At 45.4% G+C, this 72,089-nt stretch overlaps 2 protein-coding genes and 1 long non-coding RNA gene across 3 annotated transcripts; all 3 read left to right on the top strand.

Moving 5' to 3' along the window:
* Positions 1-23,414: 23,414 nt before the first annotated feature.
* LOC142924713 (uncharacterized) lies at positions 23,415-39,887 on the top strand. The gene is made up of 3 exons (XR_012941787.1): positions 23,415-23,560; positions 25,093-25,188; positions 39,791-39,887. It is a non-coding gene; the product is annotated as an uncharacterized LOC142924713 (long non-coding RNA).
* Positions 39,888-42,135: 2,248 nt separating this feature from the next.
* On the top strand, positions 42,136-50,368 carry LOC142924760 (exosome complex exonuclease RRP44-like). Its single transcript, XM_076067568.1, has 7 exons — positions 42,136-42,411; positions 44,096-44,206; positions 44,558-44,695; positions 45,847-45,993; positions 47,134-47,250; positions 49,360-49,444; positions 50,287-50,368. The coding sequence occupies exons 1-6, from the start codon at positions 42,289-42,291 to the stop codon at positions 49,399-49,401; spliced, it is 678 nt and encodes a 225-aa protein (XP_075923683.1). The 5' UTR covers positions 42,136-42,288; the 3' UTR covers positions 49,402-49,444; positions 50,287-50,368.
* Positions 50,369-52,102: 1,734 nt separating this feature from the next.
* LOC142924712 (exosome complex exonuclease RRP44-like) lies at positions 52,103-55,708 on the top strand. Its single transcript, XM_076067365.1, has 2 exons — positions 52,103-52,286; positions 53,994-55,708. The coding sequence occupies exons 1-2, from the start codon at positions 52,143-52,145 to the stop codon at positions 54,213-54,215; spliced, it is 366 nt and encodes a 121-aa protein (XP_075923480.1). The 5' UTR covers positions 52,103-52,142; the 3' UTR covers positions 54,216-55,708.
* The last annotated feature ends 16,381 nt before the right edge of the window (positions 55,709-72,089 follow it).

Below are 72,089 nucleotides of genomic sequence, written 5' to 3'. Positions count from 1 at the left end.
CTCCTACATCCACACAAATCACACTGAGCAGCACACACGTCACACCGAAGAGCACGCACGTCACACACCGAGGAGCACGCACATCACACACCGAGCAGGTTGCACAGGTCTCCTTTATCAAGACAAACGTGGAGCAGATTACAACTACAACTCTTCTACGCCTGTCACAATGCGTCCCCTCTCCCCACCCCCAGTTTATGGGGGGCCGCGGGCCTCACTCCCCCCTTCGCGTCAGCCCCCCCTAATAAATGGTCCGGTTGCATTGTGAATGCACCACTCGAATGACGTGCAGTCCCGTGGCGCACTGTAACGGGCTCGTGATTTACTCAATAAAATACAACGTAAAAAATAAAAACGATCCCAAGACATTATTTAAAATAAAGTATGGCCATCGTGTGTCAGCATCACAGGCTAAAATTGTCATGTAAAAAAAAACTTCACTGCGAAACACTCAATTGGGATTGCTCGCAGCAGACAGCACTTGACCTGCTTGCAGGTTAGGTGCTGAATAACCGTGTGTCACACAGAGAACAGTTGCCACTTAGGGTGCCCTTTTCAAATGCTTGAGATGAGATGTGATTATCGCGTGTAAATGTGCACACTAAAATAAAAAAAATCATAATTATAAGCGAACTATTATCGTTTCAGGTGGCAGGGTTGTGCAGCGGTGATCTTTGACCCTCGCAACAAGAAGGGCCTTCTTCTTTGGTTCTGTCGGTAAAGTCACGTAGAATGAGAATAAAACAATAAATTAATAAAATAAAATAACACAATAAAATTCTCACGACGTTTCGGCCACAACACAAGTGGCCTTCATCAGGTGAAGGGACGAGACTGTCTGGAGGACAGCGCTGGAGCGAACACAGCCAAGCTCAGACCGCGACCTTTAAGCTGTGTGATTAGAAACAGAGCGCCTTGACAAAGGAATAAGCATAAAAAGTTAGCATTTAATTGGCGGACTTAGCATGATGAACGGTGTAGAGGGGGTGAACATGTGCGGACAGGCGAGGGGGGGAGGGGTAGTTTACATATTGATGGTGTGAAAAGGGAATTTAAGCTGCTGCGAAAGTTTGGGATACCATCACTTGAAAAATATACTGTACCATTGAAAATTAGTTTAATGTTTGGTTCCGATAATTTAGCATTGAAATAGCTGCGTGATTAGCTTGTGACTGGTCACAGAGATGACTATGTTAAAGTCAAAGCCTACACATCCACAGAGGCACCTAGTACAAATCAAACAGGATAATTTAGCATTGAAATAACTGAGGGATTAGCTTGTGACTGGTCATAGAAATAGCTATGTTAAAGTCAAAGCCTACACATCTACAGAGGCACCTAGTACATGGACGCCAAAGGGGGCTGCATCCAATCGACTATCATATAGTAAACCAATGTGAAAAAAACCTAAGTATAAATTACGTCAATATAATAAATGTACTCAATATATTCTTCAATTAGCTGAGCTATTAACAGTAACTGGATATACACTACACTATATAATGAATACCATATAGTAAACCAATAAAAAACTAAAATATAAACTACCTCAATGTTATCAATAAACTCTATATATTCTCCAATCAGCTAAGCTACCAACAATAAGTCGTTATATGTCACAATGCTATATGGCGAAAAAATGGGTGGATTCTTACCCTCAACTTTAGCACCACGGATAGCTACGAGCCCCGTTCAGACGGACGAGTTCATCCATGGTCGGAACGGCGGAGGGGGAGAGAGACAGCTGCGACGCGCTGTTATACTCCATGATACAAACCATACCATTAACCGTGGTGTGAGAGGTATTAAGAGTCAATGCCAGCGAAAGAGCTGTGGTCTGAAGCTCATCGTAAAATACAATTAATTAAGAACCTAAATGGTTTAAAACATCTTTCCAATGGTTACTAAGCCAGAATCCATCTTCTCGGTTGAAATTGGCTCTGTGCTTGTATATGTGAATGGCCTCATGAACGAATCTCTCATGGTAGCCGGTTGGTTTGCAAAGAACCTCCGTCTTGGAGAAGTCAATGTCATGTGAGCCCAATGAATAATAACAGTGAGCTACCACGGCAGAGGATTTCGTTCTACCGTGTTTCAAGTCTGCTTTATGTTCGCGGATGAGGTCCGAGCTATGTCGTTTGGTTTCTCAAATGTAGCTACTACCACAGAGGCACTTTAGTTTGTAAACGCCCGTGTACTGTATGTCTGGAACAGCATCAAGAAGGGCCTTGGTTAATCATCTGACTGGCACTTTGCGGAGTTTTCTACGATCTCCCTTATGTTCTGTATGGGTTATCCAGTTTGCTGACATAGCTTGAAAACACACAATCACAATGTAACTGGGTATTGGCCAAGCATCCCAAAGCTTAAGTTACCTGCAAATGACTTCATTGGATGACACTCGGCAGCAGAGGCGGATGATGGCATTGCTGGGGCCCTATGCCATTGTCAAGCTTAAGAGGCCCCATCTATGAATGCCTGTATATTTTTGTCATCAGAATGAAAATAACTGCTTTGGAGAGTCTTTTTTTCTCACCGATCTTTATTTTTTAAACAATCATGTTAAAACTCAACCCTCGTGTCCATTTCTTGTTTCGTATTTAGAGCCCCCCCCCCCCAGTGTGAGCTCGACTGTGATGGATCACACGTATAATTGTGCACTCATATTTTCTCTGGGTAGCCAGGATAATTTATTATTTAAGTGAATGCAATGGTGATCAGGGGATTGGACCCAGAGCCCCACGTACACAGTAGAGTACAAGGGAACGCCCACAGAACAGATTTGAACTGACCTCCGGATTGAGAAATTGAACTGTGTTGTGACGTGGAGGGTGTTTCTGAACGCTATTGTGACCGACCCGTCCCGACGGGAGGAGAGAGGACAGGGTGGACCGGCTGCATGAGCTTACTCTCCGGCACTGCACAGCACAACATCGCCTCCCTACTGCAAAAAACTCGGCAGGACCCTCCTGAAAATAAAAGTCTTCGGAATCAGTGAGGCCTGACCTTGGGAGGACAGGCGAAGTCTTGGTCGTCACAAGCGAACATTTGTTTCTCCACATTAATTTGTATCCCCGGGTTACCATCAGGGCTGGGCGCTGCAAGCTTAGCTTCTGAGATCTGATGAGACTGGTAGAAGTTTTTTAAAAGGTAATTTCGGCGTCTGGAGCCCAAGCATGCAACAACTTTATGCAACGTCATGGTTCTTTCGGTAAAGTCACATAGAATGGAAATAAAATAATAAAAATAAAACATAATATAAAATAAAATTCTCACGACGTTTCGGCCACAACACAAGTAGCCTTCTTCAGGTGAAGGAACAGAACTGTCGGGACGACAGCGCTTCAATAACTGCTGCTAAAATTCGCAGCGTCTTTTAAGCTAGGTGGGAGAGGTAAAGCGCCTTGACAAAGGAGTTTACATATTAAACAGGATAATTTAGCATTGAAATTGCTGTGTTAAAGTGTTGGATCAGCAGGGTGTTAAAGTGAGAAATTAGCATGTAACTGGGAGATTAGCATGAGGTTAATGTGAGGGATTAGCATGTGACTGGTCACGGAAATAGCTATGTTAAAGTCAAAGTTTACATCTCAACAGAGGCATTTAGTATATGGACGCTAAAGGACTGCAACTACCCAACTATTATACAATAAAACCGATGTGAAAAAAAACTAAGTATAAACTACATCAATATAATAAATGTACTCAATATATTCTTCAATAAGTTGAGCTATAAACATAAAGTAACTGGGTATACACTACACTATAAAATGAATACCATATAGTAAACGAATTAATAAAACTAAAATATAAACTACATCAATGTTCTCAATAAACTCTATATACTCTCCAGTCAGCTGAGCTACTAACAATAAGTCGTTATACATTACAATGCCATATGGCGAAAAAATGGGTGGCGGTTTTTTCCTTCTTTCCAACGTTAGCACCACGGAGAGCGACGAGCCTCGTTCAGACGGACGAGTCCTTCCATGCTCGGAACGGAGGAGGGGGGAGAAACAGCCACGATGCGCTGCTCTGTCCTGTGTTGCGTTACAGCCATGCCATAAACTAGACTACTATACATTGTAATGTTATACCTTCCAATCTAAACTACATTGTATAATATCGTATACACAGCCCAATGTAAGCTCGAACATTATGCAGTATATTAATGTCTCCAACTAAACTTTTTCCTACATTACACGACTATACACCGTAATATACACTACCATAGACAAACTCACCCTTGAATTATACAATGCGTTGCTTTACACTACCCTATACTTTAGACTGTAAAATGTTAGACTTGTAATATTACACTATGTATTATTCTACCAACCCTACTGTATACCACACTGCTGTATATTCACTATACAATTACGATACTATATATTGCCTTATGAATTATGTTAAACATTGCAATGTTAAACTATTTATTATTATATAACATGCTTAAACCATACCATTGACCGTCGTGTGAAAGCTATTAAGAGGCAGTGCCAGCGAATGGACTGCGGTCTGAAAGTCACCATAAAATACAATCAATTAAGAACCGAAATGGTTTATAATGTCTTTCCAATGGTTACTAAGCCAGAATCCATCTTCTCGGTTGAAATTGTCTCTGTGTTTGTATATGTGGATGGCCTCATGAACGAATCTCTCATGATAGCCGGATGGCTTGCAGAGAACCTCCGACTTGGAGAAGTCAATGTAATGTGAGCCCACTGAATTATAACAGTGATCTGCCACGGCTGAGGTGTTCGTCCTACCGTGTTTCAAGTCTGCTTTATGTTCACGGATGCGGTCTGAGATATGTCGTTTGTTTTCTCCAATGTAACTGCTACCACAGAGGCAACTTAGTTTGTAGACGCCCGGGTACTGTATGTCTGGAACCACATCTTTTACAAACGTAACCAGATCACGGATTTTATGTACTGTGTTGAATCGGACCTGGATCTTGTGTTTATTCAGGATTTTGGAGATCTGTTTTGTGACCCCCGCAATGTAGGGTAAGGTGATGGTTTTGAATGGCTCCTCAAGAAGATCCTTCTTCATGGCTGGAGTGATGGCTTTGCGGATTGTGTAGTCGGAGTAACCATTAGCCTTGAGAGCTTGGTGTACGTGCTTGAGTTCACTGGCAATGTGTTCCTGGTCGGAAATGCATTGGGCTCTGTGGTATAGAGTCTTGATGAGGGAGTTCTTCTGGGATGGATGGTGGTGGGAATCCGGTTTTAAGTAAGCATCCGTATGGGTAGCTTTCCTGTAGACAGAGTGGCCCATTGAACCATCAGGTCTCCTTTTATTTAGGACATACAAAAAGGGTAGCTTGCCATCTTTTTCGACTTCCATGGTAAATCTGATGGCTGGGTGTATGGAAGTGATGTGGTCGAGGAATTGGTCTAGAGCAGGCCGGCCATGTGGCCAGATGATAAAAGTGTCATCCACGTACCTCTTCCATAACGTCGGGCGTAGAGTGGCAGTCTGGATGGCGTCCGTTTCAAATTTCTCCATGAAAACGTTGGCCTCCGTGGTGCCTCACCACAAACGTGGGGCCCGGTCAGCCACGTCGACTGTCGTGATCGCGTACAGGTGGTGAAACTGCCACACATGAACCATGATACCTTGCTGATCTCGTGTCAAGGAGAATAAACCAGCAGCCCTTCGTTAACAATGGGAATGATCGGTAAGGGAACACATTGGGCTCTACAGAGGCACTCCACTATTATACACCACTACTCTACAGTACACATTGGGCTCTATGGAGGCCTGTCGTTAAGGAATTACTCGTTAACATGGGGTGGTCGTTAAGAGGGGTTCTATTGTATATAACAAGTTTAAATATTTAATAAGTTAATAGAGAGTACTCAACTGAGATGGCGGAGGAGTTTGCTAAACTCACAATACAAAGGCCACTGTCCCAGCCTCTGTGGTTGGACCATCTCTAGCTCCACCCACCTACCTTGATGCACCTATCTCAGGCCTATTTAAGACCTTGTCTCAGCAACTTTATCTCTCACCTGAAGACGATTGCTTGTGTTGTGATCGAAACGTCGTGATATTTTTATTATTTTTTTATCTACGTGGCTTTACCAAAAGACCTATAGAATATAATCATGAATAGGTTACGTACTCTACATGGACCCCCCCCCCCATTATTAATCATGAGCAGGTGACGTCCTCCAAATGGACACCCCCCTCCATTGATAATAATTAGTGGGTGACATCACTCCACATGGGGGGGGGCGAGGTGCCTCCTCTCCCCTCCTCAGCATCAACTTATAAACTCACTACAAAGGCAGAACCCTCACGTCACGTGATCTCCATAACGCTATTGAGACATCTAAGTAAAAAGGATGCCATGATGAACAAGGGATTATAACCTTTAAATGAAATAGGTCTGTCACCGCGGCCTTACAAATTGCACACAAATGGATGCAATGAATATCACTTCGCGGTCTGCTTTGCGCTTGCAAGTTTCAGATTTACTGCAATACACCCACGCTTGGAAGGGCAAAAGGCTAGTAAACAAATAATCCCCTCGCCCGCTCCCCACCACAATATCACACAATGATATAGTACTTCCTTGTACAGTATACCCACTAAAGACCAAATATAATCCCCATGATAGGTAAATTGATATACATAGAGCTTGCCGGCGATAGGTCTAAATCACGAACTATGAACTCGTGATATTCAAGGGTCTCCCGTATTTGGAGTTTGCATGTTCTCCCCATGGTCACGTATCCTTTTCTCCAGGTCATCCGGTTTTTTTCTCCACATCTAAAAACATGCGTTGAGATGACTGCTAAAAAATTTCACATAATCCACCTCGTTGAGCAATCATATGTGGCCAGGCTGCTTCTGGAAATAAAAATAGGTCGCTTACAGGAGCTGAATGGATTGCCACATCACAGGGATGCGAGGAATCGCAGCATGGAGAGGGCTTCATCCAGCAGTGGATTGATCCTGGTTTGCTTTGCAAATAGGTGCACTTCAGCATGCACTTCCAAATGGTGTCTAAAGTGTCTGTTTAGTCAAGTACACTTTTTTTTACATACGAGAGAAAATAATGTGTGTACTCGTGTGTCACGAAGCACCTCTCTTACTCCCCAAATGCATTAAAATGTTATAAAAAGCCTACTTGAGCAATTTTCAATCCACAGCTGGACAAAGGCCTCTCCACATCATGTCATCCATAGGTGTTTTATAACCATGTATCACCACGCTGCTCAGTGCAGATTAGTGGAGGGAAGGGAGGACACGATATCACTCTCCACTGATGTTAGCCATTGCTTGGAACAGCCACCCCTGGTAATGGCGAATCGGGGCAACTTCCCTGGGCCTCAGGCTGTGGGTGGACCCTGTGCTTTGACGTTGCGGTATCAGATGTAAAACTTCTGGTTTAAAATTTGACTTAAAGCTTTTGTGACTGCAGGAATTCATATTATTTGGGTCTTTCGGTAAAGTCACGTAGATAGGTTCAAAGAAAACCAAAAAACTGTGACAATTCGATCACAACACAAGCGATCGTCATCAGGAGGAAAGAGGAAAGCTGCTGAATGCAGACTGTTTTATAGGGTGTCGTCCTAGGGTCTTAAACGAAGTGGGCGGGGCTAGTGATGTTAATGTGAGACATTAGCATGTTGATGTAAGCTCGGAGAGCGGCGTCCACGACGAGTGCATGGGTGGCGATGATAATGTCAGAGATTAGCGTGTTAATGTAAGATCGCAGAGCCACCACGACGTAGAGGTCGGCATCCGTAGTTGGCCACGTTGGCGCGATAAATTCAACCTATTAATGTGAAATCGGACGAAAGGTGGCATGAAGCATCACAGCCAGTTATGCCTTAAACTGGTTGATAACATCCTTCCAAAGATTTCTAAGTTTGTACCCATCTTCTCGGTTGAAATTGTGTCCATCTGCATATATGGATGGCTTCATGAACGAATATTTGTTGATAGCCAGTGGGTTTGCAAGTACCTTCATCTTAGAGAAATCAATTTTGTGAGCCCACCGCATTAAAACAATGATCAGCCATGACCGAGGTATTGGTCCTTCCGTGTTTCAGATCTGCCTCATGTTCACGAACACGGTTCGAGACATGTCGCTTAGTTTCCCCAATGTAACTACTGCCACAGACACAGATTAGTTTGTAGACGCCGGGGGTATTGCATGTCAGGGATCACATCCTTCACAGATTGGATCAGATCACGAATTTTATGTACTGTGTTAAATCGAACCTGGATCTTTCGTTTGTTCATGATTTTGAAAATCTTTTTGGTGACCCTTGCTATGTATGAACCTATCTACGTGACTTCCAGTTTAGTTTGAAGGCTTCAGGAATCCCACACGGTGAGATTTGCACCAGGCCCCACACTCCCTATGGATGGCTGACTGGTTTATAGTGGAGTGCACCAAATCAATATTCCACCACCGTGGACGACATTGTTTTGTGTGTAGAGCTGCCGTGACGTCACCTGTATAGCTGAACACGAATGGGAACTGAGCTGTGACTTCACGTACGACTTGATGCATGGAAGGAGACTGAGAGAAGCGATCAATGATTTTCTGAATGAGTAAATGGATTAAGTGCCTAATTAATTAATTAACAAATACCTCATTTAATGAACCTATGAATTGAAGAATGAACAGATGAAAGACGAAATGAACGAACCAGTGAGTTACTCAATTAATGCTGGTGACGCGCTCCCTTTTGCGCTGTCACTATCTGCTGGGAGTGCACAGACTGCATGAGTCTCGGGTTCAATATGAGACTGGGGACCATGGTGCATCATCATCAATACATCGATTACAAGCATTTCTTGAGGCGACCCCATACATGAGCTATAAGTGTAACTTGGTTGCATGCAACTGAATAGGGTTAGATCGCGTAAATATGTCATTAAAACCCGGCACCACTTGACACAGCCAACTAGTAAGGGTTGTCACGTAAACAGAACATGCCAATTCGTCACTAGTACACACCGGTGTGTTGGAGAGCCAAGCCACAAGATTTACAATCTGAGTACGACGTTTCGCCAGTAATTACAACCAGCTTCATCAGGCGACGGCCAGATTTGTGGAGAAGTCCACGTGTTTCGTTCCTTATATAGAGGCATAGATGTGGTGACCACACTTCTGCGAGCCCTTTGATCTTGTCCTTCCTGTCCATTGTGTGTGTTAAAATAGCCGTACCAACAGTAATCCCTCTTGTAGTATGGTACTCTGTATAGGCATGCATTAAAAACAATGTATTATTTGATGATTTGCTTCCACTCAGCACTAAGTTCGTAGCTATCGAAACGGTTAAAATTATTTTTATTTATTTCAATTTCGATAGATTCTCTAATTAGTCTTGGGCAGTCATAGCTAGTTTTGCAAATAACTTCAACATTATCAAAATCAATTGAGTGTTCTTGTTGACACGTGTGTATTTAATATTTCTCTGATGTTCTTTTAGTCTCGTGCTGATAATTCGTCCTGTTTGCCCAACATAACATTTGCCACAAGTGCAGTTAATCCTGTACAAACCTTCTGTTGATAGCTTCAGTAATACATATTTTGTACCAGAAGTAGAGTTCAAGAAACATAAGTACGTTTTTATTACAATTGAAATATATATAAATATCCATGTCCATCCAACCACGTCTCAATGTCTGTGTCTGGGAGAACACGCTAGTTTCTCCCTCTGCGGAGTCTCCACCACTTTTCTTTCTTCTTGTTTCCCGGCTCCTGGTCTTGGTGCTCCTTCCCTCTGTCTCCTCCTCGTTCATTCTCCTCTTCCTCATCTTTCTCCAGCTGCCGTGTGCAGCCCATGAAGCTCCAAATTGCCCAACGCCAGAAACTGTTCTTTCTCTCTCCCTTAGAAGATGGGATGTGCTTAATCTCTTTCTTCTCTTCCTGAACACTCTCTGCCCTCCAAGGTTGCTCACATCTTCCTTCCTCATTCACCACTTGCTGCTTTGCATCGTCTTCAATCGTGTCGACCTCCTTCAGCTCTACTTCATTTGCCTTTAACTCAATAGCTCCTACTTCTTTTGCCTCTACATCATTCTCCTCTACCAAAATCCCCTCACTCTCCTCCACCTCAATAGCCCCTACCTCCACTTCTACCTCAATCACCTCTACATCATTCGCCTCTAACTCATTCGGCTCTACCTCCATAACCACTTCCTGCTTGGCCTCTCCCTCAATCTCCTCTACCTCTTTTGCCACTTCCTGGATGGCATCTACTTCATATGCCTCAACCTCATTTGCCCCTTCCTGCTTTATCTCCTCCACCACGTTCTCAACTTTTTTTGCCATTTCCTGTTTGGCCTTTACCTCATTTGTATCTACCTCATTGATCAAGACCTGCATGGCCTTTTCTTCGATCATGTCGACCTGAATTGCCTCGACCTGTTTCACCAATTCCTGCTTTGTATCTCTCTCAATCCCTTCTACGACATTGGCCACTACCTCTTTCACCACTTCCTGCTTGGCCACTGCATCAACCTCAATCACCACTACCTCTACCTCACTCGCCACTTCGTTCTTGGGCTCTCCATCATTCCTCTCTCCCTCAATCTCGTTTTCCTTCATCTCTTCTACTTCCCGAACTTTCATCTCAGTCCTTCGTAGCTTCCTATTCCTACGTTTCCTCTGAACACCATCCTCTCCCTCTTTCTTTGTCTCCACAACATTATCAACTTTCTTAGCCACTTCCTGTTTGGCTATTCCCTCATTCCCATCTACCTCACTTGAATCTACCTCTTTCCCTAAGTTCTCCTTGGCATCTCTCTCAATCCCTTCTACGACATTGGCCACTACCTCTTTCACAAATTCCTGTGTGGCCACTGCATCTACCTCAATCACTGCTACCTCTACCTCACTCGCCACTGCCTTCTTGGGCTCTCCATCATTCCCCTCTCCCTCAATCTCGTTTTCCTTCATCTCTTCTACTTCCCGAACTTTCACCTCAGTCCTTCGTAGCTTCCTATTCCTACGTTTCCTCTGAACACCATCCTCTCCCTCTTTCTTTGTCTCCACAACATTATCAACTTTCTTAGCCACTTCCTGTTTGGCTATTCCCTCATTCCCATCTACCTCACTTGCCTCTACCTCTTTCCCTAAGTCCTCCTTGGCATCTCTCTCAACCCCTTCTATGACATTGGCCACTACCTCTTTCACAAATTCCTGTGTGGCTACTGCATCTACCTCAATCACCGCTACCTCTACCTCATTCGCCTCTACCTCACTCGCCACTTCCTTCTTGGGCTCTCCAGCATTCCCCTCTCTCTCAATCTCGTTTACCTTCATCTCTTCTACTTCCCGAACTTTCATCTCAATCCTTCGTAGCTTCCTATTCCTACGTTTCCTCTGAACACCATCCTCTCCCTCTTTCTTTGTCTCCACAATATTCTCAACTTTCTCCACCACTTCCTGTTTGGCCATTCCCTCATTCCAATCGACCTCATTTGGCTCTATCTCTTCTGCTAATACCTGTTTTGCATCTCTCTCAATCCCCTCTATGACATTGGCCGCTATATCTGTCACCACTTCCTGCTTGGCCACTGTTTCTACCTTAATCACCGCTACCTCTGCCTCATTTGCTAATTCCCGCTTGCCATCTCCTTCTAACACCTCTACCTTATTCAACTCTACCTCATTCATCACATCCTCCAAAGCCACTGCCTCAATCATCTCTACCTCAATCGTCCCAACCTCCACCACTTCCTGCATGGGCTCTCCCTCACTCCCCTCTCTCTCAGCCACCTCTTCTTTCACTGTCTCCTCCAGAACTTTCTTCTTGTTCTTATGTTTCTTCCTACTCCCACGTTTTCTCTTCATACCATTTCTCTCCCCCACTTTCTCCATCTCTTCCATCTCGCTCTCAACCTTATTGCTATTCTGACATGTCTGTTGCACATCCTCATTATTAGTGTTGACGTTTGCCTCCTGCTGCTCTTCTGCCTTTTGCTGCTGCTGCTGCTGGTGGTGGATGATGAAGTTCTTCAGCTCGGTGCTGTTCTGGAATTCCAGCAGCTCCCGCTGATACTTGGCCTGCTGCTGTGCACAATGATCCATCAGGATCATCTCAAGCTCCCGAATGTGGTGCTCAGCTTCTAGTTTTGCAGCACAGAGCATCCTCTTGTGCTGCCTCTTCGAGCGACGGTCTGGGGAGTCACATGGGGAGGAGAGAGCAGCACCACAATTGATTCGTTAATGGGTGTTTGAGTATTTCCAGTATGATAATAGGTTTTTCCCATTTTTTCTGGCAACAAAACAGGTATTAAGATGTTAAAACACCAAACTGAAACCTTTCACAAGGAATCATGTCTGCATTAACCACGATGCTTGTGGTCAGAATGCAAACAAAAAACATACTCTGATAATATATGCATTGTCCTTGAAACTGATTGTTCCACACCAGGGACAGCTTTCTTTTGAGCCTCGTCTCAAACGGTGTTAGACCAGAGGACGCCAAAAGGCGTATTTGCTGTATGTTATTTTGGTAAAGAAACTTGGCACCATTGACAGGAATCTAACTTAACTTGAGACCGATGTAACAATGATAACACTGTAGGGAGGTCTGGAGGTTGACTCATATGCCGGAGACACCTCCTCCTCCAAAGAACTTTATTAGATTAATAAGCTGGCTGGGGAGGCCATATTAAGCTTGCGAGGTCTGGAAACTCCAGGCCAAAACATAGATAAACTTCCGTTATCTCCGAAAAAGTAATATGGATTGATGACCAAGCTGTGGAGGTCTGGCTAAATTTATAAGATGTCCATTGTTTCACAAGAGAGAGCATGAATCGGATAAGAAATCCACTTTTAATTCTTATACACTGGTCCATTCATACAATTAGTATATTAGTGGGCTACGTTAGAGAAGATGAAGGGAGGAGAGGAGAAGAGGAGGGCCGGGGTGCCCGGAGCACAGAGAGTGCCCAGAGGGGCCAGAGAGCCAGGGGCAACCCTGATGTTTATGTTGGTTGGATACAAATCAGGGACATGTTTTAATTAAAATGTGTCTGTGTGTGTGGTTGAAAAGTGTAACAATTCCATGCGTTACATGTGTAGTGTTGAAGCGCCGACCTGGTGAAGGCCTATGATACAATCAGTAGGCCAGGGCTCTGGATTGTTATTCGTATTTTCGGAGTCCCTAACCTTCTGCTCACAATCATTAAGGACCTTCACGATGGTGGGCAGGCCCGGATAAAGTTGCATGCCTGGGAGTCAGAGCAATTTCCTGTTTACAGTGGGGTGCGACAGGGATCTACTCTGGCTGACACATTATTTAGCATCATCTTCGACCACATAGTTGTAGAAGCTTTTCATGGCTGTACCGGTGGATTTTTTTCTATTTGCTACAGATACAATGGGAGGCTGATTGATGCCTGGGTGAGGTCAAGGGATTGCTCCCTACTGGTCAACTATGTTATGTATACTGATAATTTGGAAGTTGATGCTCACACTGAAAAATAGTTGGAGGTTCTGCTGCTAAGCCTGGAGCGTGCGACAAAGAGGTGGGGCCTTACCATCAGCACCACCAAAAGTAAGCACCCGGCTGAGTATGTTGTGTAATTTAATACTCCGCCCCCTCAACTACTCTTCAGTGATGGGGTAGTTGTAGAGAGAAGAAGTTTACGTACCTGGATAGTGTGCTTATGCAAAAATTCCAGTTTGGCAGCAGAGGTGTCACTCCGAATCGGCATATTTTCATCAGCTTCGTAACACTTTGGGGTATCTACCTGGTCTGTCACTCGACACAAAGCGCTGGGTCTTCTTGGCCAATGATGGAATAAATAAAAAAATCTGAACCAGCTTTAAACTTTCAGACTGGCCTGCCTACGATCCACCCTGGGTTTAACTAGGCTGGAATGTGTGAAGAGCTCACAGTGAGCTCCACTGGTGGGCAGGGCTGCATTGCCTGGGTCATGTAGCCTGCTTGCTCAGCCACCGCATGCCCAAGCAGCCTCTGTTTTCTAGATAGAGGGGGCTAAATGGGCGTGGCACGGCCTGGAGAAGAGATGGACTGATGCAGTGCAGGAGGATACGGAACTAAGTGGACTTGCCAAAGACTGGTACCACTGGTGTCAAGATCTGCCTCTATGGAGGAAGCTCGTGAAGGATGCTTATGGGAAGTTGGTGGCAGTTGCCCTCAAGCAAAAAAGGAGGGTGAGAGGAGCGACGCTCACAACAACAGACGGTGCACTGGATGACTAAAACGCAGCAAGTTGGCACAGTAGGATGCAAAGGTGGTGCGTCTGCCAGTCATCTCAGTCAGTCAACCCATCGCACTGGGGTCTGTCCCCTGATCTCCTGTCGGCAAGCCTTCGACACTTCAAGTGGCCTCACAGTGTACCAGGCCTGGCACAAGCGCCATGGTGACGTCTCCGTCACTTAGTGGCGAATGAGGGCTGTTGTTATTATCTGAGTCGGTTAGGGGCCTCCCCTAGGCCACTCAGCCTCAAAAAAGTATCTGATGCGGTGTGTAAACATCGCAACTTGGGAGACAAAGACGGACAAGTGTGGTGCTGGCAAACCACCCCTCGTGTGCGGTGCCGGCCGTCATAGGTGCTCACTAACAGCACTTGCTCCTACAGTGTTTCAAGGCTATACACAAGATTTCTGTCTTTGTTTGTGTCTATGTGCAGTGTCTGTATGAGTGGTTGGGAGCAGTTGTGTCTGTGGGGATCGACCTGAGTTCGATTCCCATTCACAACCATCAGTGACTAATAAATAAAACCGGTCGTGTGCCTCCCCTACATCTACTCAAACTTAAAATAGTACCTCGTGCAACGTATAAACATCAACACTGGGGAGACAAAGGCATCCGGATGCGGTGCTGACCACCCACCCCATCATAGGTGCTAACTCGCTAACAGCACTTGACTCAATAGTCTGTTAAGGCTATACGGGGATCTGTCTTTGTATACATGTGCATGTGTCTGTGTGTATGTCTGTGTGTGGAATTACAGTACTCACTTCCCGTCGGCTTGCTCTTCTCTCCACCCTGCAACAAAATCACAGCAGCGCACGTGAGACTCTAATCACATCACAGCTTACAACCACCACCACCATCATCATTACCGTCCTCATCATAACCACCATAACGATCACCATGGTAACCATCATCTTATTTCTCACTCCCCGTGCCCCTCCCCACGTGTGTCACTCCCCATACCTAACTTCACGTGTGTGGATACCGCTTCGACCAATTACTGCAAAGTATTGCAAGTCTACGGAAAATAGAACAACGGGACGCCCCCCCACTTGCCCTCTGCCCCCCCCCGTGGATCCCACATCAACTCCCGTGCCCCCACCCCTATCCCGCCCGGGCAGGGGGGGGGGGCGGCTGTAGGGGGCCACGCGGGGGTGAGGGAATAGAGAAAGGTCGACTAAGCTTTCACTGATGACCCAGTGCGGTGTATAAACATCAACACTGGGGAGGGAAAGGCAGCATGGTGCGGACCAAAAGGATCACTCGTTAGCTGCCTCAGTCTAAATAGAAGCACACTAACGATGCTTTCCCCAGCGGTCCATATGAATCTAGGGTGACATTCATCTGTGTGTTTGTTTGTGTGAAGGCGACACGGGGGTGTGTGTAACATATGTGCATGTGTGTCGATGAATGCGAGGGGCAAATGTACTCACGGGAGACATGGTCTTGACGGTACAAGAGATGTCGTGGATCTTCACCTTGTCAACGACTTTGTTAACGATGTTACGGACGTGTTCAATCTCGTTAATGTTAGTCAACGAAATTTACCAAGTCAGTTAACTGTCAACGATGTTTTTTGGCAATGTTGTCAAAGTGTGGTCCCGTATGCGATGTTGAAGTGCACAGCGAGTACGTCGGATCCTCAAGGTGAACTGAAGTCACTACTTGTCAAGACCGCGTACCCACAGCACCTAGACGCCACAGATAATGAAGCAGAGTGAGCTCGGGTCCAATGTTGCCAACTAACTCCACGACTCACATCTTATGGCACCTATACGTATACGTACAGTGTCCACCATGTACGGGTCAGTACCGAAAGAACCAAGAATATAGTGATCAAGCTATGACATTTTAATATGTATGTCGAAATTATTGATCATTGATTCAGCAGTGATCCAGATATGACATTTTTAATACAGGTGTCTATGTGTTCGAGCTATGACATTTCGAATACACGTGTCTATATGATTGAGCATTGATTGAGCAGTGATCGAGCATGTGTCTATTTGTTCGAGCAGTGATCAAGCCATGACATTTTTAACATGTGGCTATCTGATCGAGTAGTGATCGAGCTTTGACATTTTGAATAAGTATGTTTATGTTTTCGAGCAGTAATTGAGCTGATATTTTGACAATAAACTAAAAACTATAAATATTTTTTTTAATTTTACCAGGTAAGGCCAACTGAGCTATATTGTGCTTCTTGGGAAGCAACCTGATCCAAAAATTATAGCCTGGCCATAAATGATAGCGCAACTAATTGTTTTATCGTGTGGAACTGTAGAGCAGACAATTAATCAAAATGCATGTTTCAAAATTTGAAAAAATAATGGAGGACCTGAGAAAAACCCACACGACCAGGGTGAGAACATGCAAAGTCTGAATATGCAGGGGTCAGGGTTAGGATCAAAACCACAACCTCCTGTATACCAGCCGAAGTCGTGAACATCTCGCCTCTGTGGCACCCCCATTTCTTGTGTCTGTGTGATGAAGCATTGATCGAGCAGTGATCGAGCTATGATATTTAATACTTGTGTATACGTGATCAATCAGTGATTAAGCAAAGGTGATTTTTTTGATCGGTAAAGTGATTTCTGTAAGACGATTTACGTATCGTAAAAAAGACAATTTGTAGATCAAAAAAGCCCAATGGTGGATTTTTTTGGCTGTCAGTCCTCCCATTGTACCTGATTGGCTTTCCTAAGCATGAACATAATGTATAATTAATTTTGTCGTAGATTAATTTAATTCTGTTACAGCGCCTGTGTGCATGAATGCGAGGGGAGAATGTACTCACTGAAGATGTCGCCGTGACGGTACAAGAGATGTCGTGGATCTTCACCTTGTCAACGACTTTGTTAACGATGTTACGGACGTGGTAAACCTCGTTAATGTTAGTCAACGAAGTTTACCAAGTCAGTTAACTGTGTCAACGATGTTTCTTAGCGATGTTGACAAAGTGGGTCCCGTATGCGATGCTGAAGTGCACAGCGAGCACGTCGGACCCCCACGGAGAACTCAAGTCACTACTTGTCGAGCCGCTTGTGGAGATCACGTACCCACAGCACCTAGACGCCACAGATAATGAAGCTGAGTGATCTCGGGTCAAATGTTGCCAACTAACTCCATGACTCACAACTTGTGGCACCTACCGTATACTTAGTGTCCACCATGTATGGGTCAGTCGAGAACGAGCTATGACATTTTGAATACATCTGTCTATGTGTTAAAGCAGTGATCGAGCTATGACATTTTGAATACATCTGTCTATGTGATCGAGCAGTGATCGACCTAAGACATTTTGAATACGTGTCTATGTGATCGAGCATTGATTGAGTAGTGATCACGGTGTGACATTTTGAATACATGCGTCTATATGATCGAGCAGTGATCGAGCAATTAAATTTTGAATATTTGTTTCTATGTGATCGAGCATTGGTCGAGCGTTGACAAATTAGATAATAAAAAACGATTAATTCCTAATTTACCAGGTTAGGCCCACTGAACGACATAGCTCTTTTTCAGACGTGTCCTGGCCATAAATGATAGCTCATTGAAGTGGCTTATCACGTGGAAATTTATCTCAGCCAGGGCTCAAACCCACAACCTTCTGTACACCAGACGAGGTCGTTAACATCTCGCCACCATGGCACCACATTACATGTGTCTATGTGATCGAGCATTGATCGAGCAGTGATCGAACTATGATTCTTAATACTTGTGTTTACGTGACCAAGCAGTGATCAAGCAGAGGCATTTTATTTCAATCGGCAGTGATTCCTGTCACACGATTTGTGGATCAAAAAAGCACACTGGTGAAATTCCTTGGCTGTTAGCCCTCCCATTGATGCTGATTGGCTTCCCTGAGGATTAACATAATTGATCAGAGATTAGCTTTACTACCCGGCTTCGCCTGGGACTTGGATTATTGTCTTGGATTAATACACGGCCTACGCGGAGGGTGGGGGGGGGGGGATGCGTGACGTCAGCAGGCACACTGCGTAACGCTGCCGCATGCCGGTGACATCACAGATGTGACGCCACTTGTGCAATATATTATATCCATTATTCCCCCCCCCCCCCAAATTATAAAAAGTATATTTTTTATACTTTTTACATTGTGTACAGTATGGAAGCTAGCCACATGCCAAATTTAAAGTTTGTAGCCTAGTATATTATATCCATTATTTCCCGTCGCCCCAGCCGCGCATTTGTGCGGGATACACGGCATACAAGGAGGGTTGGGGGCGGGGGATGCGTGACGTCAGTAGGCACACTGCGTGACACTACTGGATGCGGGTGACGTGAACAGTGACGTCACTAATGTGACTAATGTGACATCACTGCTCACTTGGCGTGCAATATATTATATCCATCTTCTTTGGTTCTTTCGGTAAAGTCACGTAGAATGAGAATAAAATAATAAATTGATAAGATAAAATAACAATAATATTCTCACGACGTTTCGGCCACAACACAAGCGGCCTTCATCAGGTGAAGGGGACGAGACTGTCTGGAGGACAGCGCTGGAGTGAGAAAGCCACGCTGAGATCACGACCTTTAAGCTGTGTGAGAAGAAACAAAGCGCCTTGACAAAGGAATTAGCATATTATTTAGCATTGAAATGGCTGAGTGATTAGCTTGTGACTGGTCACAGAAAAGGCTATGTTAAAGTTAAAGCATACACATCTGCAAAGGCACCCCTTGACAAAGGAATTAGCATAGAATTTAGCATTGAAATAGCTAAGTTAAAGTATACACATCCGCAGAGGCATTCCTTGACAAAGGAATTAGCATAGAATTTAGCATTGAAATAGCTGAGTGATTAGCTTGTAACTGGTCACAGAAATAGCTATGTTAAAGTCAGAGCATATACATTCACCGAAGCAACTAGTACAAATTAAACAGGAGAATTTAGCATTGAAATAACTAGGCGAATTTAGCATTGAAATAACTGAGTGATTAGCTTCTGACTGGTCACAGAAACGGCTTTGTTGAAGTTAAGGCCTACACATCTGAGCTATTCACAGTAACTGGGTATGCAATACAATATAAAATGAATACTATATAGTGAACCAATAAAAAATACTAAAATATAAATTACCTCAATGTTATCAATAAACTCTATATTCTCCAATCAGCTAAGCTACCAACAATAAGTCGTTATATATCACAATGCTATATGGCGAAAAATGGGTGGATTCTTACCCTCAACTTTAGCAACACGGATAGCTACGGGTCCCATTCAGACGGACGAGTTCATCCATGGTCGGAACAGAGGAGGGGGAGAGAGACAGCTGCGAGGCGCTGTTATACTCCATGTTGTAAACCATACCATTAACCGTGGTGTGAGAGGTATTAAGAGTCAATGCCAGCGAAAGAGCTGCGGTCTGAAGGTCATCGTAAAATACAATTAATTAAGAACGGAAATGGTTTAAAACATCTTTCCAATGGTTACTAAGCCAGAATCCATCTTCTCGATTGAAATTGTCTCTGTGCTTGTACATGTGAATGGCTTCATGAACGAATCTCTCATGGTAGCCGGTTGGTTTGCAAAGAACCTCCGTCTTGGAGAAGTCAATGTCATGTGAGCCCACTGAATTATAACAGTGATCTGCCACGGCAGAGGAGTTCGTCCTACCGTGTTTCAAGTCTGCTTTATGTTCGCGGATGCGGTCCGAGATATGTCGTTTGGTTTCTCCAATGTAGCTACTACCACAGAGGCACTTTAGTTTGTAAACGCCCGGGTACTGTATGTCTGAAACAGCATCTTTTACAGATGGAACTAGATCACGGATTTTATGTACTGTGTTGAATCGGACCTGGATCTTGTGTTTATTCAGGATTTTGGAGATCTTTTTAGTGACCCCTGCAATGTAGGGTAAGGTGATGGTTTTGAGTGGCTCCACAAGAGGATCCTTCTTCATGACTGGAGTTATGGCTTTGCGGATTGTGTAGTCGGAGTAACCATTAGCCCTGAGAGCCTGGTGTACGTACTTGAGTTCACTGGTAATGTGTTCCTGGTCGGAAATGCATTGGGCTGTATGGTATAGAGTCTTGATGAGGGAGTTCTTCTGGGATGGATGGTGGTGGGAATCCGGTTTCAAGTAAGCATCTGTATGGGTAGCTTTCCTGTAGACAGAGTGGCTCATTGAACCATCATGTCTCCTTTTAATTAAGACATCCATAAAGGGTAGTTTGCCATCTTTTTCGACCTCCATGGTAAATCTGATGGCTGGGTGTATGGAATAGATGTGGTCGCGGAATTGGTCTAGAGCAGGCTGGCCATGTGGCCAGATGACAAAGGTGTCATCCACGTACCTGTTCCATAAGGTCGGGCGTAGAGTGGCAGTCTGGATGGCGTCAGTTTCAAATTTTTCCATGAATACGTTGGCTACAACCGGAGATAGGGGGGAGCCCATTGGGGTGCCCTCAGTTTGTTTGTAGAAAATTTGAAACTGACGCCATCCAGACTGCCACTCTACGCCCGACCTTATGGAAGAGGTATGTGGATGACACCTTTGTCACCTGGCCACATGGCTAGCCTGCTCTAGACCAATTCCGCGACCACATCAATTCCATACACCCAGCCATCAGATTTACCATGGAGGTCGAAAAAGATGGCAAACTACCCTTTTTGGATGTCTTAATTAAAAGGAGACATGATGGTTCAATGAGCCACTCTGTCTACAGGAAAGCTACCCATACAGATGCTTACTTGAAACCGGATTCCCACCACCATCCATCCCAGAAGAACTCCCTCATCAAGACTCTATACCATAGAGCCCAATGCATTTCCGACCAGGAACACATTACCAGTTAACTCAAGCATGTACACCAAGCTCTCAAGGCTAATGGTTACTCCGACTACACAATCCGCAAAGCCATCACTCCAGCCATGAAGAAGGATCCTCTTGAGGAGCCATTCAAAACCATCACCTTACCCTACATTGCAGGGGTCACTAAAAAGATCTCCAAAATCCTGAATAAACACAAGATCCAGGTCCGATTCAACACAGTACATAAAATCCGTGATCTAGTTCCATCTGTAAAAATGCTGTTCCAGACATACAGTACCCGGGCATTTACCAACTAAAGTGCCTCTGTGGTAGTAGCTACATTGGAGAAACCAAACGACATATCTCGGACCGCATCCGCGAACATAAAGCAGACTTGAAACACGGTAGGATGAACTCCTCTGCCGTGGCAGATCACTGTTATAATTCAGTGGGCTCACATGACATTGACTTCTCCAAGACGGAGGTTCTTTGCAAACCAACCGGCTACCATGAGAGATTCGTTCATGAGGCCATTCACATATACAAGCACAGAGACAATTTCAATCGAGAAGATGGATTCTGGCTTAGTAACCATTGGAAAGATGTTTTAAACCATTTCCGTTCTTAATTAATTGTATTTTACGATGACCTTCAGACCGCAGCTCTTTCGCTGGCATTGACTCTTAATACCTCTCACACCACGGTTAATGGTATGGTTTACAACATGGAGTATAACAGCGCCTCGCAGCTGTCTCTCTCCCCCTCCTCTGTTCCGACCATGGATGAACTCGTCCGTCTGAACGGGACCCGTAGCTATCCGTGTTGCTAAAGTTGAGGGTAAGAATTCACCCATTTTTCGCCATATAGCATTGTGATATATAACGACTTATTGTTGGTAGCTTAGCTGATTGGAGAATATAGAGTTTATTGATAACATTGAGGTAATTTATATTTTAGTATTTTTTATTGGTTCACTATATAGTATTCATTATATATTGTATTGTATACCCAGTTACTGTGAATAGCTCAGATGTGTAGGCCTTAACTTCAACAAAGCCATTTCTGTGACCAGTCACAGGCTAATCACTCAGTTATTTCAATGCTAAATTCGCCTAGTTATTTCAATGCTAAATTCTCCTGTTTGATTTGTACTAGTTGCCTCGGTGAATGTATATGCTCTGACTTTAACATAGTTATTTCTGTGACCAGTTACAAGCTAATCACTCAGCTATTTCAATGCTAAATTCTATGCTAATTCCTTTGTCAAGGAGTGCCTCTGCCAATGTGTATACTTTAACTTAGCTATTTCAATGCTAAATTCTATGCTAATTCCTTTGTCAAGGGGTGCCTTTGCGGATGTGCATGCTTTAACTTTAACATAGCCTTTTCTGTGACCAGTCACAAGCTAATCACTCAGCCATTTCAATGCTAAATTATATGCTAATTCCTTTGTCAAGGCGCTTTGTTTCTTCTCACACAGCTTAAAGGTCGTGATCTCAGCGTGGCTTTCTCACTCCAGCACTGTCCTCCAGACAGTCTCGTCCCCTTCACCTGATGAAGGCCGCTTGTGTTGTGGCCGAAACGTCGTGAGAATATTATTGTTATATTATTTTATCAATTTATTATTTTATTCTCATTCTACGTGACTTTACCGAAAGAACCAAAGATGAATCCTTGCAGTCACGAAAGCTTTACATCGAAATATTATATCCATTTTTGCGCCCCCCCCCCCCCCCCCCCCAAATAGAAAAGTCTATTTTTATACTTTTTGAATTGTATACAGTCAGGAAACTACCCACATGCCAAATTTCAAGTTTGTTGCATGTCGGCAAGTATATTAAACATTTCGAACACACATTCACATATAGATGTTCTCTCAGATTAATGTTATCCTGATACAGCGCGCGTGTGGATGTACTCACGGAAGATATCGCCTTGAAGGCAGAACGAGAAGTCACGGATGGTCACGTTTGGTCAATAGATTTCGTTAATTGTGTTAATGAAGTGTTCAACCTCACGGATGTTTGTCAATGAGGTTTACCAAGTAATTTAACCGCGTTATCGATGTTCACTGACGACGTTATCGAAGTGTGCTCCCGAATGCGATCTTTAAGCACACAGAGCGCGCGTCCACCTCCGTCTGTAACGATCGCCCGTTGCTAAGGAAGTGACGTCACTAGTTGTTAAGGTAACAAACCCCGGAAACCACGTGACCCACTGTATCCTCCAGGCCTCATTAGTTACACGACTGTCAAATTTTTACTTTAAACTTTCGTAACTTGCAGGAATTCATAATTTTTGGTTCTTTCGGTAAAGTCACGTAGATAGAAAATAACATTTTAAGTTAAGGCAAAAAACCCACGACGTTTCGATGGCAACACAAGCGGTCTTTATCACGTGTTGCGATCGAAACGTCTTGGGTTTTTTGCTTTTATTTTAAATTATTTTTATTTTATTGTTATTATTTTCTATCTACGTGACTTTACCTGAAAGAACCAAGAATATAGTAACGATTGTACCCTGGTCGCCACGGATGAAGAGGCCGAGCGGGCTCGGTTCAACTGTTGCCAGGTACCTCCACCACTCAGCTCGCAGCACACACACACACAGTGTCCACTATGTACGGTGTGAAAGAAGTCTAACATACTGTAAACACGTACGGGCCAGTAGTAGACCCTGTGTGTGTGTGTGAGTTGCACGTGCGCGGGTTCGGCACGCGGTGAGGTGGAGGGGCCGTGAGGGCCGCGCGGGGGATGGGAGCGGTGTAGAGGGAGGGGGGGCTCTGCCACTTTGCTGTAGAACCTCGTGGCAACTTGCTACGTTGTGCTCAGCCAGCAAAGTTCATTCACGCTCACGGCCAAAAGCAGTAGCGGCGAATATCTGAACCTGTCCCGGGCCTCCCTCAAGGTCGACTCAGCCTTAACCGAGTCGAGTGTGTAAACGTCAACACTGGCAAGACGAAGGTGGCCGGGCGTGGTGCGGACCGCATGGACTGCTCAGTTTCATTTATTTGGAATAACCCTGTGAGCCATTCGGCTCTTGATTCGGGTGCAACCGCGACAAACAATACAATTACAAGATGCATTGATAATTTACTGTACACAAATTGAGACATCCCCTACAAAAACAATGAAATCTTCTAGAAAAAGCACCATTTGTTTATGCTGCGTACTAAAGTGTGCAAAAAAATCCCATTTTGATGTTAGATAACAATAACAATCATAATACAGTTTAAATTACAATTTTAAGTCTAACTCTACACTACATAAAAAAAATCAGGCTAAACTAAACCTTTCTAGAAATTACTAAAATAATGCTATAAAAACAATGCAACAGTGATCAAAAGAAATGTGATTGAAAGTTAACAATAGCGACATATATAACATATTACTAAACCTAGCATCCTTCGCTAGCTGCTTGAGTTAATCCATAATAGCAGGAGTAACAATTATGTATGTTGATTAACTGCGAATAACCCAATCAATAACAGATATCCATTGTAATTTACATCAATACATTACCCCCCCCCCCCGTCTTCGTATCGGATCTGCTTACAAGCGACGACGTCACATTTATCCCCCGTCTACGTCTATTAAAGACCGAAACAGGGGAAGGATTTCACCACAACTCTGGCTGTCACCTGACGAGGCGGGTTGTTGTTGTAGTTACAGGCGAAACGTCACGGTACTTGAATTGTAAATGTTGTGGGTTTACTCTCCAACACACCGATGTGCTGAATTAGTCACTAATTGGCATGTTTTGTTTACGTGACAAACTTGGCTAAGATTTATGCGATCTAACCCAAACAAACAAAAACACCCTCTAATAAGTAAATATTTGTATTAATTCCACGAATGGACCTTGGCCTGGGACTGTGCGGATTGAGAAGTTATGGATGCAGCTTCTGTTTGTGCTGCCATCAGAATGACCAACAAATAAATAAATAATACACACGGATTGGTGACTACAGTACTAGACCCCCAGTGCTTTTATATTTAAAAGTGTATGTGCTTTGTGGTTGCTTTATTGCGCATGTTGTTCGTACTGTGTAACACTTGTTTGAACGCAGGTGATGGGGTTGTCCATGTTGGGTGTCATTACAGCCAAAAACAAGCAGCAGTACGAAGACCAGGACGCCGTGGCCGACCATGAGGACGGAAATTGGCCTCGCCCGGTCACAACGTACGACAGCAGCACAGGTTTCCCTCCACACATGCACACACCTACGAGTTTCCCACTGCAGAGACGAGGATCCCCCATATAGCCTTAACAGACTGTTGTGGCAAGTGCTGTTCGCAAGCACCAATGAAGGTCGGCATGGTATACCAGGGGGTAGGTGGCCAACACCACACCCGGCCGCCTTTGTCTCCCAAGTGGTGACGTATTACACACACCGCTCCAGGTATTCATTGAGGTTGAATCGACCCAGGACCAGTTCAGATAAATAATCGTTATTGGTGTTGGCCATGAGCGGGACTCCAACTCGCATGTGTGCGGGGTTCGGAGCGCAGCGTACTATCCACTGCGCCACTGCTACCCTCACATAACGCACACAGAAACAACACACACACACAGGGACCCACACGCACGGACACACAGGGACCTGCTCAACATTGAAATGTGCAGCCCTTGTGTGGCGGCCTGCATTGAATTTGGGCGTTCATCTCGTCACCCATACAAAAGGTCTCGACACAATCATTGGCAGTCCCCCTTGCCCTGCCTGGCACGCACATCGGGCCAGTCACCCCACGCACAGCGCACACAACGTGCGCGTTGCATATGCCAAATCAAGAGTCGTCCCCGAGTGTCCGGCAAATTGGACCGACTATCCCGGGCCCCGCGCTTTGGGGGAGGCCCCACGTGTAGACATCAGTGTCACATGTAATGCTTCCGGTTTAGTTTGAAGGCATCGGGGGGGGGGCCCACGCACCCACTATGGACGGCCCTGGTCAAAGCACACGGCAGCGCGGAGCACGCGCGTCACGCGCACGGGCCACGTGCGTCACGGGTACGTGACATCTACAAGGCAAGCACCTGCATCGCGTGGTCATCACTTGTAAGGCATGCCCTTTGTGCATGGGACGTGCGTAGTGTGTGCAACACGTGGCACATGTATGTCACACATGCGCATCGCAATGTGATGTCATGTGTACGTGGACATTTGAATCGCATGTAGCTGTCTGGTGGGCAGGACGGATCTACGCGTGGGCAAGTAAGGGGGTGGCTGAGTAAGACTGATACGGAGACACGTCAAGCCACACACTCACCACACACTCACCGGCACACTCACACACACCACATTCACCGCACACTCACTTACCGGCACACTCGCACACCGGCACTCACTGCACACTCACACACCGCACACTCACCACACACTCACTTACCGGCACACTGACTGCACATTCACACACACTCACCGCTCTCACCACGCACTCACTTACCGGCACACTGACTGCACATTCACACACTCACTGGACCCTCACTGCACACTCACCACGCACTCACCGGCACACTGACTGCACATTCACACACACTCACCGCACACTCACTTACCAACACTCTGACTGCACACTCACACACACCGCACTCACACCGCATTCACACACACTCACACACACTCACACCGCACTCATTCACTCACACACACTCACTCACACACACTCACACAAATTTACACACACTCACCGCACACTCACACACACTCACACTCACCGGCACACTCGTGTGCATGCACACTAGTGAGCTTCCACAAAATGTGCTGCACATTAGTGAGGCCACACACCAGCAGGTTTACACATCAGTGAGCTTACACAGTAGTGTGCACACACAGTCGTAAGCTTACAGATTAGATAGCGTACACACCAGCTCACCGGTGAGGTGAGCTACACACTGGTGAGTTAACACACCCACCTGTTTACGTGCGCAAAGCTCTTAACCCTAAACCTAACATATCCCAAATGTCATGGCTAAATTTCGATTTAAAGCTTTCGTGACTGCAAGGATTCATCTTCTTTGGTTCTTTCGGTAAAGTCATGTAGAATGAGAATAAAATAATAAATTGATAAAATAAAATAACACAATAATATTCTCACGACGTTTCGGCCACAACAGGACAGCGCTGTCTTCCAGACAGTCTCGTCCCCTTCACCTGATGAAGGCCGCTTGTGTTGTGGCCGACACGTCGTGAGAATATTATTGTGTTCTTTTATTTTATCAATTTATTCTTTTATTCTCATTCGTCATGGCTAAAGTTATTTTACACACGCACGTGCATACACACGCATGTGCATACACGCATGCGCATATGAAGGCACGCATGCACACATACGTGCACACAAACACACATGCACGCACATGTTTAAACATATACAATTCCATGGCATTGGACTTGAGACTCCCAGAAGTTGAATCAGGACTCCTGAGTGTGCGATATAGCTCAGTGGGCCTTACTTGGTAAAATTGAAATAATTAATTTAGTTTCAGGATGTAGGGTTCTGAAGATATTTCATCTTTCAGTCCTTTCTGACCGTTTGAGTGTGGGTGAGTGAGTGACAACTACTTATGCATTTTTTTTATTACAAATACAAGCATTTCCAGCTATTGACATGAAATGTATTAACTCTGGAAGATGATGGTGATACAGGTCGTGGGTAGCGGTAGTGTAGCGTTTAGCACGCTGCGCTACGAACCCGGCGACCCGAGTTAAATTCTCGCTCATGCCCAACGCAGGTAACGACTCTCTGAACCGGTCATGGGCCTCCCCTAGGTCGACTCAGCCTCAAATGAGTACCTGGTGTGGTGTAAACATCACTACTGGGGAGACAAAGGCGGCCGGGCGTGGTGTTGGCCACCCACCCCTCGTGTGCCATGCTGGCCTTCACAGGTACTCGCTAACAGCACTTGCCCCAACAGTCTATTCGGGCTATACGGGGAGTCTTTGCTTTGGTGGTGATGATACAGATGGTGATTGATTATACAGATGGTTAGGATGATGGTAATGATACATTTTGTGATGATGGTGGTGATGATGGTAATATTAAGACACACTAATATAAAATGTAATAATTAAAGCACAATATATAACATTTGTAATTTCTGTTGAGAGCATGTGCTTATAATTGTCACGTGTATTTGTACGTGGTTGTGCATGAATGCACGTGTTTTTTATTTTCTGTATTAGGTGCTTGACGACTGCACTTGGCCCAACAGTCTATATTGGTTGTACAGGAAATCTTTTGTGTTTTGATTTACGAATGTTCCATTCACGAAATTTAGTGAAAACGAAATTGACAAATTAAGGATACTTTTCGACTTACGAAATAGAATTTCAGCGGAAACAATATATCACATGGCACGCACCATGAGATCATCAAGCAAAAAGCTGTCATCCATCCACGACAGTGTCACAGTATCCCCATAGTGCAAAAGTAACGCCTCGTCACCTCTCCAGTCATTCCAACATGCAGATCTTTTGGTGAGTTCCTTGAAGATGTTAATTATTTTTTTAATTGATTATTATTCAACCATTGTAATATTTGTTCTTTATTATTTTTTGCATTGTGAAATATTGGTGTTTATTTTGGGTTTATAGTAGAAATAACTGTCTGAAACACATCGCAAGTTTTTCGTATCCAATTAATCGGAAAAGCCATTCCGATTTACGATATTTTGTTTTACGTGCGTTTTTCGAAGAACGCATCCCTTTCGTAAGTAGAGGCATACATCTACAGGAATCCATTGCCAACCGCTAATTTACCAACCACGAGATTTTAGTAAACACGGATTGACTACTGGACACCTGTTTACTAGCCACGAGCATCTCGCTTTGAGTATTTGCGAGTCGTGCCGAGTCGTGAAATCAAAACAACACGATGTACCTTATGGGGGGGGGGGGGTTCTTGTATTTGTTCTTGTATTTGTACGAGCTGTTGTTTGTTTATGTTACCGATGTTTACGGGGAGCGTTAGTGCAGCGGGTTAGCGATAAATCCTGGCATAATTCCTGCTCACGGCCAACACCAGTGGCAATTATCTGAACCATTCCTGGACCTACCCTCGGCCTCAAATGAGTACTTGGTGCATTGTGAAAACATCAGCACTGGCAGAGACAAACCCCATATGCTGTGCTGGCCTGCAAAAGTGCTCATAACGGCACTTACTCCAACAGTCTGTTACATGGGGGGATCTTTGTCTTTGCGTGTAAGTGAGAGTTTGTGGACTTTGCATGTTCTTCCCCTGTTGTGCACGCGTTTTCTCAGGGTTCTCAGCTTTCAAAAAAGAACAACCCATTCTAATTGTAAGATTTTACTTGCAAATTACTTAAACAGGGATTACACACCGTGGCAACATCGCCCCCTTCTGTGAAAGCTGGACAGGACCCTCCTGCAAAAGAGTGAGACTTCCCTGAATAAACAAATGTAGCACGGTAATCTTTGAAATAATAAAAAAAACTTCACCCCTAGAGTGGACAAGGTAGCGAGGGCGATCCTAGCAAGCGAGGGAGCTGTGCTCGGATGGAACGGACGACGGCTCCCAGCCGACCTCTTCGCCTTTGTCGATCTTGTCATGGTTGGAGGCCGGTCTCAGCTCTGCGAGGATCGCCTCAAACGTGGGGCGCTCTAACGGCGCGTAGCTCCAGCAGCGGTGCATCACCTTGCGGCTGTGGGGCGAGGGGAGGGTGCGGTGAGGGTGCGAGGAAGGCGAATCGCGCACAAGCTCGGTCTGCGCTTTCACCTCTTCCAGTGCGCGTTCGTTCTCAGAATGGTTGAATGAGTGCTGATGATGTTAATGACGTCACAGGGGGAGGAAGGGGGTCAGGTGGCGAGGGAGGTGAGGGGGGGTGAGTAGGTAGAGGGTCATGAAGGCATAAAATATCTACAGTATGGATTCACACAGCGGCGTCTAAATGCCACTGCATCTCCATACGTAGTGCAGAAACACTGGTCATGTTTATCTCGTAGAGAGAGAAGCAGTCTGTGGGTCTCTACAATGAGGGAAAAAGTATTTGATCCCCTGCTGATTTTGTACGTTTGCCCACTGACAAAGAAATTATCAGTCTATCATTTTAATGGTAGGTTTATTTGAACAGTGAGAGACAGAACAACAACAACAAAATCCAGAAAAACGCATGTCAAAAATATTATGAATTTATTTGCATTTTAAGGAGGGAAATAAGAATTTGACCCCTCTGCAAAACATGACTTAGTACTTGGTGGCAAAACCCTTGTTGGCAATCACAGAGGTGAGACGTTTCTTGTAGTTGGCCACCAGGTTTGCACACATCTCAGGAGGGATTTTGTCCCACTCCTCTTTGCAGATCTTCTCCAAGTCATTAAGGTTTCGAGGCTGACGTTTGGCAACGCAAACCTTCAGCTCCCTCCACAGATTTTTTTTTATGCGATTAAGGTCTGGAGACTGGCTAGGCCACTCCAGGACCTTAATGTGTTTCTTCTTGAGCCACTCTTTTGTTGCCTTGGCCGTGTGTTTTTTGTTATTGTCATGCTGGAATACCCATCCACGACCCATTTTCAATGCCCTGGCTGAGGGAAGGAGGTTCTCACCCAAGATTTGATGGTACATGGCCCCGTCTATCGTCGCTTTGATGCGGTGAAGTTGTCCTGTCCCCTTAGCAGAAAAACACCCCCAAAGCATAATGTTTCCACCTCCATGCTTGACGGTGGGGATTGTGTTCTTGGGGTCATAGGCAGCATTCCTCCTCCTCCTCCAAACACTGCGAGTTGAGTTGATGCCATAGAGCTCCATTTTGGTCTCATCTGACCACAACACTTTCACCCAATTGTCCTCTGAATCATGCAGATGTTCATTGGCAGGGAAAAAAGTATTTGATCCCCTGCTGATTTTGTACGTTTGCCCACTGACAAAGAAATGATGAGTCTATATTTTAATGGTAGGTTTATTTGAACAGTGAGAGACAGAATAACAACAAAAAAATCCAGAAAAATGCATGTCAAAAATGTTATAAATTGATTTGCATTTTAATGAGGTAAATAAGTATTTGACCCCCTCTCAATCAGAAACATTTCTGGCTCCCAGGTGTCTTTTATACAGGTAATGAGCCGAGGTTAGGAGCACACTCTTGAAGGGAGTGCTCCTAATCTCAGCTTGTTACCTGTATAAAAGACACCTGTCCACTGAAGCAATCAATCAATCAGATTCCAAACTCTCCACCATGGCCAAGACCAAAGAGCTCTCCAAGGATGTCGTACAAGATTGTAGACCTACACAAGGCTGGAATGGGCTACAAGACCATTGCCAAGCAGCTTGGTGAGAAGGTGACAAAAGTTGGTGCGATTATTCGCAAATGGAAGAAACACAAAAGAACTGTCAATCTCCCTTGGCCTGGGGCTCCATGCAAGATCTCACCTCGTGGAGTTGCGATGATCATGAGAACAGTGAGGAATCAGCCCAGAACTACACGGGAGGATCTTGTCAATGATCTCAAGGCAGCTGGGACCATAGTCACCAAGAAAACAATTGGAATACACTACGCCGTGAAGGACTGAAATCCTGCAGCGCCCGCAAGGTTCCCCTGCTCAAGAAAGCACATATACATGCCGGTCTGAAGTTTGCCAATAAACATCTGAATGATTCAGAGGACAACTGGGTGAAAGTGTTGTGGTCAGATGAGACCAAAATGGAGGTCTTTGGCATCAACTCAACTCGTCGTGTTTGGAGGAGGAATGCTGCCTATGACCCCAAGAACACCATCCCCACCGTCAAACATGGAGGTGGAAATATGTTTTTGAGGTGTTTTTCTGCTAAGGGGACAGGACAACTTCACCCCATCAAAGGGACGATGGACGGGGCCATGTACCGTCAAATCTTGGGTGAGAACCTCCTTCCCTCAGCCAGGGCATTGAAAATGGGTCGTGGATGGGTATTCCAGCATGACAATGACCCAAAACACACGGCCAAGGCAACAAAGGAGTGGCTCAAGAAGAAGCACATTAAGGTCCTGGAGTAGCCTAGCCAATCTCCAGACCTTAATCCCATAGAAAATCTGTGGAGGGAGCTGAAGGTTCGAGTTGCCAAACGTCAGCCTCGAAATCTTAATGACTTGGAGAAGATCTGCAAAGAGGAGTGGGACAAAATCCCTCCTGAGATGTGTGCAAACCTGGTGGCCAACTACAAGAAACGTCTGACCTCTGTGATTGCCAACAAGGGTTTTGCCACCAAGTGCAGAGGGGTCAAATACGTATTTCCCTCATTATAATGCAAATCAATTCATAACATTTTTGACATGCATTTTTCTGGATTTTGTTGTTGTTATTCTGTCTCTCACTGTTCAAATAAACCTACCATTAAAAATATAGACTGATCATTTCTTTGTCAGTGGGCAAACGTACAAAATCAGCAGGGGATAAAATACTTTTTTCCCTCACTGTATATGTGCTTTCTTGAGCAGGCGGACCTTGCGTGCGCTGCAGGATTTCAGTCCTTCACGGCGTAGTGTGTTACCAATTTTTTTCTTGGTGACTATGGTCCCAGCTGCCTTGAGATCATTGACAAGATCCTCCCGTGTAGTTCTGGGCTGATTCCTCACCGTTCTCATGATCATTGCAACTCTACGAGGTGAGATCTTGCATGGAGCCGCAGGCCGAGGGAGATTGACAGTTCTTTTGTGTTTCTTCCATTTGCGAATAATCGCACCAACTGTTGTCACCTTCTCACAAGCTGCTTGGCAATGGTCTTGTAGCCCATTCCAGCCTTGTGTAGGTCTACAATCTTGTCCCTGACATCCTTGGAGAGCTCTTTGGTCTTGGCCATGGTGAAGAGTTTGGAATCTGATTGATTGCTTCTGTGGACAGGTGTCTTTTATACAGGTAGCAAGCTGAGATTAGGAGCACTCCCTTTAAGAGTGTGCTCCTAATCTCAGCTCGTTACCTGTATCAAAGACACCTGGGAGCCAGACTTCTTTCTGATTGAGAGGGGGTCAAATACTTATTTCCCTCATTAAAATGCAAATCAATTTATAACATTTTTGACAAGCGTTTTTCTGGATTTTTTTGTTGTTATTCTGTCTCTCACTGTTCAAATAAACCTACCATTAAAATTATAGACTGATCATTTCTTTGTCAGTGGGCAAACGTACAAAATCAACAGGGGATCGAATACTTTTTTCCCTCATTGTATGTGAGGAGTCTGTGGGTCGCAACAGCACGTACGGCTGGAAGTAGGACATTCCAGACTAAGATGGTTCATAATGGCCGTGTCAACGAGACTGAACGAGCCAGCACCACTCACTGCCAATAACACATCACGTAATTCACCCTTAAGCAATTGTTCAATCAATTAATTGAATCACTACAATTAAAATCAAAGAATATCCCAGAACAAACACTTCGCACTCTCCTCCGTCAGCCACCTGCATCCACAATAGAAACGCATCAGTCCAGCAGTGGATAAAACCTGGTGTGGGAGGTATGGGGGGGCGGCTTACACTTGCGGTGGGCAGCAGGGGGGTGGCTGCATGCAGTAGCCATCGCAGATCAAGCGGTAGAACTTGTCATCGACTGCCATGCGCCAGGGTAAGGGGCCTCTCCTACACCCACACACGTCACACCGAGCGTCACGCACGTCACACCGAGGAGCACGCACGTCAAACCAAGGAGCACGCACATCACACATCCAGCGGCACGCACATCACACACCGAGGAGCACGCACATCACACACCGAGCAGGTTGCACAGGTCTCCTTTATCAAGACAAACGTGGAGCAGATTACACCTACTACAATACGCCTGTCACAATGCCCCCCTCTCCCCCCCCCCCCCCAGTTTATGGGGGGGCGCGGGCCTCACTCCCCCCTTCGCGTCAGCCCCCCCTAATAAATGGTCCGGTTGCATTGTGAATGCACCACTCGAATGACGTGCAGTCCCGTGGCGCACTGTAACGGGCTCGTGATTTACTCAATAAAATTCAACGTAAAAAAATAAAAACGATCCCAAGACATTAGTTAAAATAAAGTATGGCCATCGTGTGTCAGCATCACAGGCGAAAATTGTCATGTAAAAAAAAACTTCACTGCGACTCACTCAATTGGGATTGCTCGCAGCAAACAGCACTTGATCTGCTTACAGGTTAGGTGCAGAATAACCGTGTGTCACACAGAGAACAGTTGCCACTGTGGGTGCCCTTTTCAAATGCTTGAGATGAGACGTGATTATCGCGTATAAATGTACACACTCAAATAACGAAAAAATTATAAGCGAACTATTATCGTTTCAGGTGGCAGGGTGGTGCAGCGGTGATATTTGACCCTCGCAACAAGAAGGGCCTTGGTTAATTATCCGACTGGCACTTTGCGGAGTTTTCTATGTTCTCCCCTTTGTTCTGTATGGGTTATCCAGTTTGCTCACATAGCTAGAAAACACACAATCACAATGTAACTGGGTATTGGCCAAGCATCCCAATGCTAAAGTTACCTGCAAATTACTTCATTGGGATGACACTCGGCAGCAGAGCCGGATGATGGCATTGCTGGGGCCCTATGCCATTGTCAAGCTTAAGAGGCCCCTTCTATGAATGCCTGTATATTTTTGTTAGCAGAATGAAAATAACTGCTTTGGAGAGTCTTTTTTCTCACCGATCTTTATTTATTAAACAATTATGTTAAAACTCTAAACCTCGTGTCTATTTCTTGTTTCGTATTTAGAGACCCCCCCCCTCTCTTAATGCGAGGCCCTAAGCTGTAAGTGTAGCCGGTGTGAGCTCGCCTGTGATGAATCACACGTATAATTGTGCACTCTTATTTTCTATGGGTGGCCAGGAGAATTTATTATTATTTAAGTGAATGCAATTGTGATCAGGGGATTGGACCCAGAGCCCCACGTAGACAGTAGAGTACAAGGGAACGCCCACAATACAGATTTGAGCTGACCTCCGGATTGAGAAATTGAACTGTTTTGTGACGTGGAGGGTGTTTCTGAATGCTATTGTGACCGACCCGTCCCGACGGGAGGAGAGAGGACAGGGTGGACCGGCTGCATGAGCTTACTCTCCGGCACTGCACAGCACAACATCGCCTCCCTACTGCAATAATAGGACCCTCCTGAAAATAAAAGTCTTCGGAATCAGTGAGGCCTGTCCTTGGGAGGACAGGCGTAGCCTTGGTCGTCACAAGCGAACATTTGTTTCTCCACATTAATTTGTATCCCCGGGTTACCATCAGGGCTGGGCATTGCAAGCTTAGCTTCTGAGATCTGATGAGACTGGTAGCCGTTTTTTAAAAGGTAATTTCGGCATCTGGAGCCCAAGCATGCAACAACTCTATGCAACTTCTTGGTTCTTTTGGTAAAGTCACGTTGAATGGAAATAAAATAATAAAAATAAAACATAATAAAAAATTAAATTCTCACGACGTTTCGGCCACAACGCAAGTAGCCTTCAGGTGAAGGAACAGAACTGTAGGACGACAGCGCTTCAATAACTGCTGCTAAGATTCGCAGCGTCTTTTAAGCTCGCTGGGAGAGGTAAAGCGCCTTGACAAAGGAGTTTACATATCAAACAGGAGAATTTAGCATTGAAATCGCTGTGTTAAAGTGTTGGATCAGCAGGGTGTTAAAGTCAGAAATTAGCATGTAACTGGGAGATTAGCATCATGTTAATATGAGGGATTAGCATGTGACTGGTCACGGAAATAGCTATGTTAAAGTCAAAGTTTACATCTCAACAGAGGCGTTTAGTTTATGGACGCTAAAGGACTGCAACTACCCAACTATCATACAATAAACCGATGTGAAAAAACTAAGTATAAACTACATCAATATAATAAATGTACTCAATATATTCTTCAATAAGTTGAGCTATAAACATAAAGTAACTGGGTATACACTACACTATATAATGAATACCATATAGTAAACGAATTAATACAACTAAAATATAAACTACATCAATGTTATCAATAAACTCTATATACTCTCCAATCAGCTGAGCTACTAACAATAAGTCATTATACATTACAATGCCATATGGCGAAAAAAAGGGTGGCGGTTTTTTCCTTCTTTCCAACGTTAGCACCACGGAGAGCGACGAGCCTCGTTCAGACGGACGAGTCCATCCATGCTCGGAACGGAGGAGGGGGGAGAAACAGCCACGATGTGCTGCTCTGTCCTGTGTTGCGTTACAACCATGCCATAAACTAGACTACTATACATTGTAATGTTATACCTTCCAATCTAAACTACATTGTATAATATCGTATACACAGCCCAATGTAAGCTCGAACATTATGCAGTATATTGATATGTCTCCAACTAAACTTTTTCCTACATTACACAACTATACACCGTAATATACACTACCATAGACAAACCCACCCTTGAATTATACAATGCGTTACTTTACACTACCCTATACTTTAGACTGTAAAATGTTAGACTTGTAATATTACACTATGTATTATTCTACCAACCCTACTGTATACCACACTGCTGTATATTCACTATACAATTACGATACTATATATTGCCTTATGAATTATGTTAAACATTACAATGTTATACTATTTTGTATTATTATATAACATGCTATAAACCATACCATTGATCGTCGTGTGAAGAGGCAGTGCCAGCGAATGGACTGCGGTCTGAAAGTCACCATAAAATACAAGCCGGATGGCTTGCAGAGAACCTCCGTCTTGGAGAAGTCAATGTCATGTGAGCCCACTGAATTATAACAGTGATCTGCCACGGCTAAGGTGTTCGTCCTACAGTGTTTCAAGTCTGCTTTATGTTCACGGATGCGGTCCGAGATATGTCGTTTGTTTTCTCCAATGTAACTGCTACCACAAAGGCAACTTAGTTTGTAGACGCCCAGGTACTGTATGTCTGGAACCACATCTTTTACAGACGGAACCAGATCACGGATTTTATGTACTGTGTTGAATCGGACCTGGATCTTGTGTTTATTCAGGATTTTGGAGATCTTATTTGTGACCCCCGCAATGTAGGGTAAGGTGATGGTTTTGAATGGCTCCTCAAGAGGATCCTTCTTCATGGCTGGAGTGATGGCTTTGCGGATTGTGTAGTCGGAGTAACCATTAGCCTTGAGAGCTTGGTGTACATGCTTGAGTTCACTGGCAATGTGTTCCTGGTCGGAAATGCATTGGGCTCTATGGTATAGAGTCTTGATGAGGGAGTTCTTCTGGGATGGATGGTGGTGGGAATCCGGTTTTAAGTAAGCATCCGTATGGGTAGCTTTACTGTAGACAGAGTGGCTCATTGAACCATCAGCTCTCCTTTTAATTAGGACATAAAAAAGGGTCCCTTGCCATCTTTTTCGACTTCCATGGTAAATCTGATGGCTGGGTATATGGAATTGGTGTGGTCGAGGAATTGGTCTAGAGCAGGCCAGCCATGTGGCCAGATGACAAAAGTGTCATCCACGTACCTCTTCCATAACGTCGGGCGTAGAGTGGCAGTCTGGATGGCGTCAGTTTCAAATTTCTCCATGAAAACGTTGGCTACAACCGGAGATAGGGGGGTGCCCATTGGGGTGCCCTCAGTTTATTTGTAGAAAGTTCCATTCCAGGTGAAATATGTGTTGGTTAAGCAGTGTCTCACCGGGGGGAGTACATCAGTATGCAGTCCTTGATGAACCAAGTCTTCAGTGATTGCGATGGTGTCAGGTATCGGAACTTTGGTGAATAAGGAAACCACATCAAAACTGACAAGCAAGTCGTCTGGGGACAGGGAAATGCCCTTAACCACACGTCGCTCTGCACCTTGTAGAGCCCATGGAACATGCTTTCTGGAGACATGACCGCATGGCCACAAGCACAACAACAATACGTTCAGTAAATTCAGTTCAGGGCGATGCTTCGCGATTCGTAATACGTTTTTTTGCCTGAGGCCACATTCATCTGGCCAAATTAGCGTAATCTAGCCCTCCACTACCCTGAAGGGTTAAATGTGTAATGATATCACGGGATGTCACTGTGTAGTGCCAGGTGTAGTACCGGCCCTAGAAGGGCTCGGTCAGCGCTGATTGATCAGCTGGATGGCATCACGCTTGGCGTGCAGTGCCAGCCCGACAGGATAGGGTGTGGGAATGCCGGCCGTAGTAAAGGGGTTACTAAAGGCCATGGCACTCTGGTTGACCCGAGAGGACACGTGACCGGCTAAGTCTACAAAGGGGCCCCAAGTGGGGGCTAGGGGTGGTCACGTGGTCGGGGTCCAGATCCTGCTGCTCGAGGATTCTAGAAGGTGGTCGTGGCCAAGGGCGGAGCCAGCCACGCCACAGAGAATATAAGCCGGGTCCCCTAGAGGGACTGGCGTTGTTGTTCATCTTGAAGAAACCTTTGTCTGCGTCTACGTTCTACCGAGTCTCCAACACGTGGACCTGGACCCGAGCTGTGGTCCCGGTCTGTCGTAGCTAGTCATGTTGTAATTAGTGTAGTTAGCCTGGTGGTCACCACCACAGGTTGTTATTCTGGGCCAGTTACCCCGTGTACCACATGGTGGGGGGGGGGGGGGAGGCGATTTGTAAAATTGCGCCATATTTTAAACTGTCGGCAGAGCAGAGAGATTGAATCCAATTACCGACCTCTGGATTGCAAGTCCAGGGTGGGAGAGCCATTGCACCACCGTGTGTGGCAGCACCCCCACTCTTTTTTTCTTAGGGGCTGTGCAAAATAAAATAAAAACATTGAGTACAATTAAAGTGATGGGCCTTCTATCCCGATGATGGTGATGACATTAGCGATACTGATAATGATGCTGATGATGCTAAGTAAGGTTAAGGACTCACATTGCCCTTCACCACGTAGTTGGGGTCAAGCTGGACGTCCCGTGCCAGCCCAAAGTCGAAAATCTTGGCGATGTGTCCATGGGTTACCAGCAATTTCCTCGCAGCCAGGTAGCGGTGGATGCACTAAAAAAAAGAAAAAAAATCCCTGTGTGGCCTTCAACAAACTTGGGGCAACTTCTGTGAAGGTCGGCCACGGTACAAGACGGGGTGGGTGCCCAGCACCACGCTCGGCCGCCTTTGTCTCCCCAGTGTAGATGTTTACACACCGCACCAGGTACTCATTTGAGACTGAGTCCACCTGGGGAGGCCCAAGACCGGTTCAGATAATTGTCACTGGTGTTGGCCGTGAGCGGGAATCGAACTCTGGCCGTTGGGTTCGTAGCGCAGTGAACTAACCACTGAGCGACCACTCGCCACCCAGACAGCCATATTAAGGGCAACAAAGACGTGCACCACAGACACAGTCACATACAAAGACACAGTTAAACACGCACAGTCACAGAGACACAGTTAAACATACTCTTTGGTTCTTTCGGTAAAGTAACATAGGTATAAAATTAAACAAATCACGACGTTTCGGGCGCTAAACCCTGTTTGTTTAGTATGCTTCTCTCTCTGTGTCCCCTGTTGTATCTGTGTTAGTTCCCCCCTACTTGTGTGTCTGTATATACATCTGGGGTTATGTGTTTCCTCTCTCTCGTAAATTTAGCTCTTCTGTACCTGATGATGGCTGCTTGTGTTGCAACCGAAACGTCGTATGCTATTATGTTATTTTATTATTTCTTATTTATACGTGACTTTACCGAAAAAACCAAAGAGTAATTCCTGCAGTCACGAAAGCTTTGAATCAAGTCTGTAGTGCCTCTTGTTAAACAGTGCTTCAGTTAAACAGGAAAATTAATAAATCCAGCAGGCATGACTTGAAAAGTAACAAATTTACATTTTGGGTGGCACTCTAAATCGTCCGGTAAATCGTGTCGCCAATTATAATTTCTGCGTTTATCTGCGCGTGTCTGTGTACCCCCAGTGGAGGAATACGTGCGCAGCTTGCTGGACAACCCTGAGTTGATTGACCGTCTGGCACTGGCCTCGGAGCAGGTGAGACTCCGTATGCGTGCATCAGCTCTGCCCCCCCCTCATATTTTTGGTGCGGGCCTGTACCCTTGTCCGACCCCTCACTTCCGCGTTGCATCCAGCTGCCTCACTGAAGAAAGGGACACTTGCCTTGCGCTGAGTACGACGTTTCGCTGGTTGTAATCGCCAGGGAAACGATATACTCGATTTGTAAGTGTTGTGGGTTTACTCTCCAATACACTGGCGTGCTGCAGTAGTAACTAATTGACACGTTTTGTTTTACGTAACAAACCTTACTAATTGGCTGTACCGGGTTAACTACACCAATTTACGTGCTCTTACCCAAAAAACCTTTATTATGGATAATATTGGTCGCAAAATAATACGTGTTAAACAGCTCCCTTTTAGAATGTCTCATCCTCACCAGCAAAGGTCAATCAATCAAATAAATCGGTTTAACACGTAGGCTTTCGCGACCAATATTATTCATAATAAAGGTTTTTGGGTTAGATCGCGTTATTTATAAATGTCTCGTAACCCTCCACCACCTGACACGGCCAATCAGTAAAAAAAGTGTCACGTTGACAAAAGACAAATAATTCACTACTTTAGCCCACCGGTGTGTTGAAGAGTGAATCCACAACATTTACAGTTTGAGTACTCAATTGGATTCACTCTTCAACACACCGGTGGGCTAAAGTAGTGAATTATTTGTCTTTTGTCAACGTGACACTTTTTTTGCTGATTGGCCGTGTCGGGTGGTGGAGGGTTACGACACATTTATAAATAACGCGATCTAACCCAAAAACCTTTATTATGAATCAAATAAATCCTAGATTTATAACGTGGCATATTTATCAAAAAGCAGAGACGGAAGGGTGAAACTCTAGAGGTAGCTCTATGATATCCGCTTTTGTGGAACGTTCTCTAACACGGATGGCCGTACTGCTCTGAGATAAATCAGAATGGATCCTTCGTTTCGTTACGTGATGGCGGTTGCAAAATTGTTGTTGACGCGTGCATGTGCCGTGCATGTGCTGTGTACGTGTGCAGGATGTGGTGGAGTCCTGGGTAATCTTCCCCGAACATCTCTCGCTGTCCCAGCTGCAGCAAGGTGTGCGCTCCGGCCGGTTTGTCCAGGGAACCTTCCTTGCGAGTCGTGAGAATTACCTGGAGGGGACTCTGAGGGTGCGAGGGGACGGTGACAGTGATAAAGAGGTACACGTTTCACAAGCCTGCGTCCGGAAGGAACAATGCTGTTCGATCGTATCTGTGTGAGTTTTAAAAACAAATTTATAATGAAGCAGTGGCATAGCGTTCTTGGCATGAGCAGTAGCTCTTAACCTTTACTGAAAGGCTGCAGTAAAGGTTAAGAGCTACTGGGCTAAAATATTTGTATTTTGAACGTCTTTTGCACCCTACGTAGGTGTCGTAGCCTGGCTCCTGCCCCCCCGGCCTGTGGGTCCTGGTGCAGTTGCACTGCCTGCACACTCGATAGCTACGCCACCACAACCACAGTATATACGTTAATTGTGACTACTTTAATAATAGGGTTTTTCCCTTTTTTTCTGGCAACAAAACTGAAACCTTTTACAAGGAATCATGTGTGCATTAACTACAATACTTGTGGTCAAAATGCAAACAAAAAACACACTATGATAATATATGCATTGTCCTTGAGACTGATTGGTCCACACCAGGGACGGCTTTCTTTTGAGCCTCGACCCAATTGGTGCGAGGCCAGAGGACGCCAAAAGGCGTACGCATATATGGCAAATATTATCAGTGTGTTTTTGTTTGCATTTTCACCACAAGTATTGTGGTTAATGCACACATGATTCCTTGTAAAAGGTTTCATTTTTGTTGCCAGAAAAAAGGGGAAAAACCCTATTATATTTTGGTACTGGCAAAGGAGGTCTAATGATGGTTGTGACTACTTTGTTAACAAAATGAATGGTCTATTTCCACCTCCAAAATGTAACGTTAAATAACAATTAGGTACATTGGCCCTTTGTTGGAAAAAAAACCCAGTCCAGAAATTGCCCTGCTTGAAAATATGTTACTGAAAACATTGGTTTCAGAAGATTCATGGGCTCACTCTTGTACAGTAAAACCTTGGATTGCGAGCATAATTCGTTCCGGAAACGTGTTTGTAATCCAAAGCACTCGTATATCAAAGCACTCGTATATCAGTTGTGATCACGTGACGCTCGGCAGTACAAAGCTGCTCGTATTGCAAGACCCTCGCTCGTTTATCAAATTAATATTCATTAAAAATTTTGCTCGTCTTGTAAAACACTCGCAGACCAAGTTACTCGCAATCCAAGGTTTTACTGTATATGCTGCTCTCTAACAGCACTTGGCCCAGCGGTCTGTTAAGGCTATAGGGGGGATCTTTTTTTTTCCTGCGTGCAGGTGTTGATCCAGGGGCTGCAGCATTTAAACCGCGCGATGCACGACGACATCGTGTGCGTGGAGATGTTCCCCGAGGAGCGCTGGGTTGCCCCCTCCTCGCTGGTCCTGCACGATGAGGGCGTCGCAGGGGACGTTGCAGAAGAGAATGAAGAGGATGTGGTGAGTGGAGCGCCAACACTGCCGAACCAAAATCAAACCCAGACACCTGCAGTGTGCGTGTCTCTCTCCCCGTGGTCGCATGGATTTTTCTCCAGGTCCTCCGGCTTTTCCCTCCACAGTTACAATCTGACATGCACTTAGAGTATTTGGCTGCTATCAATTTAAAATGTGATAAGATACTTCATTGAACGATCATTTGTGGCCAGGTCACTTAAAAAGAGCTATATAGCTCTCAGGGTCCTTACCTGGTAAAGTTATTTAGTTTATAGTTTTTAAATAGTTTTAATATAGTTTAAACAAAGAATAACAACAAAGACTCAACCACTTCAAGAGAGACCTTAGACATAATGAACACCGTGTGACCAGACAACAATCCACATTAGAGATGCTGTTAGCTTGATTTTGCGGTTAATAAATGACTTTACATTACATTACTTCAAAATCAAGTCAGGAGTGCTAATCATTTCGTACTATTTTTGTATGTACGTAGGGGTTATTTGACCATACTTCGGTGCGGGTTGGTGAAGGGGGGGGGCATAGATCAGGAGCATAGAAGGACAGGATAACAGTTCATTTTGCTGTACTGCGCTCTGCTGCCAGCAATTTTGGCGCAGAGCCTATACCACCTGTTATGCATATCCAGGCTCAACACGGCGTCGCTTCCACGGTCTGAGCTCCTTTTTAATGTTCATTTTAATTAACTTAATTAGAACTCAAGAGATCAGGACATGTATCATTTGCGAGAGTGACCTGGGTCACAGGGTGGCCTCTATATTGAAAACTAATTTCTTTAGTACTGCTTTTTGTATTTAGATTGTAGTCCTTGCCACGCACCTCTTTTTAGCATGGTTGGCTGTGTACGGTGCGAAATAAGTTCTACATGCATACATACCACAGTGACAAAATGCAAAACATAATAAAGTACAGCAATGAAGTTAATTGAAATTGGCACAAAAACAACCGTGGTTTATGAAAAGTCGACAATATTTCACAAACATAAACAAGTGTTAGATATGAAATCGCATGTAGTGCAAGTTGGCTTGGGCAGATTATTTATATACTGATCATTGCACAGTTATACTTATAAAAACGTTACGTAAACATTAAACACATATAGGGTGACTGATGTGCTAAGCAGGTAAGAGAAAATGTCAATCACAATTGCAAGTGAAATCATAAAGAATCGAGAGATTAAGCATCAAATTGTGAATTAGATGGGAGGGTAACCTTTGTTGTACATAATATTGGTCGCAACAGCCTACGCGTTTTTTTAAACGTGTGGTATCTGATGGGCGTGTTCCGGTTGATTCTATCAATCGCCAGAACTGTTTTAACTTATAAATATTTACTGAGGACTCCTCACTGTGATCTTTTGTCATTTTAACAAAGCGTCAGTCTCATTATTGACATTGATGAGACACAGCATGAAACCACATCCGCAGGTTAAGCGCTATTGTTTTGGATTGCTCCTTCCCCTGTAAGCCAAATTGTATTGTGTTACGCAGTGAGCTGGTAAAAAAATAGTTATTTAATTACTTCAGTGTGTGAGAGAGACGCCACTGTGGTGAGTGCTCATTTGAGTTTGAGTTGTCATCTCCCGGTGCTATCCCAGCTGCTGCTGCTGCTGTCATCGCTCTTGCTTAGATTAAGCAACACGATGTTTGTCCTTTGTTTTGGTCTCCAGCTGAAAGCCGAAAGTGGGAAGATGCGTCGACCCACTGGCAAAGTGGTCGGCATCATCAAGCGGAACTCGAGGCCGCTGTGCGGCATGCTCATGCCCAGCCCAATCAAGGAGGTGGGCTGATCTTCATGTGTGTGTGTACGTGTGGGGAGCGGTGATGTAGCGGTTAGCGCGCTGCGCTACGAATTCTGGGACCCGAGTTGGATTATATTTATCGCTCATAACCAATAAACAGCGGCAAATGTCTGAACCTGTCTTGGGCCCTTCCCTAGGTCGACTCGGCCATAAATGAGTCTCTGATGTGGCATGTAAACATCAGCGCTGTGGAGACAAAGGCGGTCGGGCATGGTGCTGGCCGTACCCACCCTGTCGTTTGCCGTACCAGCTTGAATAGGTGTGTGCTGACGGCACTCGCCCAAACAGTTTGTTGAATGCCTTACTGGGGGCTCTTTGTGCGTGTTGCAGGCCACCCGCCACCTGTTCACGCCCGCGGACCGCCGCATGCCACGAGTGCGGGTGGAGACAAGACAAGCAGCGTCCCTGCAGGCCCACCGCATCGTGGTGGCCATCGGTGGCTGGCTGCGACACTCCCGCTACCCGAACGTACGACTGCACCGTGACGCCCCGCACGCCGTGACACCTCACCCGTCCGTCCCGTGGTCGGCATCGTCGGGCTCATCCTTCTGTCACTTGACGCGCGGCCACGTGGCTCTGTATGCAATACAGCCGTCGAACCCAAAACACGAACGGTGACACGGTGAATTGGAAGTCAGGGTGGATGAGCTGGCACCACTGTGATTTATTTGTTTGAAAGCATGGCAAACTCACCTGTGATTCAACCTAGGTTATTAAGGTGTTGTAAGTTGATAGTCTCAGCCCAGTCACCAATAACTGCACGAAAAACGATATTAAATTTGGTCGTGCACTTCTATTGTTTAATTTCAATCTCTGAGAAAACTACTGCGTTTGACTGCCATGTGATGAACATTACTTTGATTGGCAGAGTGGTTGGAAAAGCACTGCCCCCCTACAATTTGGACTGCATTTCACTTCAATGGATCTTAGAAGTAGCTCTGTTATGTCTGCGCCTGTGGGTCGTCCTTGACCACGAAGGGTTTGTATAGATTGCTTGTTTTGTGTGATACCATTAACACAATGAGAAACAAAATTGGTGAAAAGTTAAATATATTGTTAAGATGTATTCTTTGGGTTGTATCTTTGTTTAAACAGATGCCGGTTAATATTCTACATAATGTACGTTAGGTACAAGGTTGGCATTGTGGTTGTGCTTTTCATACCTATTTGCCACTGCACAACCGAGCGGCACCATGGCTGGCACGGTTTAGTAGGCTGCAGGTTGTTTATCCACTGCAAAAGCAGATCCATGCCATGGACGGTCAATGCTTTGAACAAGTCTAGGCACATGCAGATGACGCTGTGGTGCCACGTCCCCGTGGTGTACCGACTGCCGTCACACAATTAACGTGTCTCTAGCCCCGCCCCTGGCCTTCCTCGGCCCCCGGATAGATTTGGATGCCTTGTGGGGCCAGCATATCACGGTTTGGTTCTGGTTCAACACGGCAAAAAGCCAGTGGGTGACCACAGACACCTCGAGAGCTCTGCGCTGTCTGGGTTCCAATGTACCGGTGGAACAGGGATACCGGTGACGATTGGCCACGTATGTGCATATGCATGTTGAACTTCTTCCGTACCATACGTAGACAACCGTGCTAATCGTCGGTGTGCTTGTGCAGGGCCATTTTGTGCGCTCTCTGGGCGAATGTGGGGATAAGGAGACGGAGACAGAGGTGCTGCTGCTGGAGCACGACGTGCCACACCAGCCCTTCAGCCAGGCCGTACTTGCATGCCTGCCCCCTCCCACGTTCAGCATCACAGCAGAGGTACGCATGAGACATGTGACGATATGTCAATTCATCGATTGAGTTCAATTCTTACGCCTGCGGTGTGTTGGTGTGTTCGGTCGTGCATGTGAGAATCCTTTACTTCAGTGCTCTTTATTACAAGGCCCACGGGCCACTGGTGGCCCCTGGGTGGCCTTTGGTGTGGCCAATGACGTGTGGATCCCCGACGTATAGGCCCCTGACAATAGACAAATGCGAAAACACCCCCCATCATCATCATCGTGCTGTCAAACCTCAATAGTTTCAAGATGTTTGGCCTGCGTAGAATACCTTCTAGAGGGCCTCTCTGGAGCTCTCCCTCCAGTCGAGGTCCTTCCGCTGCACTGGCATAAACGAGAAGCCACGGGGCTCTACACCTTTACCGCAGACCGGATATAGAAAAGCCGTCGACCTGAAAGAAAGTCGATGGCTCGGACACATTATCGTAAGAAGAGAGGAAATTCACATCGGAGGAAGGAAGGCGACGGACTTATGGAAGCACCAGGGCGGAGACCCGAGAGGCAGGCCTCGAGAGATGCGGATCAAAGTGGTGAGCCAGGATATGGAGGACTCTGCAGTAGCCGTGGAGATGGTCCAGTACAGAAATAAATGGAGCAAGGGGACTACAGACTTTTTTCCTATAACGCTGTACTTGCGTTCCTGAACAACACCGAATTGTGGAAAAATCGCATAATAAATAATATAGGGTAAAGCACAGTCCGCGATAACACGTGATATGCGTACACAGGCTTAACAAAGACTTCGGGTACGTGAGTAGCATCTAGAAGCATCCAGAAACATCCCGCCTTGTGTGATGCTACACCGAGGCAACCGTACAACCGCTTATTCTGCCTCGCACAACGCAGTTCTGTTCACTCGATCGCCTTTTATCCAATTCGCATCCATGTTATGAAAAAAATGTGTTCCCTAATGCATTCATCGCATTATATCTAATTCACGATATGAAAACACGCAGAGTTATAGGAGAACGGACTGTACTTTCAAAATATTCAGTCGCCTATTGAGAAGATAGAACGCCATTAGCATGAAGTTGGTTTACCCATGTATGGCTCACCCTGTATTTTGTTTGTTGTAAGGCAGCGTTTTGTTGAACCTGGTGCTGTGTGTGTCCCGTACAAGGACCAGGCTGGCAGGGAGGACCTCCGTGCGTTGTCCATCTGCAGTGTGGATCCTCCAGGCTGCACAGACATCGACGATGCCCTACACTGCAAACCGCTCGACAATGGGAACACCGAGGTATTCATTTGGTGGTGGTAATCGTGGTCACGGTCGCGGTAATTCGTGCCTATTCCTTTCATGGTTTTGTCAATGCTAGCGGAGGTGACAAGGGGAGTTTAGTGGCACAATGATAAGTGCACTGCACATTTATCCTGTCAAGCTGGTTTAGTTCCAGTCATGGCTAACACCGGTACAGAGTGATATCTAAAAAAACTGCCCAAGTTCTCCCCTTCACCACCTGCATTGACCATCGTAATAAAGCAAGGTCAAATGACAATCGCGACCAATTACGGCATGGAGAAGCCCTCATCCTGCAGTGGATTGACAAAGGGGTGGACAATATTCCCGTTATTAAGTTTCCAAACATTGTTGCCTTAGTGCCCGTATTCTTGGTCTCTGCTCGGCTCAGGACTGACTTCAAAATGGCTCGGTTCTGGCTTGATCTGCTCCGTTGCCTCCAAAGAAGTATGAGTGGCTCAGCTGTGCCTTGGCTCAGGCTCAGCTCACGGAAATTCTGAGCGTGGCTGGGAGCATGCAGAGATATACGAGGAGGCACAAGAGACACAGAGGCTCAGGGCTGGAACCATGCTTAGAGGCAGCTGAGGTTTTAAGTGTTGATTTGATGTGGCTTATTGAGAATTAGAATCAGAATATTTATACTGGAGGAATCCAATGAGCTATAAAGCTATTTTTCACATGTCCAGTAGAGTCGGGTAAGAACGTTACAACAACAAACAGTGAAACAACATAATAGTAGTGCAAAGTACAAGAAAGATAAACAAATAACCCAAACACAAACAAATACAACGAAACCATCCCCATCCTACCAGGCAAAGCCCACTGAGGCATTGATTTATTTTTGATTAGTGACCTGGCCACAAATGAATAGCTCAACAAAGTGGCCCATCATTTGCACATTTATAGCAGCCAAAATAATAGAAATAATCTCAATGCATTTTGCGCGAGAGCCAAGCCTGAGCCAAGCCATGGCTAAGACCCCACTGGCCTAAGTGTCCACGTCACTGACCGAATGCCTGGTTCACAATGAATGCACCAGGTAGTAATGGATGTGCATTTCATTTCACATTATTGTGCTTTGGTTGAAGTGGCTATGGTGGAGGTTATACATGCATGTGGAGTGAGCGACTTCCGACAGACGTCTAGTAGAAGGCGTCTTCTCCTCCCTGTTAGTGAATGGGTTTCCTCTGCATTCATCAGATTTCCTCTAAATAAAACCCATACAATCTTAACTGGCATTCACGAAAACATCTCCTTGCTGAACAGTTACCTGCAGGCGACTTAATCATGTGTGGGTTTGCTTGCAAAACACTCGTTGAGTTGGTGCATATGTATTCGCCAGATTGTGTTTATTGACAGAGAAGTGTTTGCGTTTATGTGTTTGTGTGCCTGCAGAGGATTGATATGGTGCCAGAGTTATTGAGCTCAAACCTGTGTTCGTTGAGATCCAACATCGACCGTCGAGATGCACCAATAACTGTTAACTCGCGAGTGCGCACATTGCAACCCATACTCAGCAGCTAACGTGCGTTGTTGCCAGGTGCACATGTAATCCCATGATGCGTGGCACTGTTAAAGTGTCATTGTACAGATCCACACAAGCATGTGTACATACATAAGCAGCCAAACCAGGATGGCACAATAGTAACACGTGTCTCACAGCAAGAATGGCCTAGGATTGATGCCCGACTTGGTTGCCTTTCCATGTAGATTTTGTATGTTCTCCCCCTATTTAGCATGGGTTGACTCCAGGTTATCAGGTTTCCTCTCATCGCTAACATAAACGTGTTATTACTACTATGATCCTTAACCAAGGAAAGCCTCACTGAATCTCATAACTTCGGGAGGGTACTGCAAAGCTTTTGCAGTCGAACAATGGTTGCTACGTATATATTCCAGTTGAATAATTTGTAACAACCCAAACCGGTATTTGGCCAAACATCCCGCTGCTGAAAGAATGACTCGACTACCAAAAACTTGGCAAGACCCTCCTGAAAAAGAGTCTCGAGACTTTGCGAGGCTTTCCTGAGTGAACACCCTGCACCACTCCAATGACGACTCCGCCACTCGACGGTGAATGGCGACGGTGCATGTGCTGTGCGCGTGCAGGCTGGCGTTCTCGTGCATATGGGAGATGACTCCAAAGGATGAGATCGTGAGCACACGTTTTACCAAGAGCATCATCAATTCCAAGGTGATTTCCCCCCACCCCCACAGACGTTCAGTTTTTGTAAAACTCTCGTTTGCTTTCACGTTTATTGTATCGATGCCTTGCTATGTTAGTGCAGTTGAGGTTTCCGGATGGCTGAGAGGTCAGAGCATTGAGCTTGCACCTCTGGGTTCACAAGTGGAGTGAGAAGAACCGGGTTCACAAGTGGCAGTATGTATGTTGAACTTCTTTTGCACCGTACGTAGCCAACTGTGCTAATCGGAGGTGCGAGGTAGAACATGAAAGTAGTGAGTTGATGGTCTCTGTCCAGTCAACAATCACTGCACAAAACACAGGTTTTTGTTTTAGGTTAGATCGTATACATATGTAAATGTGTCATTAAACCCACCCCCACCCGACACAGCCAACTAATAAGGGTTGTCACGTAAACAGAACATGCCAATTCGTCACGAGTACAGCACACCGGTGTGTTGTACAAGTGACAAATTGGCCACGTTCTGTTTATGTGACAACCCTTACTAGTCGGCTGTGTCGGGTGGTGGCGGGTTTAACGACACATTTATGTATTTACACAATCTAGCCCAAAAAACCTGTATTATGGATGATATTGATCACGAAAGCCTACGTGTTAAACTCACTGCACAAAAAACCACCAAATTACATTGCACTAAATTTGGTTAAATTCCAGCTTTGAGAATTCAAAAAATATCAATTTTGCTGTCTTTGGGTGAGCGTAACCCTCAGTGGTCATCGGGAGCCACGTAGACATCTGTTGAGTTCTGGCTTGGGCTTGGATCAGGCGTGGGCATTGTGTAATTGCGAGGACCCCATGATTCACCCGTGGTGTGTTCATCGTATCCCCGCAGGCGTCTCTGACGTACGCAGAGGCTCAGCTAATGATGGATGACGCCGGGCGGAAGGACCCGGTCACCAGCAGCTTGCGTGGCCTCAACTCCCTGGCCAAGATCCTCAAGCAGAGGCGCATTCAAAACGGGTAACTCATTGTCAAGATCCTCATCCCTTCCACCGCCTCTGGAGCGCTGAGCAGTATTAATGGGTGCACCACATTTAGTCGATCGGCAGGTCGCCTGTGGCGCGGTAAAGTGTGGTTACTCCCGTGTCTTCTAAGACATCCGGCCAGCGTGAAAGAGTAGGCTAAAATACATTGAGAGGGACTGTAAAAGGGTGTATCTCTAGAGGGGCCCCCTCTTATGGGAGCCCCCTTCTTCCAGCAGTGGCTTGAGCAAGCAATTGCAAGGCTGCACCTGTAGCTTTTTTGACCCCATGATGCATGAGGCTTGGGTGAATACCATGCACAAACAAGTGTTACAGGATTCATACTCTTTGTTTTTTTTTTCAGTAAAGTCACGTAGGTAACCTCCTCTTCTTTGGTTCTTTCGGTAAAGTCACGTAGAATGAGAATAAAATAATAAATTGATAAAATAAAATAACACAATAATATTCTCACGACGTTTTGGCCACAACACAAGCAGCCTTCATCAGGTGAAGGGGGCGAGACTGTCTGGTAGGACAGCGCTGGAGGTAAAACTATAAAATAACTAAATTAAATCACGACGTTGCGGGCGCAACACAAGCGTCCTTCTTCAGGTGGGACAACCACAGACAGAAAAAATTGCTGAAGTGGGCAAAAAAGGGCTGTTGTAACAAGAGGCTATATAGGTAAGAGAGTGTTGGGAAGCAAGGGGGGAGAGATAGAGAGGGGGGATGTGGGATAGGGGAAGTGGGGTGCTGCTAGAGGGATTAAAGGGGCGAGCACGGCAAAATGCCGGGGGGGGGGGGGGGAAGTGAGCGGGGCTGGGAGTGGGAGGCTGAAGAAGCTGGAGATGCGGAAATGAAGGCAACAATAAAGAAGTTAAGGTTTTACCTGGTTAATAACATCCTTCTAGATTGGAGTGTTACAGGCTGCTGCGGGGCTACATTGTGGGCAATAGAGGACAATGCAGTGACACAAATTGTTTTACTCTTCTTAATGCTCCCATGTCTGTGCTCCCCCACCTTTGCCAAAGCGTACTGACCACCACGGTTAAGTACCACCCCACGACCCGCATGACATGGGGCGGCCCTCATCTAGCAGTGGATTGACTTAACGAGCTGTGCATGTTCAACTCAAATATCTGAGTTTGTGAAGTGTCTTATATTAAGATTCTGTGTTGTTTTGGCTGGACATGATACTCGCTCATGTCCCTTCTCCACCCGTAGGGCATTGACTCTGGCAGCCCCTGAGGTCCGATTCCACATGGACAGCGAAACCCACGACCCGATCGACCTGCAGACCAAGGAACTCAAGTGAGTCTCGTCAACAAGACACCTCCCATGACTGCAATCCGACTGTTGTGCAGATCTCTCTATCAGAATCAAAATATATTTCTACTGGAAGAATCCGATGAGCTATAAAGCTCTTTTTTCACAGATGTCCAGTTGGGGCAGGTCACAACGTTACAACAACAAACAATACAAGCACACGTTAGGATTGCAAAGTATTGGAAAGGTAAACAAATAACTTAAACAAATATACAAATAAAACTAAACTATTTTTATCTTACCAAGTAAAACCCTGACCACAAACGATAGCTGAACGAAGTGGCTTATCACGTAGGAAATTTATTATCGGCAAAATAATCTAAGATAAAGATTCTTGACCCTTGTGGTTGATGTGTTGTGGTGGCGGAAACTGGTGCGTGTACACAGGGAGACCAACTCGATGGTGGAGGAGTTCATGTTGCTCGCCAACATCTCCGTGGCGGAGCGCATCGTAGGCGAATTCCCCGAGTGTGCGCTGCTCCAACGCCATCCGGCGCCTCCGCCTTCCAACTACGACATCTTGGTGAAGGCGGCGAAATCAAAGGTAGAGTTAGAACCCCTTTTAACGACCACCCTTGTTAACTAATCGCTTAACAACGGGCCTCCATAGAGCTCAATGTGTAGGCTTAACCGACCATTTCCCTGTTAACGACGAGCTGTTGTAGGTACAATAAATATGAATTAATGCCACGTAGAAGGAAAACAATAAAATAAAAAAATATATAAAACAATAAAATTCTCACGACGTTTCGACTGCAACACAAGCAATCATCATCAGGTGTGAAAACCACAACAAGAAAATTTGAAAAAAGTGGCAGTTATTTTTAATGTTAGCACCACGGAGAGAGATTTGACAGTTTGTTCAGATGGACGAGTCCAACTATGTTCGGAAAAGAGGAGGAGGGAGACAAAAAATAATGGATGCGTTCTGACAGCCACCTTAAGCGTGATCAATCAATTAAGACCCGAAATGGTTTATCAAATCTCTCTCCGTGGTGCTAACGTTAAAATAACCACCACTTTTGTCACATTTTCTTGTTGTGGTTTTCACACCTGATGATGATTGCTTGTGTTGCAGTCGAAACGTCGTGAGAATTTTATTGTTTTATATTTTTATTATTTTATTGTTTCCCTTCTACGTGAATTTACCGAAAGAACCAAGAATATGAATCCCTGCAGTCACGAAAGCTTTAAATCAAAATGAATTAATGCATTTATTCACAGTGTTTATTTTAATATGATGTGCTTATAATGTTAGTATCTTTATGTATTAATATCCATTGTTTAAATATTATAAAGTACGTTTTTTGGGTGAACAAGGGAAACTTTCGATGCTATCGGACCGAATTAAGCTTTTAACACGTATTTCCTATACTCGCTTAATGACCAAATCCTTTAATGCTCGGGTTCGTGGAACCAATTACCGTCTTAAAGAGGGGTTCTACTGTCTCTAGATTGCTGTTAACCTAACTTCAATATCATCCTCCTCGCAAGGAATTCAGAGGTCGCCGGGTGGCTCAAATTTTTGTTTGAGGTCTTTTGGTTTAACCGGGTGAGAACTCAAGAGACCATAATAGTCTCATTTGCAAGGGTCACCTGGGTCACCCTATGACGCAGAGATTACAGCTGGGACCCTGGCTTCAAAATCCAGCAGCCGCATTGAACATACTGTGTTATCAAGTGTAGGGAGTTGAAGGACTCGGCTCGTTTCCCAGCTACTCCACAGAAATAAGCAACAAAAAACCATCACGATAAATGTAGTACTGTATTTAATTTTAGATAAATTCCAGCACTGAAATGTTTAAATATCAGGTCGACTTATTGTGATGAACATTATGCTCAATATGGGTGGGAATGTGCTACCCCCTACTGTGAAGCAGAGGTGTCTTGAAACGATGTCAGTATTGGCCTGAGCGAGCAGTTGCAGGGCTGCACCTTTTACCTTTATCTTGAGATGTAGCCGTATAGTTTCCACTCGCCCTTAGAGGCAGAACAACTCAAAAGCTGTGACGAACCACAGACAACGCTGGAAGGCAGCCAGGCACTGTGCCAGATGTAGATTAATCCACTTGCTGTACTGCCTTCTCCTGGCAAGCCAGGTTATGGAAACCTGAATGCCTACAGGAAGTGCGCTGAATAACGTTTTCTTTCCAATACACCACAACCCTTGCTGCTTCCCCAGCACTGAACTACAAGCCACGTGTGGGATAGTCACCTCACAAACGCCGGTGTGCCCGATTTTTTTGCGCAGAACATCGAGATCCAGGTGGATTCAGCTAAGGCGTTGGCCGAGTCCCTGGACCGGGCGGCGGTGCCGGGAGCGCCACCATACCTCAACACTCTGCTGCGCATCCTGGCCACGCGCTGCATGATGCAGGCCATCTACTTCTGCTCCGGCATGGAGCCCGACACCCACCACTACGGGCTCGCCACCGCCATCTACACCCACTTCACGTCGCCCATTCGACGGTGACGTGCTCTGGCGTCAGGCACACGCGTGAAATCGACCTTCGCGATTATTGAGGGGACTATGTTGTTGTCTTGGTGTGGTCTGGGACTGTGCTGCCTTTCCCAAGTTTAGGAATTTATTCATTAATTGATGTACTTATGCAATGTTAATTTGTCATTATGGCACACCTCCGATTAGCACGATTGGCTACGTACTTGTATATCTTTTTTCTATTATTTACTTTTAGTGATTTGTTTACCTTTCCTATTCTTAGCACTCCTATCATCTACCAACTGGACATCTGTCAAAAAGAGCTTTTATCACGAATCGGATTTCTCCAGGATAAAGATTCAGATTTTGACTTATTTTTCTAAAAGGTCCTATAAACGGGAAGTTTGGCCAATTCCTTAAATGGTTGTTTGGCTTGTGTTGGAGAAAAACTAGAGGATCGGGAGAACACCAACGCCTACAAGGACGGTGACAGTGTTCCACGTGCAGAATCAAGAATCCATTCCCGTGTTGTAGCGGCGGCCAAAAGTGAATTGCAATTCTGCCATGGATCGCTAACACAGATATGAGCAGGCAGCAATTTGCATTACATCTGATGACAAATTAAAAATCCTCAACAAAGAATTAAATTCATACATTAACAAAGATAATTTCCACCAGCAGATGGTGCTAGAACGTGGTATGTCCAGAGTACAGTATTCTATCACAGCGTTAAATCCATCTGAGTCATTGTTTGCGTAGCTTTCTGGTGGATCGTGAAACCCGCTGAGATCCACCAGAATGAATCGCGGTGCTTGGTGGATTAATACCGCTGCTCCGTTGGCATCTCGTGGCCATACCGCAGCCTGTATCTACTGTAAATTTAATCTTCATATTAAATAGAGGCTACAACAAATGTGAATATTGTTGTTGTCTCCCTGTACAGTTACAGATACTCGGATGTGATTGTGCACCGGCTGCTGACCGTGTGCGTGGGCGCCGACCCCACGTACCCGGCGCTCACCGACAAGCAGAAGCAGCAGCAGCTCTGCAACAATCTCAACTACCGCCACAAGATGGCGCAGTACGCTCAACGCTCGTCTGTAGCTTTCCACACGCAGGTGGGAGGCGGAAGTGTCGGCCACGTGGAGCTTGCACGGCTTGTGCTTAGGCACCTGATAATGTGTCCATTCGTCTCTTGAAAACCATTTTTAAGGTCACGAAAGCAGGCATCGTATTGTGCGTGTAGTAAGAATCAATTGTTTTCTATTCGCACGCTTACGTGTGGTGGTGCCGTGGCTGTACTGGTTGGCTACACTTGACATTGCTTTTCAGCATTCTGTGTTTGCTGAAAAACCTAGTCACTTGGCACATTTGCCCATGATGTGACAACTTTATTTGATTGGCTCTGTCAGGTGATGGAGGATTATAGTCAATACAATTGACATTGTACCTTCACGATTGAACTCAAACTAATCCCCATGACATGATGCCAATAGCACAACTGGAATAAATTAGCGGGGGGATGCAGAAAAATACCTTAAATTTTGTTAAGTAATTATGGGCTTGGTAAGTGATGCGCGTGTGTCTGCTCTTGGCCACGTAGCGGTGATTAACGGCTGCTGTTGTTGTGGTCTCAGTTGTTCTTCAAGAGCAAGGGAGTGGTGAGCGAAGAGGGCTTCGTGCTGTTTGTGCGCAAGAACGCCGTGGTGGTGCTCATTCCCAAGTACGGCTTGGAGGGGACGGTTTTCTTTGACTCCAAAGATCTCAAGCTCAACGTTACCTTCGACGAGGAGGTAGGGCATGTGTTCACTTAACCGGGAGGCATTGGCATTTCCCGAACGGCTGAATTCTGCATTTAAACCCAGGACTGGCTTAATGCACTGGGACCCAAGCCCCCTGACCATCTCTGTACGATTAGGTTTCTATCAGACACACAGACACTTGGTTTAAGGTGGAAGAACGCAGTGAGATACGAAGCTCCGTTTTTTTGCCATTTGGCAGTGTGGACTATTACAGAGGAAGTTACACCGGTGGATACATTAGAGTCGGATGGCTCACAGGGCTATACCAAAATAAACTGAAACTGAATTAAATGATGTAAATGCGTTTCAAATATAAAACGGTCACAATTAAATGTGCTTTGGAAATAACTGCCATGACGGAGCCCGTATTGTCACGGAGAGGACATCACATTAAAAATACTGTAAAATCCCTCAGATCCGGAAGAATTATAGAGAAAATTTAATGCTTTCTGTAAACAATGAGAAACTCGAAGGGCAGAAAAGTACTTGTAGAATAAAAACAAATGAGGGAAATAGTAGTTGATGCAAAAAATGATCTCTAGATGGCAAAAAGCACATTTGTGACCAGTGGATCTGGTCCTTTCCAGCATGCCTTGTATGCCGCATTACATTGTCACTCTGCGTGGATAATGCACACAGCCTAATTTGGACCAGAAGCTCAAAAGGGTCAACATTTGCAGCCATATTTTAGGTATGTTCTTAACTGCAATTGTACACTCCATATAACCTAAGGGGGGTTGCATCTACTCCTTAATGATGGCCAAATAAGGCTTTAAAATTCCTTGGCTGGCCCGCACATCACGATCCCTCGGTTGGTTTGGTCATTGCAGCCATCGGCTTCTCATGCCTGGTTTTCAGCTCGCGGTGTTGTACGTTTGTGCCATTTGTGTGTCCGCTGTCACAGATTCCAGGCTACAACCCTGTGGAGTCCACCCCATGGGGCTCGCCTTCTCCCCGGCCTAAGAAACCCAGACAGCACTAGTGTATCGTGGATGCGGTGTCAACAAGATGTCGGAGGAGGTGCATGAGTGGGCACACACTCTGGGTTTTACATCTGCAGAGTTAATTAAGTGTACATTTTGCTCGCAAGCAGAGGTGAACAATTGAAAAAAAAGCAGTGGCGGTTATGAGAAATGCTACCCTGAAGTAACAGACGGTTTGGACTCTGAATTTGCAATCCAGAGGTCACCGGTTCTTCGTTCTCCTGTCGCAGCGGTTCAAATGGTAGCGCAATTTTTTTTTTAATTTAGAATTTTTACCTTGCCAACCAGTACAATCAGCCAATTAAGGTGTATACGCGTCAAGATGTATGAAAGGTTTAGGATATCTTATGCCTCACTTCTTTGCCAGCCAAGACACTGACCCCCTTGTGATGAAGGTGATTTCACAAAAATATGGGTTACTGAATCGGTGGTGTTTATTGACTAACGCAGCAGTGTCCAACCCACAAAGCACTGTGATCCATTCTGGTATATCTCAACATGTTTCGTGATCTACCAGCAATATATGACCAACAGTTACCCGGATGGATTTAACCGACTAATAGAACACTGTAGACATGCCAAGTGCTAGTGCGATCTATTGGTTTAAAATATATATTATTTATCCATTAATTCTTAATCGGGGATTTTGTTTTGCCATCTGCTATAACAAGAATTGCTTTATATTAGAGGTGTTTATTCCTATTTGTCCCGAGATCCACAATCAAAATCTTTTGCGATCATCCACACATGGATCGCGATTCACATATCGGCTACCACTGATCTAACAGTTGAAAACCAGTTTAAGACGTAGGCTTTCGCGACCAATATCCATAACACTGGTTTTTTGGGTTAGATCGCGTAATAAATATTTAAATGTCGGTAAACCCGCCACCACCCGACACAGCCAATTCGAAAGGTTTGTCACATTAACAGAACGTGCCAATTCGTTACTAGTAACATCACACCGGTGTCTTGGAGAGCAAAGCCACAACATTTACAATCTGAGTACAATGTTTCACCAGTAATTACAACCAGCTTCATCAGGCGACAGCCAGATTCGTGGAGAATCCTCGTTCCTTAATGCGCATGCATAATGTGTGTTGATTAACATATAAATAACCCAATCGGCAATGAATACCCATAGTCATATGCATTCATTGATTCCCCTCCCAATTCGCGAAAGAAGTGCTCACAAGTGATGGCTGTCGCCTGATGAAGCTAGTTAGTGCTGGCGAAATGTTGTACTTAGATTATAAATGGTGTGGCTTTGCTCTCCAACACACTGGTGGACTGTACTAGTAACGAATTGACATGTTCTGTTTATGTGACAAACCTTACTAATTGGCTGTCGGGTGGTGGTGGGTTTAACAACACATTTATATATTTAAACGATCTAACCCATAAAACGTGTATTATAGTTGAAAACCTACAATTGTTCCAGGTTTGGCCTGTCGGAGTGGGCCATTAGGGTGGCCACTCGGAGGGCAAAGCTCTGGGGAATCCGAGCAAGAGCTTCGAAGTATGATTGTGCACGGTGACACCCGCAGGGGTCTCGTGATGGATGGCAAATGGAAGATTTTTTATCGCGAGAGGATTCCCTGCAAGGGATGTTAGGTTACTTATTCTTGTGAGGATGCCATTTACTGTATGAAGGGGCAGCGGTCAGCTGCATAGAACAGAGTATAAAATTCCCCGAGCTGTTGCTGTTTAAATCGTCGGTTTAACGGAGAATTTCACCGCAGGTTTTTTTACACAGCTGCCCCACCCCTCATCGGACTCTGTGCAATTACACAAGGAATGTTTTTGGAAAAAATGTCGGTGTCAGAAAATTTTAAGGTTTAATCGTTTACAAATGCGCATTTCGTTACAGCTTCTCTTGTCCTTTAGACGTGCAAAGATAATTTCTGACAAAATATTGACACGTTTTCAAATTTTTTCGTAAATGGTCGTAACTTTGCTCACGTATATACAGTACTTGGGCAATAATTCTGAGCTCCTGGAGTAATGGTAAAGATTTAAGCGAGTTGATGTCTTTGCGACTTTGTGTAAATGTGTTTAACATTTTTTAGCTGAATCGTATATTTACAAGCATGTACACATGAGTTATACGCGTTTATATACAAAATTAAACCGATTTATTTTCCATGCATCTTCTGTTATTTTGGTTACTTTAAGTTACGTTTTCCACTGCTGGATGAACATCTCGCCACGTGATGTTGGATGTCAGGTTTAGTTTGACCATACTTCACCATGCTGGTCACTGTTGGATGATAATAATGTCCACTTGCAATGCACCACTGCGCAGTATTCACTTGCCTTCGAATCGAGTCCTGCACCGCCGTTTCACATGCAAATTTGATTCTCAATCCTTGGGCCAACTTGCTCCTAATTAGCATGCGATTTGCCACATTTCGATCTCGGAGGTGATTAAACGCGCCGGCTTCCAGGCTTGTTGAGCCGCTCGGAGCCCAATTAACGAAAATTGTTGCCAAAGCAAAAGCGTGAGCTTGAATGTTTGTCCGTGTTCTTTTCAAACCACCAGTCGAACGCCGGCCTCTGTCCACACCGACCGTGCGGAGGCCCTGGCCGTCGGGGAGGCCCTCATGGTGCCTCACAGCAAACGTGGGGCCCGGGTGGGCGCGTCGACGGTTGATCGCGTACAGGCGGTGCAACTCCCACAAATGAAACATCACACCTTGCTGATCTCGTGTCCAGGAGCATAAACGATAATCACGCAAACTCCGGTCATCCTCGCAGCAGCAGCTCTTGGCCATCGAACAAAGACGATCACCGCTTCCTTCCGATATTAGAAGCCACGAGCTATGAACGACTCGGAGGTTCGAGCAACCACAGCCGAGTGGGAAGGCAGCAGCAGCCCAGGCGGTGAGCCAGCTCCAAAATCCCCCAAGCACTGAAGTTCTCGATTTAGTACATTGAAAAACACGACGGTAAGTGAAACGTAAATTGAAACCAATTTTGCCATTCACTTGAGGGGCCGTCCATAAATGACGTCACGCAATTTTTGACCTCTCGTCACTCGGCGTCACAAAAAGTCAGACCCCCCCTCAAATATGACGTCACAAAGCGCTGCCAACCCCCCAAAACCATATTTCCATTTTGAAAATAAAACAATGCTTCAACTATTGTCATTGTAGTGCATGGCGCTGCACTGATGTTGTAGGAGTGTTATAACAATTAGTGTTATAACAATTCTATACTTAAAAGTTGCGCATTTTGATGTGACATCACATTTCTCAAACCCCTCCCCCTCGTCACACATCGTCACAAATGTCTGACCCCCCCCCCCCCCCCCCGAGGTGCATGACCGCGTTACCGTGTTCATTCTGTGAAGGGATGAGGAAAAGGAAGAGGGAAAAGCATCCAGCGTCGCCGCACGCAGGCAACGTGTTTATCACACAGTGGTCAAAATATAAAAATACATATATATGTAGTGGGTTCCACGGAACAGAGACTGGAGACGTCTTTAGACGCAACACGGTTTATTTGTAACTATGAACAGAACTCCCCTTAACTCCCACTATCTAGCCTCTGGGCTAGCGTGCCCTCGCACTGATCAAACCTGGCTCTCAGCCCTCTGGCTATCTGTGCCCTAGGGGAGGCTAACTGACCCGACCCAGCCAAGGTGCGGGTCCTGACCACTGGTCCGAGCTCGGCCCGGCCCTTACAAGGACGTCGGGCTCGAGGTCCCAGGGTCCTAGCTAGGGAGGCTACTCTGACCCGACCCAGCCAAGGTGCGGGTCCTGACCATTGGTCCGCGCTCGGCCCCGACCCTTATAAGGATGTCGGGTCCCAGGGTCCTAGCTAGGCTGGTCTTCTGTTCTTCGTCTTCGGAGCACTGCCCCGAGCTGTCCCAGAGGTGCCCCTTTAATACACCTCTCGGGGGCTCTCCGCCCCCGGTACCGCCCCCTCTCTAGAACCTTCCAGGGGGCTCTGGAAGAACCCCCCAACCCCTCACCTGGGGCCTGGCTCTCTCTGTCCTTCCCCAGCTCAGGGTGGCACCCCCTATGGGCTTGTGCCCGCAACTGCAGGTAAGTATACCGACGGTATAGGATGTGCATTTATTACGCTACATCTATGCGAGAGAGGCTGTGGACAAGAGTCTGCTCTGCGGGAAGCAAGCATTGCCATACGAATGAGATGAGCTCGCGTTCGATGCGGGCAGTCTTGAGGACGACCGTCGACAGGCACGCGTGGAGGCACGCCGTGGTCACAGCGCAGCGCCGACTCGTGTAGGTGGTGATGGCCCAGTTGTAGAGAGGAATGCCGGAGCTTCGAGCAGATGTAGCCGAATGTAGGATAGAGCATCTTGAGGAGCGTTGCCCTCGACCCCATCCGGGAGGCCGTATGGTTTACTTGGCACTCCCGTCCCTTAGAGTCCAGTCTGATGTAAGCCTCCTCAGGTTCCAGCAGCCTGGCTTCGTAGGTCTTCATTGCACTGCTCTGCTCGTCTAGCATAGTCTGAAGGGTCATATGTGGCTGCCTCCTGAATCTTCACCCTCCTGCAAACCTTACTCGACATCTCGTTGAGGACCCGAAGAAGGGCAGTATTCTCTTAGTTTTTTTACAAAAGGGCTTGTAAGAGCTCTCGTTCCTCCCACCGGGATCTCTGGTGTCAACTTGAACGGGGGGGGGGGGGGGGGGGCGGGGAGACAAAGCTATGGCTTTTTTCCCAGGGGATCTGTCTTCCATGGAGCACAAAGATACAGACGGAAGGTCCCCTTGGCCTAGCCATGAGGTCAGGCTCGAGTTGCTTACTGAGGACCCTACACCTAAGGAGGCTGTGGATCGCCCTAGGAAGCTCCAAAGTAGAAAACCAGCTTTCCAAGGCCCCCTATAAAGTGCCTGAGGCCAGGTAGAAAAATAAGAAAACTATCAAACAGGAAAGCGAGTGGTTATGTTGGGTCGAAAAAGGTAATGTTCTAATGTAGGGGTTGGAGCGGTCATTGCTGCTTACTCGGCCATGACGTCACTGCAACTCGTTTGATTAACACTTTTAAAATACAAAAATCACGACGCGTACTGAACATATTATTCCGAATCGGTTTTACCACCACTACCACCATGACACAGTGGCAAGGCTGGCACATCGCAGTGCAGCTGCTAGGCTGAATCATATGAATAAATATAATCAAATCTAGAAATATCCTTTATGTACCCAGGAGAGCCACATTGAGTCTCGAGACTCATTATTAGCTCCGTGCTGCATTAAGATGTTTGGACAATTTCAAGCATCAGGGTTCGGCACGTAGGAGGAAACCGGAGAAACGCGCAAATGTTGTGAAGCTGGCTTGGTGGTAGAAGTCAGTGCAGAACATTTGGCCCCACACCTATCACTGTAACGAATCAGTGTTCTACGGGGGCATTCTAAGCAAGGACTGATTGTATTAAAATCTACTTTGATCTACGAATCGTAATGTATCAATAATGTTAACGTGTAACATGCCCCACGGTTTTTCTTAATCTGGAAGGAGAGAACAACTGATGATCTGTGTGCTGATGATGTTGGTGATGATCTCGTAATGGCTGTTCACTTCGAGGAGTGGGAGAGTCTGATGGTGAACCTGGATCGTGCCAATAAGAGGTAGGGCCTTACCATTTGCCCTAGCAAATAAATCAAAGCAGTACCTGCCTTGATATTTTGTATGTCTTCAAGGACTCCACCCCCTCAACTCCGCATGATAGGTAGTTGTGGAAAGAGTGGAGGTATTCTCATATCTGGGCAGTTGTTTATGACCAGCTCCGATTTCAGAGCGGAGGTCTTACTCTGAATTAGTTCAGTGGCATATCCTTTTTTTCAGCTGCTTAGCGCTGTATAAAAGTTACATGGCCTATCACTTCATACAAAGCTCTGGTTCTTTTCTGCCAAACTTGTCCTCTCCCTCCCAGCTATAACCTCCCGAAAGCAACATGTGACCTTTGTTTTGGCGTAACAAACACCAGTGAAAGCAAAACAGCGAAAGTGTAATGACTACACGTAATGCAAGAATCTCAGTTGTATTTCTCAACGGGTATTGAATATGAAGTCCCAGGAGTGGTGAAGGTTCATCAGCCTGCAGACCCACAGGTGGCAGCGGTGGATTGGCCTGCAGACGTTGGGGTGGTGGTGGATTGGCCTGCAGACGTTGGGGTGGTGGTGGATTGGCCTGCAGACGCTGGGGTGGCGGCGGTAGATCGGCCTGCAGACGCAGGGGTGTCGGTGGTGGATCGGCCTGCAGACGCAGGGGTGTCGGTGGTGGATCGGCCTACAGATGTAGGGGTAGCGGCGGTCGATCTTCCAGCAGTAGCCGACCAGTGAAGTTCTCGAATAAATTTGCGCAATTTGCCGAACCTGGTGGCTTTGGCACAGGCGGTGGTGGTGGTGGATCTCCCAGCAAAAGCTGGGGAGGCAGTGGTGCATCTGCCAGCATGAGCTGGGTTGGGATGACAGCGTTGGATCTCCCGGCAGCAGCCGGGGTGGTGGTGGCGGTGTTGGAGATGCCAGCAGCAGCCGGGGTGGCAGCGCTGAATCTGCCAACATCAAGCGCCATGGCGGTGGGGGTGAATAATATGCCAGAAGCAGTTGGGGTGGGGGTGTCGATGCATCTCCCAACAGCATCCCTGGTGGTGGCGGCGGAACTGCATGTGGCTGCCAGGATGGCGTTTAAGGCAGTGGTGGTGTTGGTGGAGACCGTGGCCGTGGCTTTCTCCAGCTCCTTGAGTTATCGACGCATCATTTCCAACTGCAGATGGCGCTCCACATTCTCCCGTTTGTATACTTGAGTGCAGGGAAATCATCGACAGTTTGGTCAACATTAGCCCCTACACGAGCCTTCTAATCATCGCAACTCTTCAAACTATATCGCTTATATAATGTACATGATTTCAGTCACAACAAAAATTACATATAACACATCGGGGCTGTGAAAATTACGGCTTCGTATTACCAATATCTTGCCTGTCCAGAGAAGCCCATGAACTAACGTTGTACATACAAACTCATAGACTCAGAGGGCCATAGACTGAGTCACAAAGAGCAGTGGATAGGGCCCGGAACGGTGTGGTGGTAGTGAAAATATGAACCCAACTGCGTCCTTTTCAATGGAACCAGGGACCCAAGTGTCATCATAGGCTTTCCCTCGCAATCGAGGATTGCCTTCCAGAGAAAATTTGGATTTTCTGTGGGTCCAAAGATGGCTGAAGAGACCAATCTGGGATCGACAGATTCTGCCGCAACTCTGGCACATGTGTCCAGAAATAGTGGTGGGTGGAACTGCATTAGTAAGTCGGGCTGCAGGCTGTTGTTTCCGCCATTCCCACTTTTTCTGTTTCTGCTGTTAAGTTTTAAAATGTTTGGCTTCTTGAAATAGACTCTGTCTCCATCTGAGGTGATCCTGGGAAAGATACTCCCTTGAGTTAGTGTCGATGGAGCACTTCTTCATGTTGGACTTGAGGACATCCTTGAAGCACTTTCTCTGACGAACTACATTCTCCCACTTTTGGTTAATCAAGTTTGACAGTTTTTCATTGAGGCATTGGCGGAAGAGGTCTTGCTTAATGGAGTGCTATAAAGCTTCTGTAGACATCTCTTCCGATGAAGCCGTCATTTGGGAGCCAGTTTTATGAGCATGGTTGAGCAGATGAGTCGATGATCAGTCCAGCCACCAGCAGCTACTAGAACAGCCTGGATGATGCAGACATCTTTGGGATCCTGGGCATGGACAATGACGTAATCGATCAAGTGGCGGTGCTTAGATCACGGATGATGCTATGATGTTTTGTATTTGTTTTTCTGGCGTAACAGGGTGTTGATGATGATGACTCCATTTTCCGTGCATTTAGTCAAGGGAAGGATGCCGTTAGAATTGACTTTACCCACTCCTTCTTTCCCGATGGTTCCATTACAGAGGTTTATGTTTCTTCCAACTCTGGCATGCATATCACCGAGCAGAATACGTTTGTCTCCCACAGGAACAGTAGAAAGGATCTGATCAAGGTTGACGTAACATTCATAATCGGAGTGAAGAATCAGGGCATATACGCTGATAACAGTAAAATATTGGCTCCCCACCAGTTTGAGACATAGAGTCATGAGGCGCTCACTCATCAAGTTAATTCTTGATGGAGAAACCAACTCTGTGCAGCCGCCGCTGTTCTTCCTGTCTGTCTTTCCAGAAGAGGGTACAGCCAGCTCCTTGTTCCTTGAGCTGCCCCTCCTCTTATCGTAGAGTATCATTGAGGGCAGGTACGTCAGTGTTGTGTCGTCTGAGTTTCTGGGCCACGATTAAGGTGCAGCATTCTGGGCGTTCACTTTTAGTGTTGTCCATGAGGGTCCTGACATTCCAGTTCCCAAAGGTAATTATCTGACTTTTAGTTTTGTTTCCACCACAGTAATGGGGATCCTTCTGAACGTGGTTATCCAGTCGGGAAGGAGTGAGACAGACTATGTTTAGGGCCACTTTCCTAGCTCCTTCCCCACGTGGGGTGAGCAGAGTGGATCATTTGAAAGGACTTCTTAGTCGCAGGAACAGCTGCAGAAACACACTCTTGTTTCTGCTGAGTGTTAGACGACCTTCTTGTAGCTGCCACTAGAAGCTTCCAGACTTCACAATCATGCTCCCGTCGTCACTAGCTGGTCACCAAAAACATTGTATTGAATGGGCCAGAAGATGTTGTTCCTTTAATGAAACACGCCTGTGCATGATTTATTTTATTGTGGAGAAGCTGATAATTGTTTTTTTACCCTGTTATCTGGCAACAAAACTGACACCTTTTTTTACAAGGAGTCATGTTTGCATTGACCACAATACCTGCGGTCGGAATGCAAACAAAAAACATAACTCTGATAATGTATGCACTGTCCTTGAAATTGATTGGTCCACACCCGAGACAGCTTTCCTTAGAGCCTAGTCTCACATGGTGTTGGACCAGATGACGCCAAAAGCTGTTGTACAGTAGCTTCCACACAGTTCTTGAGAGAATGGGACCATGAATCCAATGGCAAGGAGACCAGTACGATTGGAGATATCGTTCTGCTGCAGTCTTGGTCCGCCTTCACAGCTGTTGAGATGTTAACATCTTCTTCCGCCTGCTCTACCGTTGAGGACTTGTTAACCCATGGCTGGTGGCAGACATGCTTATTATAATGGCGGCCTATACTCGCAATGTGGCAGCATCGTTAAAGGTTATATGTCGCTTTTCAAGAGGAAAACCATTGGCATGTTCAGTCCTAACCACACCCTGATGGTGCTGTCACTACTTGGTCCACAACTGCTTATCCGCCAGGGTTGCCGCTGCTTATTTTGCAGCTAACGTTCACAGAAGGTCGTTCCACTATCCACCACCTGCGGACGCGCTGGGTCCCTGATATACAATACCCTGGCGTCTACAAACTAAGCCGTGTCTGTGGCAGTAGTTACATTGGGGAAACTAACCGACATGTCTCGGACTGTGTTCATGAGCATAAGGAAGATTTGAAACACGGTAGGACCAACACGGTAGCCTTGGCTGATCATTGTTTTAATGCGGTTGGCTCACACGCCAATTGATTTCTCTAAGACGAAGGTACTTTGTAAGCCCACTGGCTATCAAAAAAAATCGTTCATGAAGCCATCCACATATACAGACACAGTCACAATTTCAACCGAGAGGATGGGTACAAACTCAGCAATCATTGGAAGAACGTCATCAACCAGTTTAAGTCATAACTGGTGTTGTTCTCATCCTGCCACCTTCCGATGTTAGTTTTTATTTTCCCCATAGGTTCGGCTCTCCGATCTTACATTAACAGGTGAAACAAATTTCACACCAACATAGCCCCTTCCGCGTGCTGACCTCGACGTGGCGGCAGCTCTGCGATCTTACATTAACATGCCAATCTCTCACATTAACATAGCCACCTCCGCGCCCTCATCATGGAGGCCGCTCTCTGATCTTACATTAATGTGCTAATTTATCGCATTAACATCACTAGCCACGTCGTTTATGACCCTTGGGCTACACCCATTTTCAACCTTTAAAAGTCTGCCTCAGCAGCTTTCCCCCTCTTTCTTCTTCCTGATGACGATCACTTGTGTTGTGATTAAAACGTCAGAGTTTTTTGTTTATTTTATTTTTATTAATTTGAACCTATCTACGTGACTTTACCGAAAGACCCAAATAATATGAATTCCTGCAGTCACGAAAGCTTTAAGTCAAAATTTATAGTAATGACTCTTCCTCAGATCTAATTAGATGAAATAATTACCAGATGTATTTGCACCATTCCTACAATGCACGGCTCTCACGAAGGTGATATGTTTTACAGATGGGTAGAGTGTGCCATGGTTTCACATTAAGGGCAATGCTGCTCTGTGGTTTTAACCAATTGGATAATTGGAAAGTATTATTTAAAGTCTGGTAAATTTGGACTGTGGCACTGACGCATATGGCCGGCTCTTTTTTGAATAACAACCACCATTAGTTTAACAAGCCTAACTGATGAAACCCAAATGGAAGCCGGTATAATTATATTGCTTAAAACAAATGCTGCTGGGGAATGTTGGTGGGAAAAGCCATTAGGCTGATGTATTTAAACATCGTATTCTGATTTATGTGGAGACACAAAAAGCGAGTTGTGCTTCTACAGTATTTGCTTGTGCAAAGCATGGACAATCATTGCAACAGTGAAAGAATCAGCTCGGTGGCTAGGAGATGTTAACTACCTCACCTGGTATGGAGGAGGCCGAGGGTTTGATCCCGACCCTGATGCCTTTATAAGGAGTACCTTGGATATCGAGGTGGTTAAATTTTTGGAAAGTGCAGCAAAAGCCAAAAGCGTGATATTCAATACTTAAGCTTGACCTAAATAATGAGCTTACATACACGGCAACCAAAAATAGACACATCACAATAGAAATGTGCTGTACTGAATGCCAAATTTACTACTATAATGAGTAAAGAATGTCTGTGTCCTGCACGTGACGTCACTCACGTCGAGCAGGCCCCCTCATTAATACTCATGAATAGACTAATCTCTCACAATACAAAGGCCACTGCCACAGCCATTGACATGCTAATCTCACAATACAAAGGCCACTGCCCCAGCCTCTGTGGTTGGACCATCTCTAGCTCCACCCACCTACCTTGATGCACTCATCTCAGGCCTATATAAGACCTTGTCTCAGCAACTTTCGGGTGACGTCACTCCACATGGGGGGGGCGAGGTGCCTCCTCCCCCCTCCTCAGCGTCAACTTAGAAACTCACTACAAAGGCAGAACCCTCACGTCATGCGATCTCCCTAACGCTATTGAGACATCGAAGTAAAAAGGACGTCATGATGAACAAGGGATTATAACCTTTAAATGAAAAAGGTCTGTCACTGCGGCTTTACAAATTGCACACAAATGGATGCAATGAATATCACTTCGCGGTCTGATTTACTGCAATAGATTTACTGCAATACACCCATCCTTGGATGGGCAAAAGGCTAGTAAACAAATAATCCCCTCGCCCGCTCCCCACCACAATATCACACAATGATACAGTACTTGTACAGTATACCCGCTAAAGACCAAAACTAATCCCCAAGATAGGTAAATTGATATACATAGAGCTTGCCGGCGATAGGTCTAAACCACGAACTATGAACTCGTGATATTCAAGGGTCTCCCGTATTTGGAGTTTGCATGTTCTCCCCATGGGCACGTATCCTTTTCTCCAGGTCCTCCGGTTTTTTTCTCCACATCTAAAAACATGCGTTAAGATAATTACTGCTATAAATATTCACATAAGCCACTTCATTGAGCAATCATATGTGGCCAGGCTGCTTCTGGAAAAGAGCTATATATCTCAGTGGGCCTTACCTGGTCAAATAAAAATAGGTCGCTTACAGGAGCTGCATGGATTGCCACATCACAGGGACGCAAGGAATCGCAGCATGGAGAGGGCTTCATCCAGCAGTGGATTGATCCTGGTTTATGTTTTGCAAATAGTAAACTGCAGTGTGCACTTCCAAATGAAGGTGTTTAAAGTGTCTGTTTATCTTCTTTGGTTATTTCGGTAAAGTCACGTAGAATGAGAATAAAATTAATAAAATAAAAATAAGACAATAAAATTCTCACGACGTTTCGGCCACAACACAAGCGGCCTTCTTCAGGTGAAAGAACAGAACTGTCGGGACGATAGTGCTTCAATGAGTGCTGCTGAGATTCGTGGCGTCTTTTAAGCTCGGTGATAGGTGTGAATGACCTAGAAAGCAGGAGAATTTAGCATTGAAATAGCAAGGGATTAGCTTGTGACAAAAAATAGCTGTGTTAAAGTCAAAGTTTACATATCAACAGAGGCATTTAGTATATGGACGCTAAAGGGCCTCCAACTACCCAACTATCATACAGTAAACCAATGTGAGAAAAAACTAAGTCTATATTACATCAGTATAATAATTGTACTTGATATATTCTTCAATAAGCTGAGCTATTAATCACAAAGCAACTGGGTATACACTATACTATATAATGAATACCATATAGTAAAACCAATGAAAACCAAAATATAAAGTACCTCAATGTTATCAATAAACTCTATATACTCTCCAATCAGCTGAGCCACCAACAATAAGTCGTTATATATCACAATGCCATATTGCAAAAAATGGCGTTTTTTCTTCCCATCAACGACCAGCACCACGGACAACGAACGAGCTTCGTTCAGACGGACGACTCAATCCATGCTCGGAAACGGAAGAGGGAGAGAGACAGCCATAATGCGTTGTTATACTCCATGTTATAAACCATACCATTAACCGTGGTGTGAGAGGTATTAAGAGGCAATATCAGCGAAAGAGCTGTGGTCTGACAGTAACCGTAAAATACAATTAATTAAGAACCATTGGAAAGATGTTTTAAACCATTTCGGAACTTCATTAAATTTATTGGCTGGTTGGGGAGGCCATATTAAGTTTGCGAGGTCTGAAACTCCAGGCCAAACATAAATAAACTTCCGTTATCTCCGAAAAAGTAAGATGGATTGATGACCAAGCTGTGGAGGTCTGCCTAAATTTATAAGATGTCCATTGTTTCACAAGAGATAGCATGAATCGGATAAGAAATACACTATTAATTCTTATATACTGGTCCATTCATACAATTAGTATATTAGTGGGCTACATTAGAGAAGATAAAGGGAGGAGAGGAGAAGAGGAGGGCCGGGGTGCCCGGAGCCCAGAGAGTGCCCAGAGGGGCCAGAGAGCCAGGGGCAACCCTGATGTTTATGTTGGCTGGATAGCATGTGCTCCTGTGCATGTGAGGTTGCTCTCAACAGAAGTCGTTCCTTGCACGAGAATGGCTGAAACGTTGAGTAACCACTCAGAGGTATAGTGGTTAAGCAGTGAAGACGGTATAGTGGAAAAACAGTGGAGATTTCTGAAGTAGAGTTTACGATTTGCAGTTGTCAAATAATATTGAGCCGATCCATATGGCAAGTGAAATAAAGAAGACTTAAAGTGTGTTGCTAAAACAATCTTGGAGGAAAGAGGATACATGTGTGCCTCTTGGAGAAGGAAAGGCATTGCTCAAAACTGTGCTGCAAGGTCACGTGCCATGAATTACATGAGTTTAAAAAACGTGACTGTAAACCAACAAGCTTGTGAATAATATTCATGGTGAAGACACCTCTATACTTTGGATACTGCACTTTGTCTTTTCATAAATGTCATGTTGGCACTGGGTTTTGGCTTATTAACCTAAATTCTGAATTCAGCTATTCATGTATTTCTATTACAGTATCACATATTCTTTGGACCAAGTGTCAATTGCCTATTTGATGACTGGTACTCTGATTATTTTTTGCAAATAAGGGACTTGTTTTATTTAAAATGTGTCTGTGTGTGTGGTTGAACAGTGTAACAAATCCATGCGTTACATGTGTAGTGTTGCAGCGCCGACCTGGGCAAGGCCTATGATACAATCAGTAGGCCAGGGCTCTGGATTGTTATTCGTGTTTTCAGAGTTCCTTACCCTCTGCTCACAATGATTAAGGACCATCACGATGGTGGGCAGGCCCGGATAAAGTTGCGTGCCCGGGAGTCAGAGCAATTTCCTGTTTACAGTGGGGTGTGACAGGGATCTACAGTGAGGGAAAAAAGTATTTGATCCCCTGCTGATTTGTACGTTTGCCCACTGACAAATAAATCATCAGTCTATAATTTTAATGGTAGGTTTATTTGAACAGTGAGAGACAGAATAACAACAACAAAATCCAGAAAAACGCATGTCAAAAATGTTATAAATTGATTTGCATTTTAATGAGGGAAGTAAGTATTCGACCCCCTCTCAATAAGAAAGATTTCTGGCTCCCAGATGTATTTTATACAGGTAATGAGCTGAGATTTTGAGCCCACTCTTAAAGGGAGTGCTCCTAATCTCAGCTTGTTACCTGTATAAAAAACACCTGTCCACAGAAGCAATCAATCAATCAGATTCCAAACTCTCCACCATGGCCAAGACCAAAGAGCTCTCCAAGGATGTCAGGGACAAGATTGTAGACCTACACAAGGCTGGAATGGGCTACAAGACCATTGCCAAGCAGCTTGGTGCGAAGGTGACAACAGTTGGTGTGAGTATTCGCAAATGGAAGAAACACAAAAGAACTGTCAATCTCCCTCGGCCTGGGGCTCCATGCAAGATCTCACCTCGTGGAGTTGCAATGATCATGAGAACGGTGAGGAATCAGCCCAGAATTACACGGGAGGACCTTGTCAATGATCTCAAGGCAGCTGGGACCATTGTCACCAAGAAAACAATTGGTAACACACTACGCCGTGAAGGAATGAAATCCTGCAGCGCCCGCAAGGTCCCCCTGCTCAAGAAAGCTCAAATACATGCCCGCCTGAAGTTTGCCAATGAACATCTGAATGATTCAGAGGACAACTGGGTGAAAGTGTTGTGGTCAGATGAGACCAAAATGGAGCTCTTTGGCATCAACTCAACTCACCGTGTTTGGAGGAGGAGGAATGCTGCCTATGACCCCAAGAACACCATCCCCACCGTCAAACATGGAGGTGGAAACATTATGCTTTGGGGGTGTTTTTCTGCCAAAGGGACAGGACAACTTCACCGCATCAAAAGGACGATGGACGGGGCCATGT

Source organism: Petromyzon marinus, chromosome 16 (genome assembly GCF_048934315.1).
Source record: "Petromyzon marinus isolate PM22_M1 ecotype Great Lakes invasive population chromosome 16, UKy_Petmar_22M1.pri1.0, whole genome shotgun sequence".
Classification (NCBI taxonomy): Eukaryota; Metazoa; Chordata; class Hyperoartia; order Petromyzontiformes; family Petromyzontidae; genus Petromyzon; species Petromyzon marinus.
This window is presented reverse-complemented; position numbering and strand designations above follow the sequence as displayed.

What these genes read in the sequence shown, in the direction of transcription:
- LOC142924760 (XM_076067568.1), top strand. Translation starts at nt 42,289, where the DNA reads ATGCACGACGACATCGTGTGCGTGGAGATGTTCCCCGAGGAGCGCTGG. An exon ending in AAGAGAATGAAGAGGATGTG is followed by an intron (nt 42,412 to 44,095) that starts GTGAGTGGAGCG and finishes TTTGGTCTCCAG; the next exon opens with CTGAAAGCCGAAAGTGGGAA. An exon ending in TGCCCAGCCCAATCAAGGAG is followed by an intron (nt 44,207 to 44,557) that starts GTGGGCTGATCT and finishes TGCGTGTTGCAG; the next exon opens with GCCACCCGCCACCTGTTCAC.
- LOC142924712 (XM_076067365.1), top strand. Translation starts at nt 52,143, where the DNA reads ATGGTGGAGGAGTTCATGTTGCTCGCCAACATCTCCGTGGCGGAGCGC. An exon ending in TGAAGGCGGCGAAATCAAAG is followed by an intron (nt 52,287 to 53,993) that starts GTAGAGTTAGAA and finishes TTTTTTGCGCAG; the next exon opens with AACATCGAGATCCAGGTGGA.